Source organism: Elgaria multicarinata, chromosome 2, assembly GCF_023053635.1.
Source record: "Elgaria multicarinata webbii isolate HBS135686 ecotype San Diego chromosome 2, rElgMul1.1.pri, whole genome shotgun sequence".
Classification (NCBI taxonomy): domain Eukaryota; kingdom Metazoa; phylum Chordata; class Lepidosauria; order Squamata; family Anguidae; genus Elgaria; species Elgaria multicarinata.
In genome coordinates, this window is record NC_086172.1 from 156,337,935 (window position 1) to 156,410,023 (window position 72,089).

Sequence of the window (72,089 nt, forward strand, 5' to 3'; positions counted from 1 at the left end):
TTATTTATTTGTAACATTTATATACTGCTTAATATAATAGAATCTCTCAGCAGTTTACAACAAGGCAAGAGCAGGTAGATTTCCGGCAGCATTGGCTGATGAGATACTAGCAGGAGGACTGAGGGGGGAAGAGGGAGGAGATGAGTGAATAAACTCAGTGTGGCCTAACAGTCAACGCTGATCCACGGTTGATTATTATCATGTCGTGTGGGGAGTATCCCCTAGATTAACAACTGTTGAGTTGATTATTATCCCACCGTTGACTTATCGTGTTGTCCAAACACAGCCAATGTGTGGGCAAGAGAGCAGGGTGGATGACACACGTAGATTTTGCAGCTCTGAGTAGAGCACAGGGCTCTCCGTGATGCAAAAGAGATCCATCGCAATACAAGGACTGAGCGTGAGCCTGTTGAAATATGCCAGCCTGATGACTTGGGACAACCTGGAGGGAGTGAGGAAAGCCCCCTGCCCCTGTAGCCTAGGGAAGGTTTAGGGTCAGTGGAGCCTCAGTGCCTGTGGCTCTTGCTTGATCAATAGTGAAGATCACTGTAGCAGAGCAAAAGGCTCCAGGTTCCAGCTCTGGCATCTCATGTTCAAAGGAGTGGGCATTGCGCAGTGAAAAAAGCCTTGCCTGAGGCAGGGCTGGGCAGCAGTGAGCTAATTCAGCATAAGGCAGCTTCCCTGCGGGATTGCTCAATCCTGAGTGTAGTTTTTAGGAACTTTCCTGAATACCCAGTAAGAGCGGATAGATCAGCGATCAGTTACCCCACCTGCTCCCAGATGTGTTTGTCTACAACTCCCACACTGGCTGAGAATGATAAGCGTTGAAGTCAAAACATCTGGAGGATGCCAAGTTGGGCTGATCGAGGTTCTTGATAGCCCCTTTCTCTGTCTGGTGATGAACATGCAAGACGGCAAGTTTGGTATTTGGGGATGTTGTGGGGAGTTGCTGTTGGCAACCAGCCTACAGGTACTCTTTCCCCCTTGGGAAGCCTAAAAGCAGCTCTGAAATGGAAGGGAATATGGATCAAGCTGTTCCATGCACCAAAAAAAGATGTATGTATGCATTATTCAAGACAACAGGGTGGGTGGGTGTATTTTCACCTCTTTGCTGTGCTACAAACACACCATTAACTGGTACCAGATTCCCTCCACTTCTGAATTATGAAGTATGTGTACTAAGCCTGAGGGGGTTTCTCATGGCTCCAGTGAACAATTTAAGCCATGTGGAAAGCAAATTGCTTTCGCATTAACTCAAGCTTGACGAGGCAGGCTGTGACAATGCGAAGTACTAGAAATAGATGTTGCCAGAGGAGAATAATCACAAAGAAGCTGCTGAGAACAGGTGCGTTTTTGCTGATTATATTTCAGCGACACGGCCACCTTCTAATAAGTATTCTATCTCCGCACTAGTTGTGGGTTACCTGTGGTGACAAGCACTGACTCGACACAAACAGTTCTTTGGCCACACATGTATTATTTGCATGTTCCCAGTATTAGCCATGGCTAGATTTCTCACTGGTGGCCTTAGACACTGGTAAAATCTACATTGGTGTTAGCTGTAATCGTGATTTAATACTGGTATCTAAAGCTTGATGGACAGCAAATTTTGGTTAGTGCTAACCCTAGCTAAGGCCTGTGCTATCATAAGCGTCTTAATCATGGTCAAGGCAGATAGGAGGAATTTGCACCAGAGGGAGCACATTGCCATGTACTGCTACAAGGATGAGGAACATTATTTGTGCATCAGCCCCATGTCTATTCACTGCTATTTTAAGCTCTTTATGTTCCTGTTTAGAAAGTCATACTCCTAACAAGAAGCAGAGTCATAGGTGACCACAAATGGCTAATAGCCAAAGGCTACGGAGTAGTGGAAGCAGTAGTTTTTGCATGCACTGTTAGAAAATATATTGTGTGTATAAACTTGCACATGCTGCAATTTCAACCCTCTCTAAAAATTGGATTAAATGCCATAGAATCACCCAAAGAATTTGAGGGATTGTATGGTGTGTGTTTTTAGACTGCCGTATGGATCCTTTGCTCCTTCACAGTACTACAGTGCTCAGATTTCCATGGCTATCAGCCAGCACAGTTAAACAGGTTTTAAAGTTTTTGGCACTGGTGTAAGCATTTGCTACCTAAAGCCAAACATATTTACAGGTGCCAAATGGCTTGATGTTAAACTTCAACGTATGTTCCATTGATTTCAGTGGAACTCCGTTTCAAACAACTGTGCCTAACAGCAAAGAAATGTGATTCAATCAGGGCAATATTTTTTTCATCTCAGAAGGACGGAGTGTCAGAAAAGGAGACAAAATGGTTGCAAACAAGAGGCTTTATAGATCACCCTTTTAAAAAAGCTAGCGGTGAAACAGAATCCTCTGCCAACCTGCACTTGATGATGGCTGCTAAAAAGAACATCACTCTGTCCAAGAATGCTATTTGCTCCTCTGCAATCTGGTTAACGTCTTGTTTTGTGACCAGACCTCATAACACCCCAATTGAATGCTTTAGCGGTTTGGTTGCTGACAGCTTGTATTAGATTTCAGGACAGCTCAAAGTTAGTTTTTTATTTAGTGAATTGTACCTCTCAGCAACTGCTGCGAGGCATTACTTACAGAATAATGGATAATTAATTAAAGGCTTTAGAGGTGATGGGCTGTGTTTTTATGCTGCTTTCATTTGGACTCTAGCAGCATAAACACAAGTGTCTCCACTTCTTCTGATGAGAAACACTAGCTGCGATGCCCGAAGGGTGGTAGTGTGATATCCAGATACCTCCATAATTGTTACTATGTTTCCAATATTCTTGGCATAAACAGAAGCAACCGCTGCCTGGCTTCTTGTTAAAACACATCCAGTAATAAACTGTCCCAGTTCTCTGGGTGTACACAAGCTCCCCATTTCAACCTTTGCACAGACACTGCGTTTTGTTGTGGTTGTAAATCTAAACCAACAAAGTAGATGCTTTAGCAGGTTCCACACAGTGTTGTTTCAGTGCCTGGGTGTATGAAATTACTGCTGTGACTCCAACAGCATGTGAAGGCTCAGCTGCTGCACTAGAGCAATGGGCAGTGTAAGATACAGAAAACTCCTGACCTCCTCGCTCTTATTAAACGGGGTGGGGGGAGGGAAGCACTGGCCGTAAGGCAGTTCACAACCATGCTCTGTTGCTCCGTCTGCATGCGACATTATCATCAGAAGATGATTTTGTTTTCTTTCTGAGAAACAGCTTAATATATTCAGCAGATTCAAGTGGAAAAGCTTTTACTGGACTGTTCCACTTCAGACAGCACGTTAGAATACTCCTTTTTAAAATTATTATTCACTGAAATTTCGTTCTTTCAAACAGAAAATTCTTGATTTTGATTTTAACTTGATTTTGCTCTGACTTTATACTGTTAGTTTTACTCTACCCTGTGCCTGTTTGGTGCATTCTCTTCCCCTCCTTATTGTTTTATTATGATTTTATTAGAATGTAAGCCTATGCAGCAGGGTCTTGCTATTTACTGTTTTACTCTGTACAGCACCATGTACTTTGATGGTGCTATATAAATAAATAATAATAATAATAATAATCTTGGGCCTGCAGAGTGAAAATAGTGAAAGCGAAAGAGCAGTTCTTGATTTGCATAAACAACCTACAAACAGCCCATTCATAGGTTGTTAGCATATGTCCAAATCCAGACACTCTGGGTTGTTCATGGGTTAAACACAGAATTTACAATTAGTTAGGTTAACTCTGACTTGTTAAATCCACAAAGAACCCAGAATATCCAGATTTGAATGTCACTCTAACAACCTATAAATGAGGTGATCATAGGTTGTTTATGGAAACAGGAATCAGCTCATGCACAGCTCGTGGCCTGGAAAATCATGGGTTAATTATCCGAAGATTTGCTCCCATGATGTGCAAACCCTATCTTTATCAAGGTAACTTGTGTCTGAAGAAACAGCCCTTTTGTTTCATCATCCTATAATCTCTGACTATATCTGATGTCGCTGAGAAGTCACTTTAACACATATACAAACCCTCTGAAGAGCGTGGGTCAAGAAACATCTGTAAAACGTGGACCAAGCAATTAGGATTGCTCTAGAAATTAGCAGTGGAATTATAATGTAAAACTAAAAGTACAGCAGAGCAAAACTGGAAAAATAGCAACATAGAAAAGGCTGATATACCAATCTCAGCAAGATGTATTTTCTTCTGAATCAATAAAATATGAATCATATGCTTTTCCAGGACACAGCATATGGATACTTGGTTGCACTCAATTAAACAAACTGTTTCCCCGACTCTTGGAGCCTGTGCTACTATAGGTGCTTTGTTCCCCACACTTCTGCGGGGAGGGTGGAAAGTATATATATATTTTTAAAGTCTAAACATCAGACAGGACTCACTTCTTTTAAGACTGTTTAAGTGCATAGTTCTATTCTATAGCATAACTTAGCTTTAGTTTTTCAGAATCTGTATGCTTGCTTATTGTCCATGCCAACATACATGCATCGTTAGCAACCTTTAGCATTCCACTTATTTCAGTGGCGGGCAGTCCAAGCTGCAGAATTTCAGTCTTACATATCTGCTACAGGAAGGTCCAACTTTTGTTGACAGCTGGAATGTCAGGTGGCACCTACTGAAACATTAATTTTCAAAGCTGCAAGAAGGGGAATAGTTAAAAATGGAATTGCAAAATGTCTACACTGTCAAAAAAGACTCCACACATCAATAGAATTCAAAAAATATTTAGCGATTTTTACAAGCGTATTTACAACACAACTACAATTCGTAATAGTACACTGTAAAAAAAAATCCAGTTACATAAGGCTTCATTGCTAACCTTGTGAGCTGCCAAATTAAGTGCACATTTCCACGAATCTAGTTCTGTACAACCTGTGAAGAGTGTTACGAGAACAGGCGAATGTTACCCTGTAAAGTCACAGCCAACTGGGAGAAAATAGTTGCTGGTGAATGTACTAGGTCTATTTGGCTAAATCCTTTGTATATCTAAGCCAAAGCATTTCCAGCAGTTCACAGCATAAGAGCACTAAAAGTCCACTTGGAAAACTTATTACAAGATAGGCACAACTTTGTACCCACCTTTGTATTTAATGGAACAGACGTGCTCAGATGAGGAAAACTTTAGGGGAAAACACTTTTCTTATCCATTAAAAATGTGTGGAATACCCTGAACATTTCCTCCCAAGGTATCCTGAAGATGCCTTAAACGAAAGGCCAATTTCCTGTCTTCACATCTTTGTACCATTCTTTAGTCTTCAAGAAGCAGTTCCAGCTCTTCTATGGGAACCCGTACTCTCAACTCTTTCTCAGCCATTAGATCAAGGATCTCTTGCAGCTCATCTGGAAAATACCCGATGGCATCCATGTATAGCACCTAGGAATATAGTATAAAAATGATAACTATCAGCCCATCACGCTTCTGTTAAGAGCAAGTCAAAACTAGTTTTCATTTGATAAAAGAGCAGGTTCCTATTCCTCATGGCGGTGGTGGTGGTCATGAAGAAACGCATGTGGGGAGGAATCAAGGCACCTGGGGAGAAAGCTGTTTGGTGATGGATGGGCAAAAGTACCTCCCACAACTGCAGGGTATTTGTCATGGGCCCAAACCTTACACACTAATTCAGCCTTTCCCTACCCTGGTGCACTCCAGATGTTTTGGACTTCAATTCCCATCAGCCCCAGCCAGCATGGCCAATAGGGATGCCAGGAGCTGTAGTCCAAAACACCAAAGGGACCAGGTTGGGTTACCCTCCACTGCCCCATCACAATCCCTCCAGCTTGCCCTTCACCTCTTTAGGGCCTAAAACTGAAAGAAAGGAATCAGAATTCAGTACACCCCAAATTTTCATCTGAAATAAACAAAATTCAGCGTAAGGATTAGCTCTCATGATGCTGGTCATGAAGAAATGTGATAACAGCTAAACTAGCCCCAAATGATGAGCTATTTACAATGTAGAATTCTGGACACTAGTCATTTGATCATCCATCCGTGTCTATTCTTTAACTATATTTTAAATCGAATCACAGAGTTGGGAGGTGCCTTAAAGGTAATCCAAACCAGCCTTCTCTATCCTATTGGCCTCTAGATGTTTTGGACTCCAACTCTCACCACTGGCCATGCTGACTGGAGCCGAGAGTCCAAATCCCTGCCAAAGTAGAAAATATACCATTGCAGGCACCCCAAATAGATGGCCATCCAAAAACAAAAACTTTCCTCAGTTTTCCATCCTCTTTTCCGGGTGGTTTCTTTTTAAAAGCAAAAAAAGCAAGAACTTGCTGAAACTTACTTTTGTCCAGGGACAGTTCTGAAGCGCTCTATAAAACAGCCCTTTACTTTTTTCTTTATCTCCCAAAGAAACCTGAAGAGGTAAGACAACGTTTGAATTTTAAACAGGTAAAGATTTTTTTTAAAAGCAAAGTTTTATGTACGCAAGCTGTTATTTTTATTTTAAACTGAAGACACCGCTAGGAATTCAGATTGAGAATATCTCTCGGGAGATAACATAATGACCTTATTCTAAAGAACAGTATGTTAATATATTACACACTGCAGGTGTTTTAGCATTTAGGTCCACATCCTAGCTCAACTGCCAGCTCTTTTGTTTTCAAATTCATTATTTATATGCACAAGAGAGACCACATAAAAATCAGCAGTAAGCATAAACAAATTTTCAGAAGGCGATCCACAATCCACTACTCTGAAAATGCCATCTCTCCAAAGGCAATAAAATCTCCTGTGCTATGGGGAAGCAACAACATTTACCAATTACTTGTTAAGTAAAAACGCATGCAGGTTCCTTAATCTGCTTAAAGTTAGAACTCACACCGAACTAACTACAGAAGGCACAACCCAGCCAAAGTTGTCAAGCACTTCTGAATTCCACTGATTTTAAAATTAGAATTTACCTTTGCCTGTGTGTTTAACTCTCCAATTGAAATGACTGAAAATTAGAAGTGTTTTATCTCGGCTTGGATTTGGCTCAAATGTTCACGTTGACAAAGGGAGGCGAGATGCTGAGCTAGGGACTTAAAAATAATTACATCCCTTGTGTACACGAGAGTGAACAGTGACATTAGAGGGGAGGGAGAGGAGGAGGAATGAAATCTAACTTTCAGACCCACTCCCACTTCTGGATAAGCCGATTCTATTTATTTATTTATTATTACATTGCATTTATATACCGCCCCATAGCCGAAGCTCTCTGGGCGGTTTGCAACACCACTGTCAATATTCTAACTGAAGCGACATGCAGGCTGCCTGCTGATGCACACAGAGGCCCTTTGGCTGGATCAGGATGTTTTGCCTTAGTATTATTTCTACTAATTCTCACCAGTTAGAATTCTTTGCTTCCTGTAACTTAAAATGAGCAAAAGCAAGGACAGATCTGGTCACCAGATCTAGATCTGATATTACAGGGCTGGAAAAAAGTGTAGAAAAGGGCAACTAAATTGATCAAGGGGCTGGAGCATCTCCCCTACGAGGGAAGCTTACAAGAGCTGGGATTGTTTAGCTTGGAAAACAGGAGGCTAAGGGGAGACATGATAGAGGTGTACAAAATTATGTATGGTGTGGATAGGGAGACATTTTTCTCCTTCTCCCATAATATTAGAACTGGGGGTCATCTCATGAAGATTCAGGACAAATAAAAGAACTTCTTCAAACAGTGCAAAGTTAAAGTATGTAATTCACTACAATATTTTACAGCCCAGATGTCTGCACTGCATTTATCATTTCTCTCACAGTACTAGGAATTGCATTTTTTCCATTTTATTTCTTATCTTCACCGCTCCGAAATCTATTTTAAATATATATAAATATTGTAAATAAATAAATAGCAGACCTATGGAGAATTCTAAAATGCTACTTTTCTGCAACTTTTAATCCACGTAGCAGCATTCAGAAATTGCCTACAGCAGAGCTAGACAACCTGGTGCCCTCCAGATGTTCTGGATTACAACTCCCATAGTCTTTCATCATTGGTCATGCTGGCCTGGGATGATGGCCATTGTAGTTCAAAAAACATGAAGGCCATCAGGTTGCCTACCCCTGAGCCTACAAGATTAGTTGGAGGTAGAAAGGAGGAAGGGCCATTGATGGGTCTCTCTCACCATGAAGTATATATACAGCCTCCACAGCAATGGGCAATGAGCTCCGTTTTCAGTCTCAACTGCGTGTTCAAATAAAGCTTTGATTCGATTTGTCAGTCCAGTTTCAGGGATTGTTGCATACACATCTCCAGTAGCGGCCCTGAAATTGCAGAAAATCCAAAACAAAAAGTCACAGGAGAACCAACAGCACCTTGGGGATTAGGGGCAAGGATAAAATTGCCACTCCTTCCAAAAGAAACTGCTGTGGATGCATTAGAGACCACAAATATCAGAAACAAACAGGGCAGTGTGAAGTGTTTTTGTCAGTTTTTAAGAAGTCGGTCAGAGAGAAAAGGTTGCATTTGTGGAAAGAACCTCTGACACGGTGAAGCCATTAAACCCTGCAAAACTTGCAGCTGGCAGAAGAATTTCCCAAATGCAAGAGGCTCAGTAGTAGCCATTTTAGCGGACATATTGAAGCAAAAAGGAGATCAGCCTTTTTTAGTAATAGGAACGAACAGCTTTTCAAAATTAAAATGGGCACAGGGGACCAGATAAACTATTTGAATGCCACCACCCCTTTCTCATTTCTGGATTTCCTCAGGAAATGAGGGATGATTTTGTACAAAGCTTTTGGAATGTCGATGCATGCTTAATTTGATCTCCACTAGAGGTGGAGGTGCCTTATACTGAAAGAGACCGCCTCTGGCCCTCCCTCTGTTGTCAGTGGCTCTCCAGGGTCTTGGGCAGAGGAACCTTTCCTGATGCCTGCCTATTTAACTGGAGATGCTACAGTCTGCACCCAAGGGCTTATGCATGCAAAGCGGGTGCTCTGCCACTGAATAAAGAACAGACCTGCCAGTATCATAATGCCCTTATACAAAGCTATGAGGAAAGCTTACAACGTCCAGGACAGTTTAGCTTAGAAAGGCAAGTCCGGGAGGATATGATAGAGGTTTTCAAAGTTATGCATGGGGTCAAAACAATGAATAGAGAGACATTTTTCTCCCTCTCTCATAATACGAAAACCCAGTGGAGTCAATCCAAAGAAGTTGAAAGAAGACATAAGTCTTTCACACAGCACACAGTTCAACTATGGAACTAATTACAACAAAATGTAACGATGACCACCAATTTGGGTGGCTTTAAAAGGGGCTTAGACAAATTTCTGGAGGAGAAGATCAAGGCTATATATATTACTTCTAGTATCATACCACTTGCTGGAGAACCCATGGCTTGTTCTTGGGTTGTGAACTGTGGGTTGTTCATAGTTTTTAAAAAAATATGTATTCTTTATCGCGGCTTGGTTCACACAACCCAACAATCCACATTTCAATGACAACTCATGGTTCAACAGAAACCCATACTCAATTATAAGTGTGGGTTGTCATGTTGTGAATCCAACCAATGGCTCTAAAGTAGCCTTATATTGTTGAATATAAGGTAAAATCAAACACAGGTTCTACTTATAGACGCATTGAAATGAATGGGAGTTAAATTAGAGACGACTAATTAGGTTCCATCCATTTCTAAGTTGGGCCTCTGTTGGATTTTACACATAATATTTACTTGTGACAAAATAAATGGAAATCAGAGGTTCAGGACCTACGGCCTGCATGCCCCTGCCCCCCTGCTTCTGCCTAATTCCCCTCCTCCCCGTTGTTCAGGGCCACTGCTTTCACACCACTTATGATGGTGGTGAAGCAGTGCTGCTCAATCTGTTACTTTGGGAGTTCTCCCTACCCCAATGATCTTGTGCAAGATCGGTGGAAGTGGGTTGAAGCCTCCCACCACCACCACATGTATGCACATGTTTGCATGTCTCCAGCCAATAATGGATGTGGCCCTTAGGGCCGAAAAGTTTGCGTAGCCCTGATGTAAACCACTACCATGTTAACTTTGGGGAAATAAACAGTGTAGTTCAATGACTTCAATGTTGGGTTTTGATATGGGAAACTCATGTCCAAATCTCCCCTCAACCATGAAACTCACTGCATAGCCATGGGCAATGTCAAATCTCAGAGGCTGTTATGAGGACAAAATGCTGGCTGGAGCTCCTTCGAGGAGGGGAAGGATCCAAACGTAATAAATACGTTAACTTTTGTAAAGGGAGAGCTGTGCCAATCCATTGTGTGACAGTCGAGAGACAGCCTCATCGGTAGGGGTGAAATTACCTCTGGACACTTTCGACTAGCTTTCTCCTCATCTGCTCCGCTTGGATCGCGAAGAGCCAGGGCTCCAGGGATTTGGTAGTCCTTGTGACACCGTCACAAAAACGCCGCGCTTTGCTCGCATCGTGAGACTTGCTTTGTATCTGGACGTAGGCCCTCCAAAGGGACTGGTTGCTAGGATACAGCCTCAACGCCTCCAACAGCGCTTCGCGGAGGGGATTCAGAGGATATACATTCATTTTCATGTGATAGCGGAGCAAACTTGCGTGCATCAGCGTGACGGCTTCAAGCGCCGTGGTGACGTTCAGACCGCCGAGCCTTTCGCCAAGATGTTTGCCTCTCAGCTTGCCATAAACCTGCCTGTATATTGACACCGCAGAATCAATCCCAAGAGTTAGGTACTGGAAAAGAGAATAGCAACCAACCAATCCAACCAGGTGGCCGGAACTGCTGATTGGCCCTTGATCAGAGGCGGAGCCTTCATTTAAGCAATCTTGGAGAAGATGCTCGTATGTCTTCCGAGCTTTCAGGACGTTCACTGCTAATACTTGCCCACTGTAAGGCACGTAAGCCCCCTTTTCAGCCAGCCTGGTCAATATATGAGCAGCACGTGACTCAAGAGTTCCTTCCCGACTCCCGAACAACTCAGCTTCCAGTTCAGCGTAAAGGAGGCTGAGATGACAGAACTCCAGATTTTTGATTCCAGCAGTTCCCGCCATGCTCAGAGATGTATCAAAAACTTTTCTAGCATCTTCTACGTTGCCAAGCAGCCACTCCAGATGGGCATACAGTTGCCAAAGGGAAACGTCATTTCTGTTGTCTGGCGCCTTAAGAAGATTCTTGGCTAATTTTTTACTTTTCTTGCCTTGCCATTTCAGTTTCCTTTTGTTTCCCATTTTCAAACACTGGATGACCTGCCGGTTAATAAAAATAATTTTTTATTTATTAGCAGTACTCATATACCACTTCATATGATAAAGTCTAGAGAAAACACAAATTGGTTTATTAATTCTGCCAATTTCTATGGGCTGGCCCAGTAAGCAATAGGTTTAGTGGAATAACCTACCACAGCTTTAGTGGAATAATCAGAACAGGAAAACAGCATTGGGGGGGGGGGGGGGAGAAGTGAACCTCATTCCCTAGCACCACAGCCAAATTAGGGGTTTCTCTTGTCATCTCCTGCATGAACCTGCCCAAGATTTAAGGTCTTCCTTGGAGTCCCTGCTTAAATGAAGTGGATAGGAACTGGGGGACGGGCTTCTTCCATTAATGGTACTCCGGCTGTGGAATGCTCTCCCCATGGTACTGCCCCAGATGATAATCTGGCAGCAAGTGAACACCTTTTTAATCCTCCAGATGCTGTAAGGATCCACTTTTCAGTTTTACCTGGACTTCTGCATGTTTTATTTCAAGGCTGTGCTGTTGTGTTAAAACTGTTGACCATTTAAAAGTGTAAATTACTCTATAAGCCAGGGGTGGTCAATTTGTGGCCCTGCATGTTTTGGTCAACCACTCTCATGATGCCTCACTATAGGCTATGCTGGCAAGGGCTGAACAAAACCTGGAGAGCCACATGTCGCCCACCCATGCGCTGTAAGACCTAGGACTGAGTGGGATAACAAGTATTTGTAATTAAGTAATTTCTCTTCTTTAAAAACCTATGGAAGATCCAGTCACAGATCTCTGCCCTTCTGGTCTTTTGGGGCTCTTAAATGAGAAGTCACTCTTGCAAGGCCATGTCTAGAATTCCTTGCACTGTGCTCAAGTTCTTAATGACAGAGACTGTACTTTTCTTTCGGAGTGTGCGACCCTAAAAAGTCTCCTCTTGTTGCATTCGTACTTTGATATTTATATATAAGTGAAGACCTGACAGATGTGTTCTCATATCCATCCTCTAACAAACATATGTATAGTACTTATGCTATGCAATCCTTGCATTCATGCTCCAACCACTCCCAACCTGGTACCCTCCCATCAGTTTAGGACTTCAATTCCCATCACCCCAAGCCATCCAATGGTCAGGATTGCTGGGAGTTGCAGTCCGAATCATCAGGAGGGCACTAGGTTAGGGAAGGCCCCCCAACTCATTCCCCCCATTCAAACATGTGCATACATCCCATTCGTACATATATACACAACTTGCGCGACACATCCACCTCCATATCCGCCCAGTGAGCGTAAGCCGTGGGCATGAGTTATGCCTGGCACTTATTCCAGAATGTGCCACCATCCAAAAGAGTGGAGGTGATTCAATTCATCAGGCCCCATGTAAGACGGAAAAGAGGCTATAATCAAAAGACATACAACAGACCCCTGGTGTCTCCAGGCTGTTGGGGAAATGGTGGGTAAAATCCAACATGTCCTACTTAAAACAGACCCATTTAAATGAGTGGAACTTAGTCACGACTAACTTAAATCCAATCTATTTCAATGGGCCTACTCTAAGTAGGACTTACCTTGGATACGATCTAGTGTCTATCCCCACCAAGATTTCTTCTGCGGGGAGCTTCCTTCTCCTCTCAGTGGAGGGGATGTAATGGAGCCATCACTCTGGCGCTATCTACAAGGTAGAAAAGGGCTGCACTGAGCAGAAAGGCGGGGGGGGGGGGAGGAAGATCCCCAGGTTGTGCAGTAGCGTACTCAACACCTGAGCAGCTTTGCTCCTTGTACCTCTTCTCTTTTTAATGAAAGTTGATTGAGCAAAAGAACTCCAATAAGGCAAGCATGCGTGCACATTCTAGGGCAGGGGTGCAGAATCTCTTTCAGCCCGAGGGGCGAATTCCATTCCAGAGAAGCTCTTGGGGGCCACATTCCAGTGGTGGGCGGAGCCAAAGGCAAAAGGGGTAGGGCTAAAAAACAGTATATGACAGCTTAAAGCTCTAACTGCCAGTAACTCAGCCTTCGGAGGAGGCACTTCATCCTTTTGGAATGGGGGGGGGGGAACTGCACCAAAGCGTGGAAATCACCAAACGATAGATGGTTGGGGGTCAGGGGAAGGGGACTGGCCTTATGGGAAACCACAAAGGGCTGGATTGGGCCACCCAGTGGGGGCGGACTGGGCCCTCCAGGCCTGAGGTTCTGCACCCTTGTTCTAAGGCATGGTTTGAGGATAGATGGTTTGGGTGCTGTGGGGGTTAATTTTTCTACCAGTCCCTATGATTTTTATGAGATCCTCAGCTAACCAGGGCACCCTCCCTTCAAGAGTCCGGGAGTGAGATCAAACATATATAGACGTGTTATATGTGTGTTTGTTATCTGCAGTAGATTATAGAAGTATTTTTAAAATTACCTTAGAGACTTCATACCGAAGCCAAAAGTTGGATAGGTTAGATTTTTCCTTCCCTGAAAACAGAGGCAGCATCATATGGAAGAAATTCTGTATGAACTCTTCCCCTTCCTTAGGGTGGCCCACCTGCCTCCCTCCTTGGTCCATCGAGTCCATACGGCCAATGCTGCTGACTCCAGAAAGTGGCGGGTCAAAAGACGTCAGAGGTCCCTGCTTGTGCTGCCCACTGTCAAAGACGTTGTTCTCGTCCATTGCTATGTAGAGGAAGGAAGGGAGGATGCGGCATCCACACGGGACTCCTAAGAATTGCAAAAACGAGCAGAGCAGTTGAAACTGAAGGTCCGGGCTGGAAATTTTTATTAACGATGAACCAAGGTCATCAAATAGGACCTACAAAAGGACACACAAAATGTCGTTATGTATGAATGGAAGGAAGGATAGAGAAAAAATGGCACAAGCCTACAATTTGCTCAAGAAGTGGAATTTGATAAAGACATGGGGGGAAAATCAAAATGAAACAAATCTACAAATCTTTAATTAAAGTTATGATGGCAGTGGTTGTGAAATCATAGTCATCAGGATCAGCATCCACCATCAATGTACGTGTCACTTTATAAAAGACAGGTCCCTGTCCCAAGAAGCTTACAATAAAAAAAGTAACACAGGGGAGACAACAGAGGTAGGGAGAAAAATAGAGCCAGGGAGAAACGGGGAAGCTTAGGCTGAATTATAGGAGGGCAGGGAAATGGGGGGGTCGTTCCAAAGGCTTTGTTTGGCAAAGGAGAATTTCAAGGAGGGGGTTGAAGGAAGGAAGAGAGGTGGCAGGTGTTTTGGGAGGCAGGTCCAACCAAACACGGCGACAGGGGAGAAAGGGCAGGGTCTTTTGAAGGCGCAATAGACCTTTGAATGGCAGCAGACCTGGAGGAACAAATGTCATAGGCAGGGATGTATTAGGAGATGGGAATGGAGAACCTACGTGAGGGCAAGGCCATGGAGGCATGGAAAGAAAAGACGAAGGGCTTGTACTACTCAGGTGCTCCATTTCAAATGAAGGAAGCCAGTGCTTTATGGCCCAGCACAATGGTTGTAAATGGACAGGCCAACGAATCAGTACTTTTAACAAATCACACGATCCCTTTCAGTCACTTGGGGCAAGTTGATCTTTCCCACCAATTCAATCAGTGAACTCTCCAGGCTTAAATCTGATGGGAGATTTAGTGCTTCTCAACAAGCAAACCCTCATCCATTATTTCCCCAAATTAATGCCCTTTTTTAAAAAAACAAAAACAAACGCATTCTAAGGTATTTGCTAATTTGTGGAGAAGGACAAAGTTTCCTTGCTAAAATGCATTTACAAGTTTAAAACCCATCCCCCGCTCCTGGAAGCCACCAAAATTTAAATAACCAGGATCCTGATTGTTTAAATGGGATTCTATATTCTGGATTGGCAATACCCTGGAAAAAGAGTATCAGTGCTGATACATACGCCGAATTCTGACCATCCTTCTACCTCAAAGAAGGATTGGAAGGGGCAGTAGAAGTCCAAGGCATTGTACATGTGGATGGATGTAGACATGTCAGTGCGACACATTGACCCAGTTTGCACAACACTGTTTGCACAACCCTCAAATAACTTGGGTTCACATAACACAGTAACCCCCTGAACACCCCAATTAGGGGTTGCATTCAAAATGATGCCCAGAATATGCCGTGGCTCACTGGGGGTTAAACAACCCACAGTGATCCCAGCATGCCCTGCAAACGGGGCCATTCCGTCATACGCATGATGGAAGGAAGGCAGCAGACATATAGCATTTCTTACTTTCAAAGAAGAGCACTGACACACACACCTGCCTTAAAGGACACATCCACCAGAACCTTCATAAAGCAACTCCAGAAGCTGAACTTGGTCTTATCGCATCACACCAACCTGTCTTTCTGGATCTTCACAATCTTCTAATGTTTGCTTCTTGGTTTTGTCAGGCCGCCAGGGCAACCAGTGCCTTCCTTCACGGGAACGTTCAATATGAAGCCAATTCTGCCACTTGGGTAGAGACTTATCCTTTATTTCTTCTTCGTCCTCTGCATCTTCCTCATCGTCATCTGTCCAAAAGCCAAAACACACCGGCGCATTTTCAAAATCTGTTGCCTTTTCCAAAAACTGCAATTCAGTGTATGCAAGATTCTAAAGGGCTGCCATCCACAAAAAAGCCCAAGGCAGGCATTCGGATAAAGTGAAGAGGGAACATGGCCGTGCATCAATGTTCAGGCGGAAGTTCTGAAGGAAGGTTCCATTGACGTTTAAGTGAATGAGAGTAAAAAAAAACTCAATCAAGCAGGGGGTTGGACTCGATGGCCTTATAGGCCCCTTCCAATTCTACTATTCTATGATTCTATGACTGAGGAGATGGGGATGTTCAAGTAAGGTCTGCATGTGCACCCACATCTCCTCCCCACTTCTAGACCTCATAGGTATCACTGAGACTTGGTGGGAACAGACTCAGGGCAGGAATATGGCCATTTCAGGGTATATCTTGTCCAGAACCAAAGGATCCAACAAGAAGAGAGAGGAGTAGTGTTATGTGTAAGGAATGTGTGAGAATTCATGGTTCTGAGAATGCAAGCCCTGTTTAAAGCATTTGGGTAAAGACAGATGGGTGGGTGGGGAAGGACAACACTGTTGTGGTGGTTTACTACAGGCTGCCCAGCCAGCTGGAAGACACGGATGGTGCTTTCCTGGAACAGATAATAGAACTTCCCCAGAGGCAAGCAGTAATAGTAAAGGGGGACTTTGATTCTCTTGACATCGCCAATTACATCAATGACATGTAACAATATGAAAATTAGTCGGCCAGCTCATAAAACGTTCTCAACATGGGACTTGAAGTTGAATGCATGTTTAGACAGAAAAAGGCCCTACCACTGCCAGCATGCCCCAGACAGCCATGCTAGCTGGGGCATGCTGGAAGCCACAGGCTTTTTCTTCTGTCTAAAAATGCACAGGACTGCACTTGGCTTATCCCTCTTTCAAGGCACACTCACTGTTGACAGTGCTTATTCTGCCAGATTCTTCTCTCGTACCAATGTACGTGACAGCCCCAAGAAAGTTTTCTGTCTAAACATGCTTAGTTTACGGTGCCTTAAGTGGATCAAGTCTTGCTGAGTTGAATGGAACATAAAAACACGTGCACGTGATTTTAACATAGCTGCTGGACACTTGATCATGCTGAGAGGTCTTCATGTTTTGCAATTACCTTCAGTATTTCTACTTTATCCACCCCTCACACAAATTTGTCCCACTTTTTATTCTACTGAAAAGCCTGCTGTTTCTTGCACACTGAATATTCTCTAGATCAGCCTTCCTCAACCCAGCACCCTCCAGATTTGTCCAGCAGCCATGCTGCCTCGGGCTGATGGAAGTTGTAGTCCAGCGCATCGGGGGGGGCACTAGGATGGGGAAGGCAGCCCCAGCTCATGGACAGAGTAATCCGTTTTGGGAAAAGCAAGAGACAAAAACTGGAATCAACATTATGGTGCTGTTGGCACATAATGTCAGCAAATCGTGGGTTAATTCTAATTGTAGGTTAACTGTGGGATGTTTAACCCATGATTAATGTATAGCATCCAGGTTTGGACATCATGCAGCAATTCCCAACGAGGGATTGAACATTCAAAATGGTTATGAAACGTGCCCAGTACACACCACAGCAAACTGTGGGTTGATTAAACAACCCACAATTTGCCGCCATTACATGAGAACCCAGTCACTGAGTATGATTTATTCACGCATGTGTGCCACAATCAGAAACCAAAACTGAAGAGATTTACCAGGTGGATTGATGATGACCCAGCCACCTTTTTCTTGCTGATGCATCCAGGCCTTCCAGCCTTTTGCTCCTTTCTCTCCAATCCGAGGCTCACCACTGTCCCAAAAGGGTTCAAAGAACTCCGCCTATAGTTGGGGATGAAACAGGCATGTTCTTCAGTGTCACACACAAAGGTGCAACAGAAAACTTGAATGGGAATCTCTTTTAGCTGAAGAGTGCGGTAAGAACTTTAAATAAATATATTTGATTTGCAAATGAGTCAAGAAACGATACTAAGATCACCCAATGGCCAGATGTAATACTAAATCAGGACTCATGTTATGTGAATGATCAAGCAGCAAGCATTAGGTTCAAATATTCCCGCCTCACCTTGGGTTTAAACAGCCACAGTTTGTTGTTACATCCAAACTTGGAACTCTGGTTAATTTAAGCAAACCAGGATTGTAAACCACGACTTGAATCTGGCTTGTTTCACTAAAGCACAGTGTAAATTAACCATAGACATAATGATAAACCATAGTTAGTTAAAAACTGGAAGCAGATACTTCCAATCTTCACCTTGCAGCTGCACTGTAGAAGGCAGTGCTCACGCCTGAAACTCATTAACATAACAGTAAAATATAATTTAGCATATCATCTGAACTGGGCCAAGAGGTTCATGACTAAGGCGGGATTTGAACTGGGGACATCTCAGCTCTTCAAAGCTATTAACAAACTTTTCACACAAAAGAAACATTTTATTCTGAGACATAAACAGCGATCCATATGAATCATATTATCTGCAATTTTGCTCTCGCTGAAAGGACAATACAAGTGGGTTTCATTTTGGGCTGGAACCAGCACTGGTAGAGGAAAAAAATATCTGTAAAATTACTTAGTCTACAGCACATAAAGAGAAAACACAAATTTCGATTTTTCATTCATCACGGGAGAGGCATTTTAAACGTCATTCACTGAGCCTTTAAGAAGGGAAACTAGTAATGAAGTGGTAGGGATGGATATAGTTAAAAATACGCATCCCTGTGACATTTCCTTTTTCGGTCTCCATTTGACTGCTCTCACTTGGAGATGAAAATATACTTACTACCAATATATTTTAAATTTAGCCTTGTCGGAATTCAAACTATAAATAACAAAGCAGGCCTAATATGCACAAAAGATTATTGCTCCAAGCGGAATTCAATTATTATGCTATTTATTGCTAAGTAAAGCTTCCACTCTCTATGCTTATGAATATAGATAAGGACTCCGGACCCATTCCTTGCAGCCATGGGGCATGGCCCATTTGTGAGCTACAACACCATACGCTATGGGACGTCCAGGTTACATAAATACACACTAAGCAACAGGCAACTCATGATTACTGCAGAGTAAAGGCCTTTGTATGCAATTAGTTACCCTGGAATAACAAGCTCTAAATTTATTTCAACCTCTAACTCGACATATTCAAGGGCTGAACCAGACTGAAGAAAGCCAAAAGGCAGATAATAATCTCCAACAAGATCGAAGGTTGGCTGTGCCAGTCATCCATCCAAAGGTAAACATTCATGTGATGCAGGAAAAGCAAAGAAAGCAAAACAAGAAGAATGGTGCTATCTCTAGAAGTTGGGAGTCATAGCAAAGAGAGTGAGGCTGAAACGGCCAGGGATTTCTCGTTCACATCGAAAGGAATGCAACTACTGAATTTTCTGCCTCAATGAACTCTTGCAAACTATAAGCTAGAAGGGCAGAGAAAGCTACATGAAGATTTCGACCTCTACATTGGGATGAGGAAGGATAAGAACATAAGAAGAGCTGTGCTGGATTAGTTTGAGGGTCCATCTAGTCCAGCACTCTGTTTACACAGTGGCCAAACAGCTGTCGGCCAGGGACCAACAAGGCAGGACACGGTGCAACAGCACCCTCCCACCCATGTCCCCCAGCAACTGTTGCATATAGGCTTACTGCCTCGGATACTGGAGGTAGCACATAGACATCAGGGCCAGTAGCCATTGATGGCCTTCTGCTCCAGGAATTTATCCAACCCCCTTTTAAAGCCATCCAAATTGGTGGCCATCACTACATCTTGTGGTAGTGAATTCCATAGTTTAACTATGCACCGTGTGAAGAAGTCCTTCCTTTTATTTGTCCTGAACCTCCTGTTGCCATTTGCAATGCTCTCCCTATACCCTGCATCCTGGCTGAGATCCAACCAATAATTGCTACACTCCTTGCAGACCACCCAAGAAGATGACTGTGGCAGGAACTAGACTGCCACCGCTGCCAGCCGTGTTGCTTTCATTTCACTGGCCCACTGCAATTGCTAGTGACAAAAGCATGGAAAGTGACCACTACAGCAGTAGTGCAGATGGAACACTGCTCCATCTTTTCATTGCACTTCAAAACAACCTCCAAATTCACTTCTTAACCACAGCTAAGCATTACATGATCACCGGTATTAACTGAAACAAAAGTTAGCCAAGATTCCCTCTTAACTAGGATTTGAAACCAGCTTCCACCCTTTTCAGATTTTGGCTAAGAAGAACCATAGTCTTAACCACAATTAAGACTGTTAAGATATAATGCTCAGTTGTTGTAGTTAGGGTGCGGGGAAATACTCACTCTAGAAAGGAGCTAGTGAGAGGGAGCATGCAATTCTGCAGCCTGCTCCTTTTCTCATTAACTACAGTTAAGAAACTGAACAAGGCTATGGCCGCATTCTGATAACCACGGTTCGGAGGATTGGGAACAAGACATGTGCTCGTTTTCTCTTCCTTGTGTCTTCCAACTTCTCCTCACATGCACAGCTTAATAGATTACTTCTTCATTTAATCAATCAGTCAATCAAGGATGCAACTGTGTCCAAAAGTGGTAAACTATGGCTTGATCAAACTGAGAAGTAATTCATTAAGCCACATATGGAAATGCAAACATGTTTGGGTCAGCAGGTCCCTCAAATCAGCTCAGAGGGCTCTTTTGCTTGTCTTCCAGTAGCTGCTTCTCTGCTTCTACACACCTGTTTCCTTGGCCATGTCATGTCATGCCTCAATTTCCATGGCCGAAAGCAGTGTCAAACCACACAAAAATAATCCCCAAACAGTTTTGCAGCAACTAGCTGCCACAGCATAGTGGCTAGAAGACTGAGCTGCAAATCAGGAAGTTCCCAGTTTGAATCTCCTCTCTGCCATGTACTCACTAAATGGCTGTAGGCAAGCAACTCTCTCTCAGCCTCAGTAGCCCCATCTGCAACATGGGGGACAATACTAACGGCTTACCAGACATGGTGGCTGCAAAGCTGACAATTACATAATCGCTGTGCAAATGTTAAGTATTATTCTTATAACAATACATACAGATCATGGCCATTTATGTAATTTGTCAAATTTATTCTAGTCACAGACACTGAGGTTTATGATTGTATCTTTTATTTTTCTTTATGATGCTGGTGAGAAGGAGAGGACTGGAGAAAATAGCAAGGGGCAGAAGTGAGGGAGAACTAAGGCATGTAGAGGAAAGGATTATAAAAAGCGGGGGGGGGGATTCTGCATGCCAGTTCTTACCTGTCCCCTTGTTGGCAGATCCTTTACACTATCTGGTTTGAAAAAAGTAAAGTCGATCAGGGCCTGGAACAAAGACAACGCTTTTTCCGAATGGCCAGCTTGCCGAAGGAAATGGCACTGCTGAAGGAAGATGGCTGAAAAGAAAGAGACAACGTTTCATTCAAGGGATGCTACAAAGATTTAGACTCAAGGCCCCTTTACCATTTGCTGTGGTATGACTTTTAGTGAGTCACAGAAGACTGCATTACAACAATCACATTTAAAAAAGAACTTTTATTCAATCAGTTTACAACCCTAATCTTCCCCTCCCAAGATCCTGAAGTTTTAACTGATTAATTATCTGCCTTCTATCAAATCAATGACGTTTAAATGAATGTGCATATTACCAAAACCTTAAAGGAAGCCAGATTCCAGCTGGACATCAGGAAAAACTTCCTGTTAGAGCAGTACGACAATGGAATCAGTTACCTAGGGAGGTTGTGGGCTCTCCCACACTAGAGGCCTTCAAGAGGCAGCTGGACAAGCATCTGTCAGGGATGCTTTAGGGTGGATTCCTGCATTGAGCAGGGGGTCGGACTCGATGGCCTTATAGGCCCCTTCCAACTCTGCTATTCTATGTTTCTGTGATTAAACAGAAGTATCTTTTTGGGACACCAGGACACATGTGATGCAAACACCACCAAAATTTGGTAATAAAACAGCACTTTTCCCCTTTGCCTAGAAAGCACGAATGGCGTTGTGTTAGCGTTTGCTTGCACTAGCACAACAGTATGGTGCTGGTGCTGTGATGCCACTGGGTACAGCCTACTGAACTGTAACTTGTGAGCACCCAGAGGCATCTAGTTGGCAGTTTTGGGAAACCAATGTGCTGGTCTTGTGAAGGAGAGACTGGGGATGATCTGGGTGTGAAAAGAGAAGGACGGGGTTGGTGTATGTAAATACAGGCGCATGGCTTGTGTATTACAGAAAACATCTTGTGGCCTTAAAAGCGCAAGGACTATTCATCTGATAGAAGAAGAACAGGGCATAACTGGCGAAGGGTATTCTGAGCTAAAAGGCTAAGCAATTGCTTACCTTTGGTAATGGGGTGGCTCAGTATTGTCAACTCTCTGGGGTCTTTTCCCGGCTCTACCTGGAGATGCCAGGGATTAAACCTGGGACATTTGGCTTGCAAAACAGGAGTTCTACCACTGAGCTATTGCCACAGGATGCTGCACACCCCAAATTAAGCTGTGAGGGATATTTGGATATACTGAAGATCCTCGCTCAAAGAAAAGGACAGGGCTAAAAATGACCTTCAGGTCCATCCAACTTCCAGTTTTCTGGTTTGACAGAATGTCCTTGTGGCAGGAGTTGAGCACCAGGGGGCAGAAGCCTTCAGCACATCTTTGCTGATGAGAGGCTGCCATCTGAACCCTGGTGTACCTGATCGTATCTTCATCACAGGGCTGGAAATCTGATATAGTTACAAGTGACTGACAATCGTGTAATTTTCTTAATAAGTAAATGGGACATTGTCAGGTCAAATCTAGTCCAGGTTTAGAGGCATGATTAAAAAGGAGCATTCACAAATCCTCAAACCAACAGCGAATACTTCCAGCATGGGTATTATTGTTACACCCACATCAAAGTTAACTGCATCCCGTTTTCACAAACACAACACTGCTGAAACAGAATCACAAAAGGAAACAAAATACACAGAAGTGCTTCACTAGAAACCTTAAAATATCTTGACAGTAAACTCATCCTTCCTGCTTCCAGCTCCATTCACTGCTTTCGGAAGTGGCTTGTCCAGCCTTCCTCAATTTGGTGCTTTCCAGATACATTGGTCTGTAACTCCCATCATTCCCAAGGAACAATGGGAATTGCAGTCCAACATATCCAGAGGGCACCAGGTTAGGGAAGACTGAACTAGTCTTGAACTAGTCCTGAACTTGCTCAGCCTGTAGTAGTAGCGCCATGATTGCCATGAGAGGACCGTGTGATTTGTGTACCTTCAGCGGAAACTGACCATGTTGTTATTGGCTGCATTTGCACAACACAATAGTCAATGGTAGGTTAATAGTCAGCTCCAGAGCTTATTATGAACTTCACACAACATGATTATAATCAACTGTGGTGTGGATTAAGGCTAGCGTTGGGTTGACTATTAGTCAATGGTGTGTTTAATTGACACATCCCCCCTCCCTCTCTCCCCCCTCAGTCCCACCTTGTACCATTAAGACTCCAGCACCCACCCTCCGGAAAACCCTCCTGCACGCGGCTCGGGAGATCTTTTAAACGCCACCTGAAAACACATCTTTTCACACAGGCTTTCCCTGGATTTTAACTTAGCTGGTTTTATATTGCCTTTTAAAAACTTTTAACATTTTAAATTTATCTGACATTTGTTGTGTTTTATGGTTTTAATTGTGCACTGCTCAGAGAGTCTTGGCTACTGGGCTGCATAAAAATGTAATAAATAAAATAAATAAATAAAAGCGGGAGGGATTGGAATGACGTTTAACAGGCAGAGAGACAAGATTAGAGACTGTGCTCTCACCTAGCATGGCTTCCTCTGTGCCTGGCAGTGCTGGATGTGACACCATACTGCCATCCTGTACCGCTGACAAAGTGCTCAGGCATTTTCCATAGAGACTGTGAACTTTGGAAACGACAAAGGTGCTGAACTGACTCTGACAGAACAAGAGATACTTCTGCCACAGTGCTGGGTTGTTTGGATGCAAGAAAACCAGCTTCTGCCATTCTTTGATCACAGCCGACGGCTCCCAAAACTCCATGCAAAGCTTCAGCCTGGCCAGTTTCAGGTCAACGTTGTTTACGTTGCTTTCGATGGCTCTCTCCAGAATAGCCAGCTTCTTCTCTAAGACTAGCTTGAGTGATTTCTTTCTTGTCTCCCGTTCGCCCTCATTAATTGTGTAACAGCTGGGGCCTCTCATGAGCTCATCCTTAAAAACAAGTAGGAAAAAGAATGATAAAACATACAAATGCAATGTTTAAATGGGGTGGGGGAGTCTGTATCCTCCTGAAAGATCCAGTGACTAATTATTAAAAGAGGACCCATTTGAAACTGAGCAAAGGCTGAAAAAGGGCCAGCAGCCAAGTTACATCCAAAGGCTTCCTTAACCCCTTCCTTCCCATCCCGACAGCAATAGAGGACATAGAAGAGTTTTCCTTGTTGCGCAGGCCAGCTGCTAGTGAAACAGTCTCTCGTTGAGGTTCAGGCGGTCCACAAAAGGTAACAGAACAGTCCTACACTTGCTATATCTTTTCTGATGTTGGCAATCAAGGCCATTCTGACCAGGGCAGGACTATTGAACAGGCTAACGAGGCCGAGGCCTAAGGCCTGTGCTTTTCATAATACAACACTGCTAGAGTCTACTAATTCTTCCCCCAAAATGTACCAACCGACTTCACAGAACTCTTGAGAAGAGTCTCAGTGAAGAGCCTCAGTGTGCAGGTTGATATAGGAGAAGGCAATCTCCTGAGATGGAGCCTAAAACGGGTGCCGTTCACACTGGTGAACAGTTTGGGAGCCCTTTGCTTGAATTTCAGCTTGCGTAGAAGGAAGCAACCAAGATACATCAAAATATCAAATGAGAAAATCCTGGGATAAGTACCTTATCCCTCATCTACACAGATTAGCAAAATTATTCCAAGGACTAGTGGAGAGCTGCGTTTTGGTGGCTTGATGGGCACTAGCCAATTAGACCTCTCTATAACTGGCTCTTCCATGAAATACACTGCAAGTAGAGGAAAATATACAGGAGGAAAATATATATTTGCACAAAACGCAGCAAGGTGAAAGTAGCCCCACTGCTCTAAAAATGTCACATTTGTCTTTAAAACCCATTGCCTTAAAATTTCAAATATTAACACACACATACCTGAAAAGAAACAAAATCCATCCACGTTTTGACATCCTTGGGATTCTCTCTGACTTTCCTGTTATATTCTTCCACTTTTGCCAACAGGTGGGTGTTTCCATTCTCAGAGCTCTCCTGAGCTTCCTTCTGCTTTAGTGAATTAGGCTCAGGGGGACCCTTTCCTTGAAGCCACAATGTGGTTTGTGGGTCATAAATCCCAAGAGGATTTACCCAGCTTGTAGGAGGAGGAGCATCTGTGTCCAGCTGCAAAATTGGTATCCAACTAGTCAAGCCCGATGGAGAGCCCTGACTTTTGCTACTGATGGGAATGCCATCCACGTTCAAGAGCTTCAGGCCACTTTTTGTGAAGTAGCGTTCAGGTCGTTTCTGGGATGCCTTTTTCTCCGTTGCGGAACTGTCCCAGATTATATGTTGCTTCTTTACATCAATGCCAAGACAGAAGTTGCTTTTCCTCTTGTATCTTTAAAAATAATAGTTAAACCTGAGTCTTTCAAAAACAGTTGAGAAAGAAATAAGGGAACAAGCATTTTTCAGCCAAACCGCAGATGATAGGCTTTGATCTTGAACTAAGCGATATTATTTAGCAGTACTTGTATCGGCAGTCTAGAGAATATTTACTTCTCAACCGCTAGACATGCAGCACAATCCTCTAAGGTTAATTCACAAAGCCCCAACAAGTTCAATGGCATTTATTCAAGTCAAACCCGAAACCTAGTGTTTGTCAAGAGCTAATTCCTTGACGTTTTTGAGCACCTTAGTGTCCTAATTAAAAGTTATGTGTGAAGAGTTTGGGATCTGAAAATGAAAAAAAAAATCAGCACAAGTCAGGTATCTGTCCGGTTTGGGGGTGGGGCTTAATGTTAAATTTGTTATAGAGTAGGAGTTTTTTTCAAAGATCCTCAACCAAATTTACATTGGATGGAAGAAAAAACCATAAGTAAGGTAGAGATGAATTTGGAGAATGTTTTTTTTAAAGACGGAGGAAGAAAGTGGGTTGGAAGTATAGATAATCCACTTCTGAGGACGCAATGGGAAATTTGGAGTAAATTTAAAGGGAAGCTGCTTCCGAGAAACTCTCCTCTAGCACCGATAATAATGTTAAAGAATTTCCCAGAGGATCTAAAGGGTAGATTATGTAAAATATTAAAAGAGAAAAATAAAATAAAATTAAAGGATTGGGTAAGAGATATTAAAACAAGAGGGGATATGGAAAATTTGTTAAAGGAGAAGAAGCTATCGTGGCTAGAATATGGTCAATTAGAGCAATGGAATAAAAAGTGGATTAAAGATAATAGAATGTGCAGAAAGATGACGAGGTTTGAAGAATTAGTAGTAAGTAAGGAGAAAGGAAAAGGAGGTAGTATAGTTTTAAAAGGATTAATGAGTGAAATATATAAAATATTGTTAGAGAAGGAGTTTAGAGAGAATACAGAGAAAATGGTTTGGGAATCAGATTTGAAGATACAAATAGGGCGACAGAGCTGGGAGGGACTATGGAAACAAAGAGTGTTGAGAAGTTTATCAGTAAGAATAAAGGAGATTTATTTTAAAATTTTATGGAGGTGGTACCTAACCCCGGTTAGATTGAATAAGATAAGTGATCAACATTCAGCAAATTGTTGGAGAGGTTGTGGGGAAAAAGGAACGTATTTACATATGTGGTGGCAATGCAAATATGTACAAAGATTATGGAAGATGGTGTTCTCAGAAATTGAAGAAATAGTGGGAATGAAAATAGAACAAACACCAAAAATAGCATTGCTGTCACTATTTGAAGATATAAAGTGTGGAAAAGGAACTATAGAGCTGATATCGAGTTTGTTGGTTGCAGCACGACTGATGGTAGCTAGGAACTGGTAGATTCAAGGGGAATACTCTATTGAGGAATGGTATAAAGAAGTATGGGACATAGCCATTAATGATAAACTGATATGTAATATTAAGTGGAGAAAAGGCGTAACTAAAATAAATGAGTTCGAAGGAATCTGGAAACAGTTCCTAGTGTTTGTGTTTACTAAGGGAAGTGGGAAACCACCAGCAGAAGAAACGACTAGATTTTGGACTCAAGAATGATCCCGAGGTGGGGGGTGCACTTTTATGTTAAGAACGAAGATGTTGTAGTATGATAAGGTATATGTAATAGTTTTTGATATTTGTACTCAACAATTATTCAATATGTATGTAGCAGATGTTTGAAGTTTTTTTTCCTATTGTGTTTGTTTTAGTTATATTTTGGAATGTTTTTTTTATGTTTATATAGTGTTGAAAATGAATAATAAAAAAAAAAGATCCTCAACCAAAAAATATTATAAATGGGCACTACAGCAACCTATAGGTTGATCGGACTTGCCAATGACCTGGTTCACACATAATGACAACCCATGGTTGTCGGGGATGTGCAGAAGGCGAGTGGTCGCGAGGCAGCGCACTTGTTCCCAAGCAACCCCAACGACCCATGGATTGTTGTGCAAACCAGGCCATTGAGTAGGGTTGCCAAGTTGGAGACCCACCATTTCTACCATTAAGACTCCAGCTGTATCAGGAGCAAGGTTAGCTGGAGCTTCTGCCACTCAACCCTCCCATTCTCTTGTTATGCACCCTGTTCTTCTGCCTGCTGTAACAAGCAGGACTCCAGCTATGCTGCACAGCAGACTTGGGAGGGGACAGACCTCAAGCCCAGGGTAGAAATAGGTTGGAGAAGCTGCAGTTTCCTAGCCTTCTCATGCATCAGGGGATTTCCAGGTACAGAGCAGCTCTCAGGGCAACAACGCAACCGAGAAAGCACATGTCAAGAAATACTTTTGTAAGCCGCCGTGAGAGCCTTTTTTGGATGAATGGCGGCATAAAAATCCTTAAACAAATAAATAAATAAATATCTGCAATTATGAATGGTATCTGACTAACTCCTGTAGACTGGGGCTAGGAAGGTAGGCCAAGTTAAGTTCACTGAACTCCATGAACTTCATGTTGCTAGTATCATCAGGTGCAGTTACATCAACGTGTTGACTCTGCAATGGCAGGAACTTCAGGAATTAAAATGGGACTCAGGTGGTGAATATTGAATACAGCTCATTGGGTGCAATTAGAACATTTTGGAGCAAATTTCCTTCCACATGACTGCTGGATTCAGAGCATCATTGTAGCACACATTACAAGTTATGAGAGATTCTCAGGAGATCATGTTATGTGCAAGGGAAATGGCCTATTAAAAACCACTTTTCTTTTAATGGCCAAAAACTACAAACGATCAGCAGTTTTATCTTGGGTTTTTCCATTTTGAAGTTGACGACAACGGCAACGTAACAAAATAATTTCTTCTCTGTAATAATAAGTACAAAGACACCAAAATATATCATGAATATAAACCAAGCTCCCAAATCCCTTTCTTTGCACTCATGTGTCTAGATCACAAAGCCACTAGTTCTATAGCAAAGGTAAAGCATGTCTGTGCAGCATAAAATGGCAAGAGCGTGTTGCTTCAGAAGGGTCTTAGGATGCAGAGCACAATTGGTCCTGCTGGGAGCAGACAGAAGATGGAGGAGAGAGAAGTAACACCAATGGCAGGAAGAAGGAAAAAGGAGAATGGGTCTCTGGTGCTGGAGGCAGAAATGCTTTTATCAGATTAAACACTTCTGCCTCCAGCACCAGGGTCTCCTTTTGAATTCTTCCTGCTGTCAGCACAAGTAATCTGTGAGTAGATGGCTGGATTTATAGATGTGAGGCCTACAGGAGGCTCCCCTACAAGGTAATGGCTGTGGGCACACATCCAGCCAATGGTCAGACAAGAAACAGGAAGGAAAACGATTGAGCCCTATGAGGATCATGCGCATGCAGCTACACACACAGGAAGACGGATCATGTTCAAAGCTTTTCCCGTGCCACATATGCAAACACTTGTTACCATCAGTTGTGTGGTTTTATGATTTTAAACCACCCTGAGGGCACTTGCCAGTTGGACGATATAAAATCTAATAAATCATCATCACCCCCATCTATCTATACATTCAACAAAACCCTTCCCACTATCAAATTTCAACTCTGTAATTCCCATTACCTTGCAATGTTCCCTCGATAGAGTGACTTGTATTGCCAGTTTGCAGGGTCTGGTTTCTTATCCGCTCTGAATACTTCTGCTGTCAAACCCTGAACTTCATCAAGCCAAATAGAGTGATAGCTCACACTTGAGGGCCCGTCCTCCAAACTGCAAAATTAATAAATAAATAGTGGGCAAGAAGAAATAAGAAATAAAGTTCAACATTACTTCAAACAAAAGATTAAAATGTTCAGTACTCATAACTAATGCTAAACCATCCGGAATTTAATTATGCTGCAGCCAAAACAAGCATTTAAAAGCCAGGATGGTGGAAGGGAATGAAAAATGGACCCCTCATCCACATTTCCAAAGCCAGCTTTAGAAATCTTGGCTAATGCTTTGCTTAGCTTTAGGGAACAGTCTGGCAGGACCATAGTTCAGTGGTAAGCACCTGCTTTGCATGCAAAGCACAATGTTTAAAAATGGGCCAAGATGTTTCCTTTCTTAAACTGATGACTTATTCTTTTGGAATTAGTTGGCATTGCATTGCCTTGCTGCATACTTACCTTTCTTGAGTTGTTATTTTAATAGTTAGTTGTACCATGGCTTACTATTTTAAGGCCCTATGTGCTATTATTATGACTTATTGTTTATAGAGAGTCATCCCTGTGCATGCAATTTACTGTGCCAAACTTAAGAGAGAGGGAGAGTTGAATCAAAGGATTCTAAAAACAGTGAGAATCTACTGTTAAAGAAAGGGGAAGAATCTACTGTTAAAGAAAGGGGGGAACTCTTCAGATTGGCAGGCACAGTAGGTAAGATTTACTAGCATCAATTCAGCAGTTCAAAAGGAACTTTTTAAAAATTTGCATTCTGTTAAAAAAAAAAGACATCTAGTTTCAGAAGGAAGACCTATGCTATAGCAGCTTTTTGGTGTTAATTTAGCAGTAAATCAGTCATAGAAGGGTGTCTGTAGGAATCCAGGAGATTTTTAAACAAAATATTCCCAAATGGTCCTATAACCTATTGTATAGATAGAAATGTTAGATGTTTGGCTAAAAGGAAGCCAAATCTTTTTGGACGTCAATACAAATGATTTTCCTGGACCTTATTTCCATGTATGCAGACAGTGGGTTGTCAGTCATGGAAGATGAAGAGCACAGCATCTTAACAAATATCGAAAGTCAGGATTGATAATTGAAATTATTAATTCCCAGCTAAATAAAATTAAAAGGTTAAGATAACTGATATTATATTGTCTTTTGAAGGCATTCTTCCTGCTGTCCTGACTCTCAATTGATTATTCTCAACAGTTCAATCACTTTTTGCATCCAATACACACATCTATATTTCTGGCTTACAAAATAGGTTAGTGGCAAGGAATGCCATTAACTTAGAAACAAAACAAAACCCAACTTTGTCTCAGCATTCCAAATATCTCAGGTACCTAAGGCAGAGTTTGTCACTCCAAACTTTCAAATGGCAGTGAGAGTGGGGATTTTTTTTTGCCCAGTGGCTCAAAGGTAGATATACAATCATCTCATATAACAATACCCCATTCTGGAGGCTAATTGAATAAGGTTCACACGGTATATAACAATCATAATAAAGTACAATTGCTAAGGAAAACTCAGGAGGTGCTAACAGCACAGCAAAAATCTATGGCCAAGTATGAATCAATTTTGGCAGTTTAGAGACTGGCTGTCACTTATGCATCTGTTGTACTAAGCATTAACAATAAAACACCCAGTTATTCTAACTGGATGTCATTATGGCTTGTTCTACTCACACAAGTCTGAAGTCTGTGTATAATCACATATTATGAACATGTATCATGTTTATAGATTGAAAAGAAAAAATCAGGCAACACATTTTGAGCTGGTTAAGAGATTATCTCATCATCTCCGGACATCAAGGTGATTGCGCTGACTGTATTCAAACCTACTATCGTCTTCTTCTCCCATCCCACTATTTCCAGTCTAAGCAAAGCATTCAGTGCAATAACAACATATAAAAGAGACCTCTTCTCTATTGACAATAAACAGAGATGCAAGAGGAGACTTTTATTTAGACAAGTGAACATACAAGTTTCTAAGCCCCAAAGCCACATATCAACAACTTTCTTTGCCAAAGAGCTTCAACTGCTACCCTTGTTTGTACCATTTCTCTCCCATCCCACCGCTGCGGCTTTTTCCTCTCTTCTAGTCTCAGGGTACATTTGTGATATCCTACAAATTACAGTTCTGCTGCCTCTTTCTCCCTTCAGGATCCCTGGAAGACAATATGTCACTGGAAGAAAGGAGAGCAGGCATGAACCAGTCTTTATGTGTCCCTAGGCAACAACAATGTTTCTCATCGACTCGAAGCACAATCTTATACATGATTACTCAGAAGCATGTCTCACTGCATTCACTATTGCAGCTTTATTCTCATGACTGAAATGCCTTGGTGAACAGTGTTGTTCAGAAATAGTGAGAAATGTAGAGAGGATCAGGGCCAATGTAAATTCAGAAATAAAGTGTACTTACGTACTTCAGTTCTGCTCCTCCTTTTCCATGATTTCTATGATCCTTTACATCCTCAGAATCTGATTCACTGGTGCTTTGATCCCTTCTACTTCTCTTCTTTACTTTTTCGTGGGCCCGCTGCTTTTTCTTTTTCTTTCTTTTCTTAGCTGATTTTTGAAAACTTTCACTGGCTTCACTTTCTCCTGGTGGCTCTACGCTGGCGGCCGTTCTGCTTATAAATGGGCAAAAGCTAAGAACAACATCCACACTGTCGGTAATATCCACAGTCCAATTTTTAAAGCTTTGGGAAAACAGGAGGGGAACTGATAGGGAGTGCTAGAAAATGGCTTTTAAAAGATGGATGAAATTTGTGTGTAAACTAACATGAGGGAAGAAATCTTAACTAAACTGCTAATTATTCCAAAGCATTTTAGTTCGAGTTGCCCAAACACATAACACATTATACAAAAACAAAGGGAAAAAGGCAAGTTTAGTTCACAGTTGTGATGCTAAGGGCTGGGCTACACATGATGTTTTTTCTTGCAAAGAGACTAACACAGCAGATGAACTGTACAATCCCAATCACAGCTTGCAAATATTCCCCTGATCACTGTGGCACTTTTTCCACCCACTCTGATCATGGGACTATTGATTTATTTATTACATTTTTATACCGCCCAATAGCCGAAGCTCTCTGGGCGGTTCACTAGCCGCCTGCTGGAACCATAAGAACATAAGAAGAGCCCTGCTGGATCAGACCAAGGGTCCATCTAGTCCAACACTCTGTTCACACAGTGGCCAACCAGCCATCGGCGAGGAATTAACAAGTAGGACATGGTGCAACAGCACCCTCCCACCCATGTTCCCCAGCAACTGGTGCACACAGGCTTACTGCCTCGAATACTGGAGATAGCACACAAACATCAGGGCTAGTAGCCATTGATAGCCTTCGCCTCCAGAAATTTATCCAACCCCCTTTTAAAGCCATCCAAATTGGTGGCCATCACTACATCTTGTGAAAGTGAGTTCCATAATTTAACTATGCGCTGTGTGAAGAAGTGCTTCCTTTTATTTGTCCTGAATCTCCCAACCATGATCACACGGACGGCATGCTACACAGCTGAATGTCTTTCTGAGGGTGTGGGTGGGTGTGCCTTCTTAAAGGCAGAACAAAACTTCTTTGCAAATTAGCCCCAGATTTCAGGAGGCATTAGCAAACAGGCATACAGCACAATCCTATGTCTGTATATTCAGAAATAAGACCCACTGAGTTTAATGGGTCTTACTGCAATTTCAGCCTCCCACTGCTACTTCTTGTTTCTCCACAACACACTCAAATCATGAAGAATCACAGAATTGCCTGCCTCTGTATTTGGCCCAAAGTTTTCACATCTTCTAAGATTCATCAAGGACATATTTCTCTGAAGAATTTCTGATACATTCAGAGGGATATTACATCAATGAAAGCATAGTATCTTGGTGTGTGTCTATATGTGTGTGTGACGGGGTGTGTGTACATATGTACATATTAAGTTTTTTCCTGGATCCCTTTCTTAATGCAGCCTCGTGCAGATACCCAGAGCAGTACTTGGGACTTACTTCTTAGAATTGCAACCTTCGTCAACTTGGCTTGCTTCAAGCAGGTACCATTTTAACAATGATGAGTGGTCATCAAAATACTATCAAATATTAATGCATTGCTCTCTAGTAGGGAGCTCAAAATAAACCTTGCATCAAGTAACTAACAGACCAATTCTAGACAGAGTAAAACATGAATAAGCCTGTCTCAGACTTAGGCACAGCTGCATATAACATCAAGTTGTATGTTTAGATCCATGAACAAGAATCTTATTATTTACAGAAATTAGCAATAAACACACATTTATAAAGGTAAATTTCCTTTATGGCAGAAAGATGACTCTCTAAATGACTTCTTACAAAAAAAAGGCAAAATAATCCATCAACCTTGTAAGGCCCTCAAGAATGTTCAGCAACTAATGAAAAGTGTCTATAAAGTTCTCTCTTCACTGAAGAATCAGAACTTGCTGTATCTATAAAAGGGGGGGGGACTTTAAATAAAGACCTTGGTAGTTTAATGAATATAAACACAAGGTCTTGCTACAATTTTATAAGCAACCACACTTGATCTGGAAGTCTGGGCACACACTTCTGCTTGTCTCCGAGTACATTATAAGAGGCAGTGCTGAAAGATGCCAAAGAAAACACTACCTTTGGAATGGGGCTTTCTCCAAGACCGGGTCTGTGACCTCTAAAGCATGCTGGTGAAGTCTCAGTGCATCTTCATTGCTGAAACTTGGGTTGGTCAGCCAATTCAATTCTGCAGTTACAAAAGAAAGACAGATCAATTTCTTTTTTAAATCCCCACTGCGCTTTTTTTAAAGCTGCAGATTAATCTTGCCAAGAGACAACACAGCTTGCAACAAATGTGATTAGGACATCAATAATAATCGCGTATTATAGTTCTTGAAAGTTTCATGAAGCCAAGACACAGGCTTTCACACGCTGACCTGAGTTAATTTGCACCAGAAAATGTGTACTTGAAAATTTGGGTCATTTGCACTAGAAAATGTCTTGATGCCCTAGAGCATGGGTGGGCAACCCATGGCCTTCAGTGGTTTTGGCCTACAGCTCCCATCATCCCTTACCATTGGCCTTGCTGGCTAGTGCTGATGGATGCCATAGGCCAAAACATTTGAAGGATGCACCCCTGCCCTAGAGAGATCTAATTTAGAAACCCTGTTCAGAAGACACTAAGCCATGATGGTTAAGCATTTTGAGCTAAACATTATGGCTTAGCATGTTGTGTGAACCATTCCTAACCATGGTGGCTACGTAACCACAGTCTAAACATGTTCACTAACCACTTGCTGCAAAAGCTTAACAGCCTAACCATGGCTTATTGTGTTGTTTGAACAGGACCAGTATATTTATTGTACTGGTATTTAGTAAACAAAGATTTTAAAAAGTATGCAATGTTAATTTTTTTGCATCAACACACCACAAATATTAGAGGTAGCAAAGAGTGGCATAGGCTAATAGTGCATTCCCATGCATGTTTAGACAGAAAGAAGTCCTACAACTCCCAGCATGCCCCAGCTAGCCAGGCTGGGGCATGCTGGGAGTTGTAGGACTTTTTTCTGTCTAAACATGCATAAGATTGTGACCAAAGGTATTTTAATGCTTAATTCCCAAACCTATTATTGCATGAATTCTATCAAGGGATTTCCACTACTTTAGAAGTGTCAATGAGTTCTGTTTGTTTGCCAAGTCCAGGCATATATTTTTTTCTAAAATCCCCTTATCTTTAAAAATTTAAATAAACTTTACAGACCAATTCTAAGTGTGAGCACTCAGAAATAAGTCAAACATGCCTGTCTACATTCCTGACCTCAACACATTTCTGTCCGTTCAGCCAGCTTTGCCTGCCACCTTGTTGAGGTTCAGAATCTTTTTTGTGTTTTTAAAGTCTGCATAATCCGAAGATGCTGGACTAGACGAATGTTCGATCTGATACAGCATCAACAACGCTCCTTTTAGGAGAAGCAGCAGCACTCCCTCTGCACAGAGAACGGAGCAGGAGAAAAAGGAGACCCCTTTAAAGAGTGATACTGCGATATGGGGTGTCGCCCTGCCCCCGCTGTCCACTTTTATAACCCCCAAACCCCAGTGCCCCCATGGGTGCTCAGCATCAAAACAAAGCAGTTGGACAGGAACATTTACAACGAACATTTTTGTTTGCTTGTTTGTTTACAGATACAACGGTTTATTTTAAACGCCTACACCTCATAGAAGAGGAAGGGCGCGCCTCTACAGAAGGCACTTTGAAAACAGGTGCCCGAAAGGAAAGCAGGGAGCTGGGTTCAAGGAGGACGGACCTCAAAATTCAATAACAAACCTTGAGGACTAGCCCCGTGGGGCAGACAAGAATGGGGAACCAGAGAGCTCATTACCTCTTTTGCAGCCCTCACTCTCGCTCGCTGGCGTCTCCCCGGGTTTCGCAGCGCTTGCAAAGGCAGGGAAAAGAGCCATCGCTTCAAATCATGGAAGTCTCCAGAGCCGCCACTTCCTTGACCCCCTACCAAAGGAACCGCGTTCACCGAGACAAGATGGCGCTACCGTCTCTCCGAGGCATGCTGGGAAATGTAGTTTCGCCTGGCTAGCGTCCCAAAATGGCGTAGGCTCCAGACGCCAGGGAGAAGAGGCCACACACCTGGAGCCCTCCAAGATGTATTGGACTACAGCTCCCAGCATTCCTGACCACTCCCCATGTTGTTTGGGGGGTGCTGGGAGCTGTAGTCCAACACAACTTGACGGCAACGCGTTGGGGAAGCAACCTTCCCCAACCTGGTGCGTTCCAGATGTTTGGACAACTTCCCATCAGCCCTAGCCAGCATGGCCAATGGTCAGGAATGCTGGGATTTGTAGTCCAAATCATCTTAAGAGCACCAAGTTGGGTTGAAGCTGATCTAGAATGTCGATAGTTGTGTCTGTATACACAATTGTATTTTAATTGTCTCCGCCTTTCAGTGTGCTTCAGTTTTTGTTTTTTATTCTAAAACCATAATCATTTTCACCGAGTGCTGGACTAGATGGACCCTTGTTCTGATCCAGCATGGCTATTCTTATGTTTTATGGAGCCGCTTATTGCCAATATATTATACCTATGTTGAGAGAATTACACTGGGTGCCTATATATTGCCAGGCCAGGTTTAAAGGTTTGGTACCTGTTTACAAAGCCCTCAAAACTCAGGGCCAATAGATCCTTAAGAGATCAACGGATCCTCTCCTCAGCCTGCCTGGTTGCTACACTTATCAGGATATTTTTGTATTGTCAGGGAAATTCCCCTAACAGTGTTCCTTCCCCATCGGGTTAGGGGAATTTCCCTAACAGTATCATAACACCCACTGTATGGAATATCCTACCACTACAAATTGGTAGGAGTTCCAGACGGTGGATGGGTGCTGTTGCACTCATGTCCTGCTTGTGAGTTTCCAATCTAGATGGACCCTTGGTCTGATCCAGCAAAACTCTTCCTATGTTCTTAAATTAAGCAGGCACGGCCCCTTCTGGGTTTTTGGCACCTACTGAAAATATACCCTTTCCACAGCCATTCCCAGGAAAGTAACCTTGTTCTCTGTATAAAGACATGTTTTGTATATCACTTAGAAATGTTTTTAATGTAAGTGATACATAAATATTGTTAAATATTTAATATTATTTATTTATTTGAAGTATTTTTATCCCGCTCCTCAGCCAAAAAGCTCCCAGAGTGGCCATAACACAAGACAACCCCTGCCTGCAGGTTTACAATCCTACATGGCACACAAGTAAAAGGGAAAGGGAAGTGGGGGGGAACCAAAGTTGGAATGGCCCTGCTTCCCACTCTCATCTTTCATGCAGCCTGCTGTAATGGCTGCTGATGGCAAATAAATAAATATTTTCCCCACAAAAATGCAGTATTTTCTCTGTGCAGAGCATGCATTTTTATGGAAATTTAGAACCTCAGAAGAAATAGGAACTTCCATGGCTAACCGATTCAAATTTAGTTTTACCGCAGATTCTTGATTTATTTCATTCCCTTTTTCGGTCTGCATCTTGTTGGTCATCTTCCGGTGCTGGCTACCTGCATATAAGCTCCATCTGACGAGCATTTTATTGCACGCTCGTTACCGGGCACTCACGGATTCTTCAGAGGTAGCTCACATGACGTTGTCTGCCTCTCGCGCCCCTTCTGGTCTTCCTTGCGGCGCAAGAAAAACCAGAAAAACTCCAAAATATCTTTTAAACTGAAGTCGCTGCTCTCTCCTGAGGCATGGCTAGATGGGGCGATATCCCTGGTATTGCCCCAGAATCATCCCTGTGCATCCAAATGATGCACAGGGGAGATCCCGGGAGCAGGGAGGGATGATCCCTCCCTTTCCCTGGGAAATGGCCCTATACTTCTATCACGACTTTTCCCGCGGTCTCAGGATGATTGGGCCGTCATCCCAGTTTCGTCCCAGCTCCTCAAGAGTAACCGCGAGGATCCAGGAACCTAATTTTTTTCTTGGCTTAGCACTTCAAGCAGTACTAGGTGGCTGGATCTGAAAATGATTGACTAAAATGTCTAATGAATAATATTGTCAGAGCATTCTTAGAGGAGGTAGGGAATTGAGGCAAGAAGGGGCTCTGACCAGGGCTGGCTACAGGTTTAAGGGGGCCCTGGGCAAAATGGTCTCTGGAGGGCTCTCTTCTGTCAGTGAGCTGTTTAGCTTAGCTAATGGTAGTGCTTTCAAGCACAGTGTTAGTTGGCTGTGTTGAACTACCTTTTTAATTTCCCACAATGCTCCCAATCTAGTGTTGTTCTGGGGCATTGTGGGAAATTAAAATATTATTCATTAGGCACCTCAGTCAATCAGTGTCAGAGTTTACAACAACAACACAATACAAAATGAAAGCCTTCTAAAAAGCAGCATATTTTAAGAGCATTTCTTAGAATAATAGAACTGAAAGGGACCTCAAAGGTTATCTAGTCCAACCCCTTAAAAACTTCTAACGAAGGAGAGTCCACTACCTTCCAAGAGAGTCTGATCCACTATCAAAATCCTTGTGCTGACAGGAAGTTCTTCCTGATGTTTAAGTCAAAATTCCCTTTCTTGTCATTTGGGCATCACCTTTTAATAATCTCTTCTCCAGGCTAAACCTACTCAGCTCCTTCAACTTTTCCTCATTGGATTTGGTCTCCAGGGGCCCTCACCATCTCTGTTGTCCTCTCTGGACATGTTCCAGTTTGTCAATATCCTTCTTCAACTGTAAAGCGCAGAACTGAGCACAGTACTCCAGGTGAGGTCAGATCAAAGCAGAAGAGAAGGGCGCCATTATTTATCATAACCTGGACATTATACCCCTTTTTGATGCAGCCTAGAATTGCATTAGGGAGCAATCCTATTACTTCCACACCCAATGCTCTTAAGCCTCTGCACTCAGAGGCTTATGAGCACCCAGTGCAGAGTGGGGGGGGGGGCAGCAGAGGCATTCTACATTTCAGCTATATGGCCTTTTTCTCCCATCTATCTGGAAGAGGGGACATCAGAGTGGGACAGAAGGAGGCTAGAGAGGTCTTGGCTGCTCCAGTCCCCTGCCCTGCCCATCCACTGGAACTCCCCCTCTCCCCCTTCTCCAAGGTTGCTGTTTGAAGGGATCCCGAGGGCTCATCTTGACAAAATCCCCTCCCATGACAATGCTTTTAAAGGTCTTGTCCTAAGATATTTGTGCTCTCCTTCAGGTTCAACTCTGAGCTATGCTTTTCTCATACTTAATGCTTAATGTACAATACAGTTTCATTCACTATGTTATAAACAATTAGTGGCTTAACAAGTCTTTTAGTAAAACAAGGAAATTTAATTAAATATCATGAAGATCCCAAAACAATTCTTGCAGGCAGCTGAAAGAATGAAATTATTGTTCTCGTTTCACTCCTGTACCATTGCTAATATGATTTTACACTAGCTCTCACAGTGCTCAACAAATTCCTTTACACTGCTTTGAATTAACTACCCCAGTGATTTATTTACTGTTCTGGGTGCTATCGATTACATTTTCAATTACACTAAAACTTTATTCTGCAGTACATTAGACCTATTTAGATGAAATGCAGTATATATTTTTGTGACGGAAACATGTATTGCAGACAAAGGACTCCATTTGGGTACAGTAATGGATAATATTACTGTGGGTCTAGAGAGAGCTCTTAACAGCTCTTTCGAACACCTACATGACAAAAGGATTTTCCAGTCTATTTTGCAATAGCTTATTAAAATTTAGATTTGACATGAATCCAGTTTGATTTACTGACCAATTGGATGTGTTTCAAATGTATGCACATGAAATACAATAATGAAATTACATCTTAAAATTGTTCCCTTGAAGTGTATTCTAGATATATAAGGCATAAAAATCATCTAGACCTACAGAGAGACTCAGGGTAAATACAAATGGATATTCTGTGCATCTAAAAACCCCATCCCAATTGCTTTTTATCAGGGGTTTTGAGACTCCCCAGTGGATCATACTTACGCTCCATGGGAGACATAGGCATAATTCACTCACCAACTGAACAAGCAAAATTACATAAAAACACAAATCACTTCTTCATTCTTTGGAGGTGCCAGCCCTTCGTTTAGATTCTAAGCTTTAGAAGCTGCTAAATGTACATATTTCTTTATTTATTTATTACATTTCTATACCGCCCAATAGCCAGAGCTCTCTGGGTGGTTAACAAAAATTATTAGTAGGCTCTGCACCTCTTCACCATCTGTCTTTCACACAACCTGTTTGACATATGTGCTTTTATCCAGATTCATGGGTACCAACTCAAGAGCACCGGGACCCTGTGAGGATCCTTTTTACTGATCCAATAGGAGGCATGGATAGTCTCCTTACTTTGGGAAACTGCTTTATTTGTACATCTGGCTAGACTCTGAGCACGTCTCTACATTAAGGGAAATCGTGTTGTTTACCTGGAGCTTTTGTGCTTCCTGGTTCTTTGGCGCGATTGTTATTGGCTGAACTGCACAGGAGGAGAGGGGTGACAACAGGTTTGAATTGAATTGTGTCATCCACCATTTTGAATATTTGATTCATAGTGGGGGGCATGCTGTAGCTTGTGAGAATCTGGCAAGGGTGGATTCTCGGGGTGGTTAGGAAGCCACCCACAACCCTAAAACAGTCCAGGGGTTCTGGGTGGCTTGTTAAGAACAAGCTATGGCATGCTCCCACCACAGCTGGAATATTCAAAATAGCGGCCGCCACAACAAGAAACCCCATGGGAAAATTCACCCATGGTGGCTTCTCCTTACATGCAAATCAGGCCATTATTTTGAGACAGATACCTCATGGGTCAGAGAAGAAGATGCTGGTTATACTTACAGAGCTACAGTTAGCTGCTCTACTGGAACTATTTATTTATTTATTTATTACATTTTTATACCGCCCAATAGCCAAAGCTCTCTGGGCGGTTCACAAAAATTAAAATCATGAAAAGCATAAAAACAACCAACTATGAGAGGACCAGGCTAGTATTCAGTATGCCTTGGGACTGAAATTAAGGCAAAGTCATAAATTCTTCTCCCCATGGTGAGTGAGACAAACCCCATCCTTATTTCTACTTTTAAAACATAAGAGCCATGCTGAATCAGACCAAGAGTCCGTCTAGTCCAGCACTGATCACACAGCGGCCAAAAAGCTGTCGACCGGGAACTCACAAGCCGTAGCTGGCAAATGGCTGGGATACGGATCAAGACGTTGTGCTTGTTCAGAGTTACTCAAAGTGGTGTATCCATAACGCAGGGATGATCCCAGCTGCCTGAAAGTCAAAAGGGCAGAACAGAAAGAAGTTGCAGCTCTCCTTTGTGGACAGGAAATGTGGATTAACCCTGCAATTGCACTGGGCTTCTTAGGCCCTCTGAACCCCAGCACCATTACTGGGATGAGGCTTGCATTCTTGCCAGTTCCAAGGTTAGGAGCAATGCTGGGACTTGTTCTATTGTTCTTCTGATGCACTCCAAAAACCTCGGATGTGCAACACTTGGGGTTGGGGCACGTTCCCAATTTTTGAGTGGCTACCAATGCCAGCCAAACTATGTAGACCTCTTAATCAAATTACCAAAGATTTGATGGGAAGAGTAATCTTGTAGCAATATGGACAGAAACATCTTACCCAGAGAACTTTTTGGCAGGAGCTAGTACAAACTAATCAATCCAAGATACAAACCTTATCTGAGCTTCTTGTTCTTATACGCCAAAACAGAGGTCTGAGATTTTTCATTTCTGTTTAGCAGCATGTCAAAACAGTTCAAACATCAAGATTTTACTTTAACAAATTTGTTCATAATAATAATTAAAACAACAACAACCCATGTTTACCTGCCAATTGAGGAAAGATTATTTCTGGATCAGCTAAGAGAAGTTGGGCTCAATTGGAAATGGTTACTAATTTTTGTGACCAAAAGACTGTTTTTGTAAAACTGGAGGTCATAAATGAGAGATTCCAATCTTAGGAGCTGTTTATACATTCTGGATGCCCCGAGGCGGCTCAGTGGTGGCATCCTGCATCGACGATATGACGCAGCAGCCACATCGAAGCCATCGCCAGGCTTTCCAGAGAAGCCCTGCATTTTAAAAGTAGGGGATGGAGCAAGGAAAACACGGCCCTTCCGCCATCTCACCTCGCTCCATCTTTGATGCAGAGGCGTGGCCAGGCAGATGGTCAGCCCTGATTGGTCTCCGTCCAAACCCTACCACGAAACCTTACCACCAGCCTATAGGCAGCCCCTTAGTGTGTATATGGGGGTAAAAAAAAAACCTTGAAAAGTTGTTTTGATAAGGTGTACATTGTTTTGCTGTTCCTTACTATTGAGTTCGGTGTATTGCAGAGTTGTATTTGCATGTGTATGTGTGCGTATATATCAGCATGTAATGCAAGCAGGAGAGTAATGTTTCCTTCTCCTTTGGCCCTACCACATTCTGATAATACAGCTATAAACAAGATGATGAATTTTGACATGCTGAAGAAGGCAACCTCCGTAAATTATATTGTCAAAGTATCTTTTATTGGTATTGAAATTATAAAAATGATTTATTATTACACCCGACAGTTGGTGGAATTAGATGTTATACCTCAGCAGAAAGCTCTCTGCAGTCCTTAAACAATCAATATGACAGAGGTTTGGGGCAGGTCAATACATATGCAGTAAAACAGCCTCTGCAGTGCACTGAACTGGAATGCACTGCAGTTATAAAGTGTTGAATGATCTTGCTAATCCATGGAGAGGTTATTGTGACCTTAATGTATTTAGAAATCATCATGAATTACAAATATGCATTCTAGAAACCACTGATATTTTATCCTTACTAAACCTAAAAGGAGTGAGGTCTGCAATTCAGAAGACAGCTCACTTTGTGTATTACAAAGATATATGGACAGATAGGGTGCATTTTCACCTAGCCTCTCAAACAGAAGCAGTTTACTTGGTAGGTAAACACACCAAAGGGAACAAAAGTATATACTCCCCATTGTGTTGGCTTTGCAAATGGTACAGTGGTACTCTAAACTACTGATGGTTTTGGCATACTCACAGTAGCTGAAATACAGTTGCTTCAGGTGTAGTTGAGTTCAGCCAAGTACTATGTAGCCTAGTGAAATATTTCAAAGAGGACAAATATTGCTAGACATATATACACACCCTGGAGAAATCCACACAAGGGAACTATAGTTTTGTAAGCATGAAGAATTGCTGTTAATGTTGGTCAAACCAGTTGGCTACGTATGGCTGAACACATCCTTGATAGGTAAACTGCAGGCAATATATTGTCACAGCCAATTGCTTCTTGGTATATGATCATTTGGGGAAAAGTTCTGAATAATGTTTCTTTCCTGGGCAAGATGCTCGAGCGAGTGGTGGCTAACCAGCTCCAAGCATTCTTGGATGAGACTTAGGCCATAGCTAGACCTAAGGTTTATCTCTGGATCGTCCAGGGGTCAAACCTGTTCATCTAGGTGACACACAGGGGATCCAGTGCTCAGGCAGGGGTGAACCATGGATCATCCCAGGATAAACCTTAGGTCTAGCTGTGGCCTTATTGTCTTGATCCATTTCAGTTGGGGTTCAGGCCTGGTTTTGACATGGAAACACCAATTCTGGCCTGCTTGCATTGGCTGCATGTATGTTTCTAATACTGACTCAAAGTGCTGGTTTTAACCTATAAAGCCATGGCTCAGGACTGCATTACATGAATCTACTCGGACACTAAGATCAACATCTGAGGCTTTCCTCCAAGTACCACCTCTAAGGGAGGCTCAGAAGATGGTAACAAGGGAGAGGCCCTTTTCACTGTTCTCTCCCCACCCCCCCAATTATGGAATGATCTCCCTGCTGAGGCCTGACTGGTGACAACACTATTATCTTTCTGGTGCCAAGTCAAGACTGTCCTCTACTCCCAGGCATTTAATGGCACATGATAGGACATTTATGTTAGCTGGTTTAACAGTCTTAGTATTTAGCTGTTTGTTTTAAATGTTGCATATTGGAAGTTATGCTGTATTTTATTATTTTGTGAATTACTGTGAATCACCCAAAGAGCTTCAGCTATTGGGCAGTATAGAAATGAAATAAATAATAAGAAATCTTAGGGTGTTGTTGACTGTCTTTCTGGAGAACTGATATTCAGAACTATATATTTTGGTGATCTGTCAGAAACCAAACCAGGGGGCTGTCTTTATGCAATGTATACCCTGTGGAGGCTGTGCAGTGGTGCTGCATTGTTTATACAACGCAGCCACCAATTCGCAGCCACCATAGGGTTTCCCCCTGAAGCTGTGCACTTAAAAAGTCATTGACTTACTGCAACTTTTTCATTTACTCCAAGGTCACCACCGTCTCTCAGTGGTGACCTTGCTTCTCATTGAGGCTGGGGGCGTTCTGGGGGCAGATTGAGCCCCATGTTAGGTTGGGGGGATGCACAAGAAGGGCGGGTGGGGGGCAGGCTCGATGAGCTGAAAGGCTGCCAGCGCTGCCCAGAAAGCCCACGCTCCCTCCTGCTGTGGAGATTTGCTATGCCGCCACAGGGTTTTGAAAAGCGTCGTCAAGACACTCCTTGACTAAATGTTGTGCCCCTGGAATTTCTCACCACTCAGAGAACGTAGCAATACAGAAAATTATATCCTGTTGTTTTCCCCCAGTACACTTCATAAGTATACTGTCTGAACATTGAGGTTCCATTTCACTCTCTTAACTCTGAACCTCCCCCATAAATGCATCTATAGTTTTTGTGAAAGCAGTTATTAGAACATCCTTAGCAGTTATTAGAACATCCAGTTTCATTCTTTATGGGATTTGGTGCTCCCTACTGTTTTATAAGGACATTAATTCCTGCCTATCTACCAAGGATGCAGCCCTTTGAGTGTAAAATTCATTATGCTCATTTGCTCGGCTTTTATTTTAACTGTCATACTATGGATACCTTCCCACGGATTTTTTGAAAAGATAATAACAGGAATCAGCTCCTCAGGAATTATGACCACTGTGTTGTGGAGTGTTAATAGTTTCCAGAAGCTATATTGCTGCTTTTCTTGTTGTTTACATTAAACAAGCCCTTCACTCTTAGAGGTTTTATGAAAGATTCAGAATGTAAGGCCCTGTTCCAATGTGTACTTTAAAAGGCTTTCATTAAAAAACAAAAACAAAAACCCTTCCCACCCATACAGGAAGTTGTACCCTATCTCACATAAACACAGCTAATTTTTAATAAACACAGTTTGCAGAAATAGCTGATGCAAGATGGAGGACAGTTTAGTCTGTTCGTTAAGGTCGAAAGTGTCAAACTACAGTGAGAGCCTGCCAACAACCTGCCTGAATATACAATAAAATGTATAACTATACAATCCGAGCCAAGTAATTATTCAGGAGTATGCAGCATAGGAGAATGAGCACATCTGAGCTAGTTCCTTTGAAAATTAAAACTGGGGTGAAGAGGAAGCAAGCAACACTCAAACCACTGAAGGTCTAACTCTGCACTAATTGTGAGTTCTGACGTGCTCATGAGTGGGTTGCATTCCCAGGGGCTTTTAAAATTTTCCCTGGGCCAACTGCACACAATTGTTGTGAGGCCCCTTTAAGGGACAAGATTTCTCCCTCCCTTTGAGTCCACTTCCAAATATTTGAGAAGCAACTGGTCTAACTGGAAGCAACATTAGTAAATTATGCACTTCCAAGATTGCAGCCAAGCACCCAGCGAAAGGAAGAAATGCACTGATAACTACAGAAGTAACTACAGCCTCTGGAGGCTACTAACCACTAAGGCAGCTGTGTTGTTGGCAAGGAAACACAGAGAATATTTACTGCACATTTTGTGCTTTATCATCAACCTCCCAGATCTCAGTCCTTTAGCCCTGCATAAAACCATTGTGGTTTCCAGATAGGTAGCCATGTTAGTCTGCTGCCTGCAACAAAAAACAAGGTTTGTGACACCTTAAAGAGCAGGTTTTGCTTTTAATTATTATTTTGGAGTAAGCTTTCATGGACTAAAATCCACTTCATCAGATGAATGGAGTGTGATTCTCAGTTGTAAGGTGTATATATAGACATTGGTGTAAACTTTAGTGGAAAGAGGTCTGTGTGTATAAAGCTTAGAGTTAAATGACAATGGAATGCAAAGAGAACAGCCTGTGACAATTCTATTAGAGCTTCAATGTATACAAAATGACCCTTCATGCCAGCAGTAGTTGACAGTATTACAAACACATTATCATTCCTGAGTAAACTAACACCTGAGGACAGAAAACAATTGCCTCTGTTCAGACCACAGTGAATGGAATTGAACTTTTTGATATGTTGCAAAACTGCTGATTCTATCAGACGACTTCATGATTTTTGTTTACTGTTATTGTTGCATTTTAATAGAATTGCTAAACTTCTGATTAAATATAGCTTTGAAGTTTCTCTTATACAGGTAGTCAGCCATTCCTACTCCTGTGTGCTAGCTATTATACCGCAATATGTGTCTTAAAATCTTGTATAAGATTGAAGAGGCCAAGTTAGTTCTTTAAGAGTGGGAGCAGTAAGGAGAAGTAATTTAGGCAAGGATTCAAAGATCTATCTGAGGGGAAGTCTTTGAAAGTCCCTCAGTTTGGGGAAAAAATGGCTTGCCATGGGGCACAGATGTGTGTGTGTCGAGGATGGAGGCTTGCTCATGTAAGACACAGTTCTTGGTCATATAGGACAGGTGCATTCTGCAGCAATGGATCTTCACAGCAGCAATATTATTTATTATTTATTTTATTATTTATTTAAAACATTTGTATCCTGCCCTATATCATTAAAATCTCAGGGCGGCATACAGATAAAAACATACAGTATAAAACAATAAATATGCACAGTTAAAAACAAATTAAACCACGAACCAATTTAAAACAATATATAATTTAAAAGCAGTAAAAGCAGTTAAAACAGTTAAAACAATGTGCCATCTTAGTGGATTTAACCATCAAAGGCTTTGTTAAAAAGCCATGTTTTTACTTGACGTCGAAATAAAATCAATGTTGGTGCCAGTCAACTTTATGCTTTGTGAGGCCACCATTTTACAGAATATGGGAGATGATATTTTAAAATAAAATGCCTCTGGCAACTGCGGTGCTTCAAAGTCTCCCCCCTCCCCAGCAAGAGAAGCGCAAAACAAATATAAATTGGCAATATATCCTGATCAGGGAAAACATTTCATGAAGGATGTCACAACATTATTTAATAGAAACAAATAGATCTTCAAAATTGGAAGCAAAAAGCTTATCAATTAAGCAGAAACACTGGCATTGCCAGCATCTGCCCTTGCCTCAACTTCCTGAAATGGCAAAAATGCTGATGTTATTAATCAAAGGAAAGTGCCACTCAGCTCAGTCAATCATTGGCTCAATCACCTCTCTGGTCCCGCTGAAAGTAATGGGATTAAACTGTAGTATTCCAGTAGTGCTCTAGCTTGTAGATAGGTCTGATTAGAATCTTATGTCCTTAGCAAACACAGTGGCTCTACGATGCCATTTTAAAACTTCTCCAATGGGAAAGAGCTTCATCTTTTCTTTTCCATTGTGGAAATAAAAATTGTTTGACTTCCACACATTTTACACTGTCCAAGTTCACACGATGGTATTAGCATATTTTTTTCAAAGTACCGTTATAGTCTAATACACAAAACAGAAGCAACAATGTGAATATTTTATTCAGAGAGATACCTCAATTGTCTGTTAAGAAGCACAGGCTATAATCATGTTAGAATCCCCAGAACTGCGATCTCTCTCTCTCAAAAATATAAATAATTGCAGCAGGAGGGAAGACACAAGCAAACTCCAGTAGAAAGCATTCATGATAATCTAACCAAGGGAGAAAAAAATGTAAACAAAGTATTCTCTTAGTACCCTAGATTTCCTCTATTTTGGTAGTACCAGCCAGGATCCATAAGATGGCAGAGCTGTATATTTTAATAGATTTTGCTGTGATAAGTAGTGCCATTTTATTGGAAAAAAAGCTAAGTATATTTTGAAATGGGTGCTATATTATCACATCAGTTGTCTAATTCTATTGCCTTCTCTAGAAAAGTTCCAACCAAATCTGAACATTTTAAAATATGATACACTTTAAACCATGTACAAATAAGAATTAAATACTATGTTTGTTTATTTGTTAATTATAACCAAAGGCTGCCAGGCTGGGTTATAATCAATGTTTCTCGGAAGATACAATGCATTGACTATAAAATTCTTCAATGATTAGGCAAACAAAAACTGAACTTGCTTCCTGTTTTAATAAATTTGTATGTGCTTTTACGTATGTTCCAACCATCCATAAATTAGGTGAACAGACACCTGCTTTATATGCAGTATAATATAAATCCCATTTCCCTTCTGATCCACCTTGAAATTACCAAGTTATCCAAATTCTATTATTTAGAAAGAATCTGGATATGCAATAATGTTTTGGTTTATGTAGTTAGAGAGATAAAGATAAAATGCTGTTTAATGTGAAATCCACACTACAATAAAATGATTGCATTGCAAGTCAATACTATGACTTCATCACTCCCTCTAACAGTGAACTCTGATGACAGGATTGTAGCTAAGACTGGGCCGCTGAAAAACAAGAGGAAAGTTTCAAGCTTCAGGAAACGCCAAGGTTTGCAGAGGTATCTATCATCTATCTCTTTAGGAAAAAAAGTGCTAAGGGGGCAAAACAAAACCCCAAACAGCCCAATGAGGGCTGAACATGCTCAGTGTCTGTTGGGTGGGTGGAGGAAGCAGAAAATCTGACATGGGTGGGAACAGAATGTAATATCCAGGAAGACGGCTGGCTGGAACCCTAAACGCATTGCTAAATTTCACAGGTCCCACTTGTAACTTCCAAAACCAAACCCATTTTTGTTGCCAACATACAGATGTCTGCTATTATATTACATTCATTGCAATCTTTTCTTTTTGTCAAGCAAATGACTAGACCAGATGAAAAGGGCAAGAGAGTTCCTGTATTTTTAATATTGTATAGAAAAAGGCAATTTTAACAGGTGCAGCCAGCATCTAGGAGTGGGAAAAGTTGCATCTCCTGGAATTCTCTCTGGTGTACAGTAGGATCCCTGTTCTCCTTTAGCTTTCATTCTCTTTACAAACTGCAGTTTAATCTTGTACAAACTCAATATTTAATACAGTTATTTTACAAAAAAAGTCAATGCAGAAAAACACATTTTGGTATAGCTAAATACATCAGATTTTGTTGAAAATAATCTACAACAGAGAGTTTGTACTTAACTTTTTCAAACCTAATACTGATATGGCTGTACCATTGCGGTACGCTAAATTACCAAGTAAAAGAACAAGCCCCCCACCCCAGTAATTTCTTGTTTTGCTCAATTCCCGCAAATGATAATTCCTAAATAATAAATACTTAACATGAGAAAGGTATTTACACAGGCATATAGATTATATGTTATTTAAAACTGCATGCTCAACATTGGTTTGGAAGAAGGCTAAAATTCCCTTTCAACTCAGCTGAATTTTATTTAGCAAAGGTTAAAGAAGTGTATTCCAAATTATTTAATATTAATATAATAATGTAAATTAATATAATAAGCCTAATTTGAAAATCTTTTTAAAAACAAAACTCCAGAATCTAAGCTCTTGACTCAGCTAGTTTTGCATCAGGACTTTTCCTACTATTCTTAAGAAGTATTCTTAACTGTATTATAGAAGTATTGCAGAAGGATTCAATCCTGAAGCCTCGTAGAATTAAATGCCTTCTTATTCACACACTTATTGCTGACTCACCCTTAACGCAGCTCTTGAAAAGGGCAATAAAAAGCTCGCAATAGCAAAAACAAACAAACACGAATTTAAGCATTTTTAACCGTACAAAAGACGCGTTTCAGTGTTTTGCAAGGTGGGTTCTTCCCCACCCCCTTTTAAAATATTGTCTATATATACGCGACGCGCTTCTTTTCAATCATATTGCGCTGCGGAGGACGATAAAAAAGAGTATTCGTTCTACCTATTTAAAGCTTGCTCTTTAGAGATCCCTCTCTCTCAAGTGTCACTCGCAGCACGGCGACAGCCCTGCTTTGAAATTGAGCAACACGTCCCAACGATCTCGAACCAAGGCCAGCGCGATATTGATACTTTTGGATGCGGTTACCGCGTGTCTCATCACGGAGACTCCCCCCCCCCCCCGTGCTCGATTGAGGTCTGCTTAAAGGCTGGCTGGAGGCTGTCGCCAAGAAAGGGATGTTTTGTAAAGGTGTTCTCATCTATGGCTCCCCAAACCCCTTTTTCTGTTTCTCTGGGAGGAGAATTTCAATGAGCCACGGCTGGCGACACCGGTGGGGAGTTTCGATCGTGCCGTGCGTGCCATCGCCGCCCGGATTTTGAACCCCAGCGATTGCTCTGAGGAAGTGCCCTATTTAGGGAGCGGCAGGATGTGGGTGACACAGATCAGCTTCCCAGCTGATCATCACGTCGTTTGCTTCCGATGGCTAAACAATGACCGAGTTTCCACACGCAGGGGAGTGGCGCTGGGGGAGGGTGGGGGGAGAAGCATTTCCCTTCCAAATCCGGTGAGCAGCCCAAGACTGCAACCACTTGCTGCAAATCGCAAAAGAAACTTCCACTGCAAATTGAAGCGAATTGCAAATTGCAACGGAAACGCCTTTGCCCAGCTGCCAATGCAGCCTCAGGGAAGGTCTCCACCCTCCCTTCAGCAATCCCACCCATCCTTCCCCGAGCAGCCACTGTGCAAGCAGCAGCACAAACCCCGCGCAAAACGCCCTCCCCCTCCTTCCCCCCGGGCTCAGCCATTCACACAAAACCCTCTCTCCAGCACATTCACTTTAGCATCATTACTTGACGCATTGCAGGTACAAGGCCGCCAATCCAGGCGCTCGACTCTTCCCCGCCAACCATTGCAGGGTCCCTTCGTCCAATCAGAAGGCTCTTCACAAAAATGCCGGCGAAGACGCCTCGGCCGATCGGGTGCGTTCTGGGTTGGGCCAGAGACGGCGAAGAGCCGTAACCCTCCGCGAGAAGATGTAATCCCTTCCCTCCGATTAATTCGCATGCAAACGCTTCGCTTCCTCCAGCTGCCCGGGCTGGGCGCGTCGGAAGAAGGCGGCTGCCGCGCTTTTGGATTCACGCCACGGCTGCGGAGCGTGCGCTGGCTTTACGAGCCGGTCCTCCCCTCTCCATCTCGGGCGCTTTCGCTTCGCAGTGGCTCTCTGGTGGGGGCTCCGTGGAATACTCGCTGGATGCGGCGCTCGCCACGACTTACGGGCGTGTGCTCGTCGCGCGCAGCTTGCGGGTCGGGTCGGCTGCGGAGTTTAGATGCGGCTTTTGTTTCTGTGCAAAGCCACAGAAATCCTTCTCCAAAAACAACCCCTCAAAGGTCCTGCAGATTCCCTCCATGCAAATCCAATGTTTAAGCCCTGTAGGAGTATTTCCCTTTGAATGCTTTCTGGATTTGCTAAATGAATTCTCCCCCACCCACAGCAGCAACAATATGCTATTCTCCGTAGAACACTGGTGTAGGGGTTAGGGGTTGGACCTGGAACTGGGGAGATCCGGGTTTTAGTCCCCATTCGGCCATGACTTTGGGTCGGTCACAGCCTAACCTACCTCTCAGGATTGTAGTGAGGAAGATGATCATGTGTGCTGATTTGGGGTCCTTGGAGGAAAAGTTGGGATATAAGTGTAACAAATAAAAGAGGTTGGGAATATGTGGCCCTGCAGATGTTGGACTACAGTTCCCATGAGCCAATGGCGAGGGGATGATAGAAATTGCAGTCCCAACATTTTCAGAGCCACACATTGCTGCCTTAGAATTTACCAGGCTTCAGGGCACTCCAAGAAGGTAATTGGGATGAAAGAAAGCTGGGTCTCACTGGCTTACCTCTCCTTGTGCAGAGAAGAGCTCTGTATTTCAAAACCTCATAGTTCCATAAAATATAATGGATGCCCAAAGCTCCAGTGCATCTTGTCAACATTTTGGATCTAGGTTTTCCTTGACATCGGCCATTTTAAAAAAAATTATCCTGTAGGCAGAAAAGCATTTGTGGGGAGGAACTATGACCCAAAATTATGAGGCTTTCCCTGTCACAGATTGTAATAGTCCAGGTTTCGTCATGTACATGCTAGTACATAATGAGCAGTTAGACCTAGAGATAAATGTATTTTAAAGAGAGAGAGAGAAGAAAGGCTTGTCAACAGCTATTAGTCGTGTTGGCAAACTGGAACCTCCACGTTCAAAGGCAGTATACCTCTAAATCAGCCTTCCCCAACCTGATGCCCTCCAAGTGTTTTGAACAACTACTCCAAGCATTTGTGACCATTGGCCATTCTAGAGGGTGCTGCTGCACACATGTCCTGCTTGTGAGTTTTCCATGGGTAGGTGTGTGAACAGCTACCCACTGTGTGAACAGGATGCTGGACTAGATGGACCTTTGGTCTGATCCAGCATGGCTCTTATGTTCTTGATAGGAGATGAAGTCCAAAATATCTGGAGGGCACCAGATTGGGGAAGGCTACAAGGAATGAGCAGAGAGGCCTAACTTAACCCTTTGCCCACTATTCCCAGATTTGAAGGATCTGGGTCAAAAATTGCTCTAGACACCAACCTTAAGTCTTCAGTTCACATGCTGTCTCTAAAAATGATCACTCCTTTGGGACACATTTCAATTTCAGATTAAGTCACAATCAGAGAAGCAATTCATATCCTTGGGTGCTGATGTCAAACTTTAGATGTCAAAGCGGGTTGGGTTTCCCCCCTTAGATATCCCTATGGCTACTTTATTGTGTAGCTGGCTGCACACCCACCTATATTTCACAGATTAAAATAGGGACACACTTGTATATTTTTCACATCCTGATCCTCACATGGGGCTTCCAGCCCCCAGGTCACAGGAAGTAATACTTCCACTCTCTTCTGCATTGAATCAGGCCACATTTGGAGTACTGTATCCAGTTCAGGGCACCACATTTTAAGGAGGGCATTGACAAACGAACATGTCCAGAGAAGAGTGTCCCAGGATGGAGAGGGAAACTAAGGAACAGTTGAAAGAGCTGGGGATGTGTATTTTCACATATCTGAAAAGCTGGCATGCAAAAATGGAGCAGAGTTGTTCTCTATTGCTTCAGAGGGAAGACTAGAAACCATGGTTGGAAGTTGCAGGGAAACAGATTCCAGCTATTTGATAAAAAAAATTCCTAACGGTGACAATTTCCAGAGGGTAGCTGGAGTTACAGAGTCTTGTGGTACCTTAAAAGACAAACATTATTCTGGCATAAGCTTTTGTTGACAGTAAACAGGGCTGGCACTACCATTAGGCCAACTAGGCAGCCGCCTAGGGCGCAGACCTCAGAGGGGTGCAGTGCTGACCTTTAAGGGTCACCTTAAATAGTATATATACTTAAAGGTCTGTGAAGTAAACGGTTTTAATATTGTGTTGCCAATGGCAGAGGTATGCATTATACCGAGTGTCCTTTAGTTCAAAATGATTTGTGTGCCAAAATATTTTCTTTTGTATTTGCGAAAGATAATCAAAAAATGATTATTACTTATTCTTGCAATTTAAAATATATCTAGCAATTTCAAGTTTTGTGCTTTTTACTTATTCTACAAAACATCTGTTCTTAAAAATTGAAGTTGGCAATTTTTTTTGTGTGCGGGGGTGCAAGTAGCTTGGCTTGCCTAGGGCACAAAATAGTCTGGCACCGGCCCTGACAGTAAACCTTCAGATGCAAGTGCCAATGAGTGAACAGCCCATATCTAGCCAAGGAGCAGCTCTCCCTGAAGAGAAGGGTGAAGGGAAGCCAGTAGCAGCCTCAGCATTTTAACCCAAAAGAATAGGAAGACTAATGAGGCAGCAGAGAGCTGGCTGTGCCCAAAGGAATACCTATATAGTTAGGCACAAGGCCAGACAGTAGGCCCTATGGCATAGGGTGATAGTCAATAGCACTCAGAATTCTGAGGAAGCGAGTGCTGTTTATAGGGTGGACACCCCGGAGTTGGAAAGTCTGGTGTGGCTTATAGCAGAGTTGCCTTTTATAGAGAAAGCGTTGCAATACAGCATTTAGTATTGGAGGCAATAAACACAGGTTAGAACAGTTTAGAAGAAGGTTACAGGACAACAAGGGGGATGAACAAGACATGGCATGCAGAGATGTTCCTGTTATCTAACGCCCAGAGGTATGTTGTCTGACTCTTGGCTACAAGGGGGGGAAAGCACTCTAGTGCTGGGGGAAAGTTAAATAGCCACAGCAGAATGGACCTTACTTCCAAGCAAACATGCCTCAGCTCAGCCTTCCCTAATCTGGTGCCCTCCAGATGTGATGGACTATAGCTTCCATCTTCCATAGCCAATATGAACTATAGCTATGCTAGTTGGGGATAATAGGAGTTGTCTGACTGTTGGGAAACACTACCGTAGTTTGTAAGTCAGCTCTGTTGAAATCAAAGGGATTGCATGGTTAGTGATCAGAATGAAAGAGAAACATCCCAAGATGCTGTAGGAGACTAGTTGCATGTTTGTTTGTTTTTAAAAAGTCCTCCCAAAAATTGAAAAAGGAAAATGCCCAACCAATAAAGCTATAAAAGCCAAAATGTGATGTGCTGTTTCTGAAAATAATACACAACTTTCTATAGCACTTTTGAATATTTTCCTTATGTTTCTGATGTGGATTTTTGCTGCTGCTTTCTTGTTTCTGGACTCGTATATGTGATTACTGCAGTCCTCTTTTGGCTGAAAAGATTACAGGGATCAGTAACTCCACCTCTGCAATCTGAAGTAGTGCAGTCAAGGAAATGATTTACCACTTTGATCTGCTGAGTGTATAAATCAGTTCTCTTTGAACCAAGAAAAAACAGGAAATGAAATCTAATAGTGCAAAGTGTAAAGTCAGGTACCTGTGGGCTGATAATAAGCACTTTTATTACGTTGAACTGGCAGATTTTCCAACAGTGCCCCAGCTTTTAATATAAAATGCCACTTAATACATAGCAGTAGACACTTTATTCCCACCACACACTTGTTCACATCAGTGTTCTATAAAGTGAGTATGGTTTAGATCAGCCCTCTCCAAATTGGTGCCCTTCAGATTTGGCCATGCTGGCTGGGATGTTAGAAGTTGGCGTCCAAAATATCTGGAGGTCACCAGGTTGGGATAAGCTGGTTTAGAACAACAGGCTGTTGAAAAGAGCCATTGGAAAATATGAAAAAATTGAAAGGAGAATTACAATAATATTCAAGTGCTAGAGAAATATGTCTAACAGCATGTGGTATATACAGCTTAAAGGCGGCGTACGTAATCCTCCATTTTATCACAAGAACAACCCTGTGAGGTACCCTCTGCGCAGAGGAAGCTCATTCACTTTTCTAACTCCTGGGCCCCACTGGGATTTTACTCTGAAGAGGAAGCGGAGAGAGAAAGACGATGATGTTGTCAGTATTTGTAGCCTCGATCTTAAGGTTTTGGAGCCTGAAGATGGGGACAAGATGCGAGCATCTTGTTCGACCCACCACATGCTCTCTCGACCCTTGCCCGTCATGGCTTATTCGAGCTAGCTGCGGGGGGCTGACTGGATGGATCAGGGTGGTAGTGAACGCATCACTGTGGGATGGGGTGGTGGTTCCCGCTGCCTTGAAGGAGGCAGTGGTGCGACCACTCCTGAAAAAAACCCTCCCTTGACTCAGAGATTTATGCTATCGTTTTTGAGCAACAGAATGTCGTCATGAAGAACCTCTCTGTAGCGTTACCCACCCTCCAGAAAACCCTCCTTTTTAGACTAACATTCCCTGGACTATAACTTATTCTGGTTTTAATATTTTTAAAGTTTTAAATGTTGATTCTGTAAATTATGGTTTTAATTGTAAACTGCCCAGAGAGCCTTGGCTGTTGGGCAGTATAAATAAATAAATAAATAAATAAATAATAAAGAAGAATACTGGAAAACGTAAGAGCTTTTCAAACCCCAGAATACCAGGTCTCCCCTAGCGGTTGGGGAAGACAGGATACCCTGGAGAAGAGGCTGATGCTAGGGAAAGTGGAAGGCAAAAGGAAGAGGGGCCGACCAAGGGCAAGATGGATGGATGATATTCTGGAGGTGACAGACTTGACCTTGGGGGAGCTGGGGGTGGCGACAGCCGACAGAAAGCTCTGGCGTGGGCAGGTCCATGAAGTCACGAAGAGTCGGAAGCGACTGAACGAATAAACCACAAAAAAGACCCTGAACATTTGGTTTGTGAAATAAAGGATGTCTGAAAAATGTATGAAATCAAGGCTTTTGAACATTTTAAGGATGATTTTTGTCCAGTTTTCCCCCTTCCTGAATTTTTTTTTGGGGGAAACAAACCAAAAACCCAGGAAGGCTTCCTTCGGAAACTGAAGCAGCAGCTTCATGCAGCAAAATTAGGGGTGCATCCAAGCTCTTAAGCATCTTTTGTTATTTGTGAGGCTTAAGCCAGATAGAAAATAGAACCAGTAGATGAATTGGCTCCTTGTCCCTTGCTGTTAGCAGAGAAATGCTACAAGCATTTTTATTTTTCTGTATGGGTATTGTTCTGAACCAGTGTTTGCCAGTATTACTTGGAGCCAAACAGTAACAACTGACCTGTAGGCTTGGATCAGTTGTCACTAAAGCTGATAATTTTGGGGTACATATAAAGATATATAATTTGAGTGGCAAACCAGTTATGAAAGCACATTCAATGCATTTTGTTAAAACATAGAGAGTAGGATTTACCCTTAGTCATACTTAGACCTATTGAAAATCTATGGGACTTAAGTTGGTCATGGCTCACTGAAATCCCATTGATTTCAGTGAGTCTGCTCTAAGTATGATTAAGTCTGGATCTAAACCTCCCTTGGCTCACGCTCAGGGAAACCTGTTCTGTATGTTGACAGCAGAAGCTGGCTGTTTACAGCAGATATTGTCTGGATGCCACTCTGACATCAGTAACTCATGTCCTCCTCTCCCCAAAGGAGTTTTTCAATGTTTTTAAAAAATGAATTGGCTGTTTCTAAAAAAAAAAAAGAGAGAGAGAGAGAGAAAGAGAAAACACAATTTAAATTTTATACACAAAAGTTAAGCCAGATATACAAATTAACCACATCTAAGTGTTGGCGGAATTCTAATATCTGATCTAGAATTAGGAGTGAGCAGTGAAGCTGCCAAGTTTGTCAATGACACCAAATTTTTTAAGGTTGTTAAAACACAAAGGGATTACGAAGAGCTCCAAAGGGATCTCTCCATGAGCCCCTGCCAAAGGAAGTGATGCTGCTGGCTATCAGGAGGAGGGCCTTCTCCACTGTGGCACCCTAGCTGCGGAATGAGCTCCCTAAAGAGGTTCACCTGGCACCTACACTATACTCCTTCAGACACCAGGTAAAGACCTTTTTATTTTCTCAGTATTTTAACAGTCCAGTAACTTAATTTTAACTTGGCTGTTCTAAATTTGTATTTTAAATCTGTATTAATTTCTGCATTGCTGCTTGATTTTATCCTGGTTGTATTTTTATATTGTATTTTATATTATGCTTTTATACTAGTTGTTTTATATTTTGAATGGCTTTTGTGGTTTTAATTTTTGTAAACCGCCCAGAGAGCTTTGGCTATTGGGCGGTATAAAAATGCAATAAATAAATAAATCTCTCCAAGCTGGGAGAGTGGGCATCCAAATGGCAGATATGGTTCAATGTAAGCAAGTGATGCAAGCTGGGGCCAAAAAACCCCCCAACTTCAAGTATTATCTGATGGGATTTGACCTGGTGGTGACCGAACAAGAAAGAGATCTTGGGGTTGTGTTGGACACTCGATGAAAATGTCCACCCAGTGTGCAGCCACTGTAAAGAAGGCAAACTCCATGTTAGGCATTATAAGAAAAGAATAAAACAGCCAGTATAAGACTGCCCTTATACAAATCTATGGTGCGACCACACTTAGAATACTGTGTACCGTTCTGGTTACCATACCTAAAAAATTATATAGAGCTGGAAAAAGTGCAGAAAAGGGCAACTAAAATGATCAAGGGGCTGGAACATCTCCCCTTTGAGGGAAGGTTACAACAGCTGGGATTATTTAGCTTGGAAAAAAGGAGGGAAAGGGGAGACATGATAGAGGTGTACAAATTATGCATGGTGTGGTGAATGTTGATATGGAGACATTTTTCCCCTCTCTCAAATTACTAAAACACAGGTTCATCCCATGAAGCTGATTGGTGGGAGATTCTGGACAAATAAAAGGAAGTACTTTACACAGGGCATAGTTAAATTATAGAATTTACTACCACAAGATGTAGTGATAGCCATCAATTTGGATGGCTTTAAAAGGAGTTTGGATAAATTCCCGGAGGAGAGGGCTATCAATGGCTACTACTAGCCCTGGTGTCTATGGCCATAGCTAGACCTAAGGTTTATCCCTGGATCATCCAGGGGTCAAACCTGTTCATCTAGGTGACACACAGGGGATCCAGTGCTCAGGCAGGGGCGAATCCTGGATGATCCCAAGATAAACCTTAGGTCTAGCTGTGGCCTATGTGTTACCTCCAGTATCCGAGGCAGTAAGCCTGTGTGCACCAGTTGCTGGGGAACATGGGTGGGAGGGTGCTGTTGCACCATGTCCTGCTTTTTTGGTCCCTCGTTGGCAGCTGGTTGGCCACTGTATGAACAGAGTCCTGGACTAGATGGACTGTTGGCCTGATCCAGCCCGGCTCCACATATGTTCTTAATATGACCGGTACATTTTTTCATATGTGGTGAAATAACAAGGCAAATAATTGAGCTGTCTCCAGCTATGGGGCTGCTATTGATATATGACAAACACAATGACAAACGACAAAGCAAAAACCTACTGACTTTCTTATGGGCAGCAGCTCAGATAGAAATTGCGGCCAGCTGGAAAGGAACAAACAAACTCACATTACAGCAATGGTCAATCGCTCTTATTGAAAAGCTGACCATGTCAAAACCTTAACTATGAACAAGACCTCTATGAAATTTGGCATCAATTTATAACATATATGATTAGGCAAAAGGAAACATTTAAACCACCAGAGACTCATAGTCAATTCTGGAAAGATTTGTTAAGATAATAGCATATGAATGGAGTAGGATAAATGAATAAAATATAGATGAGGCAGTCTCTGTATTGTAATGTAGGATATTGATGATAGATGGTGGTCAAGTTGTCTTGTTTATTAATGTTTTATTTGATAAAAACAACACAAATGTTTTTTAAAAGATACATATAATAAGTGCACCTGCAGCACATCAGAATTGTTGTTTTTAAATGGATACTGTTGTTTTTATACTGTTTTTATGTTTTTTAGTTTTTTGTATACTTTTAATGTTTACTATTTTTAATTGTTGTAAACCTCCCAGAGAGCTTCGGCTGTGGGGCGGTATATAAATGTAATTAAATAAATAAATAAATAAATAAATCATAAAACATTATTTTTAAAGGCAAAAAGCCTACCTATAGATGCCGGGGAAGTGTATGTATGTGGATGCAGTAGACTACAGAATTCATGTTCTAATGAATGGTCAGTGCAAATGGGTTTTCCAAGACCTTATGACAGCCAAAAGACTGATATTATTGATGGAATATTGATATTTCTATGCCTGTAGTTTTCTGATCTTTTTCCATTTTTCTTTTCACGATTTATTTTCTGTTTTGTTTTGTTAAAATTAACAATAAAAGGAAATAATAATAATAATAATAATAGTTATATTCCTGAGGTCCCCAACATGGCGCCCAGGGGCACCAGTACGCCCACATACATCTCTGTCGGTGCCCACCTGGTTCCCTGTCCCATCTTTTTTATTTATTTATTTCTTAACAAGTTTTAAAATGAATTTTGTTTTTAACTAGGAAGTGCAGTGCTGCCTTCCAGTACCATCTTTATTTGAGTCCAGAAGAATGGCTTTGTGTATTGGAGCTCAGATCCCACCTCTGCCTTGTACTTAGGTTTCTGGTCAAGTTGCTTTTCTTTTTGTCTCACCAGTTTGCCTTCTGGGAAATTAGTATTTTGTGACCAGCCATGCCCATCATGGCAGCCATTTAATCAGGGCATCCACAACACTCTGTCAAAATTCTGAGATCCCAATCCAGCCCTCTGGTGTTCCCCAAAGGGCCATGCCCCTTTCCCCTGTCCCTACCCTGTTTCCCCTGATCACCAATTGATTGATGGTTTCCCACCCCTCTACCGCACCCCATTTCCAAAAGGCTGAAATGCTTCTAAGATTTAGTTACTGGCAGTAAGAGCTTTAAGCTAAAATATGCTGGTATTTTAGCCCCACCCCTTTTACATTCAGCTTCACCCACCACTGGAAAGCAGCGCTTGAATAGCTTCTCTGAAATGGAATTCAGTTCTTGGACTGAGAGATGTTCAATACTCTTGCCTTTAAGCAGGGGTGGGCAACACACAGGTCACATGCTCACCATGAGGTTCCCATCACACATACCCCACCAGCCAATATCAGCAAAAAGTTAGGCAATAGCCACTACAGAGGCTTACTAAGGACAAATTTAACTTGAAAATTTAGAGCATCGCTACATTGAAGGAAATCACGTTGTTTATCCGGGGCTGTTGTGCTTCCTGGTTCTTTGGCGGGATTGATATGGAGGCTGCAGGGGCTGCATTACACAGGAGGAGGGGGGTGAAAAAGAGGGAGATCCTGCTGTTTCCCAGGGCTCCTTTACACAGCAGACATGTTTCGAGGGAATGCCTCCCACCTGCCCTGGCATGTGTGCAAAGAAGCGTGGCGGGGGGAGTTGTGTGCTGTAAGTCTGCAACCCTCGACATACTTGGGAGTAAGACCCATTGAACACAATGGGGCTTCTGAGTAGACACATGGGGAACTACTAGCACAAACTAACAGAAAGAATAAGAAATTAAAAAAAACACAGAAGCAAATCTCTAATCTAACATAATGAAGGGTCTCCCTTACTTGGGAGTAAGCCAGATCTGCCTCCCATTGTTGCAGGGACGCATTTTACCCTCTTCTCCCTCCGATAGCAGGAAAGTCCTTCCTCAGCAAGTTTTACTGCAATGTTAGCTTTACACTCTGCCGTTTTCGTACCATTAGGGGTTTATTCCAGGTTATCTCTGATATTTTTTAAAAATGGAATAAGGTTGGGGGGGACTACAGGAGACGTCCTATTTGCTTACAGCATCATGTAATCCACCTGGAAACTTCCATGAGTGGCCGGTCATGAGCGTGCTATAAATAGCTCATTTAGAGAAGCTCTTTGCTTCCAAACCTCTGTAGTTGTTTGCCAAACACAGTATTTTCTGTGGGCTGCATCCCTTTATTGCTAGGTGCACACAGATACCGACAAGTCCAGGCTTCACCCATCAGGTCTTACCCAGATACTAGAAGTTTTATCATTCAAGATTTGGAAACCCTAGTTGGCAGGTGAAGACACAAAGCAGGTTAGAGGCATGACACCACAACCAAAGCAGAGGTTCACAACAATGTTGTTAGACCACATTGGCATACAGTCACTCTTACAACATTCTGTTTTCTCTCACTTATCTAATTTTAGGCTGTATACCTGCAGATTGGGCAATCCCAAAATGTGATAAATAAGATGATGACATCCAACGTTGGATGACTAAGGAGGTTCTAAAAACAGAACTAGTAACAGAGGGTCTGTTGGATCTAGCAACACTGTCCTCTGACCTGTCCTCTGTAAAATAGGACACCTAGCCAATCTAACTGCATAGGATGAGGACAAATAAACTGAAGCTCAAGCTAGACAAGATGGAAGTACTGTTAATTGGGGGTTCTTCTGACTGGCGGTGTGGTGCTAGATGGGGTTGCACATCCCCATAAAGGATCAGGTTTGAATTCTGGTAGTGCTGCTCATAGATCCAGCTTTGTCATTGGATGCTCAAGTGGCATCTATGGCTTGCAGCATCTTTCACAAGCTGTGGTGGGTACACCACCTGGGACCCCTCCTGGACAGGAGTAGCCTGGCCACAGTTACATGTGCTCTGGTAACTAGAATGGGCTGTCACAATGTGCTATATATGAAGCTTCCTCTAAATACCTTCAGCAAAATAGTCCTAAGTAGAACTGTTGATAATTGAGACTCACCAAAATGGACACATCTCACCAGTCCTTGAACAACCACGCTGGCTGCTGGTCCTTTTCTGAGCACAATTCAGAGTACTGGTGCTTATATTTTAAACCCTGATGAGGTTTTTTGGCACCAGGTGAAGTCCTTTTTTATTTCCAGCATATTACTTCTCTGATTTTCCTCTGCTATATTTTGTACTTTTTTAACAAGTGTCCTACGCATGTCTACATCGAAGTAATTCCCAGTTAAGTGTGTAAAGGCCTGCAGCCATAATCTAGGGTTTGAATTTGCACCCCAGTAAGTAAAACTGAACCAGGGACAAACACCACAAGCTCAAGATAACTGCAACAAATTAAATGGTTTATTGATGCACAGTGCTCAGTAAAGGAATAGTAGGGAATTAATACGGTAAGACTGCAAGAACACAAGGAAAATTCCATCCAGGCAGTACAATGTGATAATCAACAGCACAGAGGAACAGTGAAGAGAGGAGGAAATAATACTGTAACAATGCGAACAAAGACCTCATTATAATGACGCAAAATGAAGCATATTCTAAAAGCATTGAGAATATAGTTCTGCCCTTTATTGTCAGGTCATACACTGCATCTTTCTCCAGCCTATGTAGTTGGGGCATTCTATACACCCTGTACATCCCATGCTGGCTGCGCACTGATGCTACATCATTTCTACGACCTAGCCACCAACTCACACCCATCACAGGCCTTCTCCCACCGAAACTGCTTACTTATAAAGTTGCTGACTTTTAAATTGAGTCCAAGGTCTTCCTTTTAAATTTAGTCCAAGGTCACCACCATCTGTTGGTGGTGACCTCACTTTGCATCGAGGCTGGGGGTATTCCAGGGGTGGGACAAGGCCTTCAGTGGGTTGGGGGGGGGACAGATGCGAAGGCCAGGCAGAGGACGGGCTTGAGTGAATGGCTGCCAGCACTACTTGGAAAGCCCGCGCGCCCTCCTGCCATGGGGATTTGCCACTCCCAACCTGCATCTATGAGGTTTTGAAGGAATCAGTGGAAAAATGACGCCATCAAGACACCCCTAAGTAGCATTATGTTCAAGAGAAACATAATGTAGGGTTGTCTCCAATGCTGGCCAACCACCAGCAGAACAGATACCATAGGTGGAACAAATTTGCCTTTGCCTTTGCAGTCCCTCATATGTCCTTCAATCCTCCTGAGCAGATGTGTGGGCAAGAGGCTGTAGTGGGGAAGAGAGCAAGGAGAAGTTCTGTTGTATGAGCAGAAGTCCGCTCATGCAATGTTGGGTTTAACCCACAGCTTCCATTCCAGTGTTGTGGGTTAGCAGGTCTGCAGATCACTCCATCTCCAACAGAACAAAGCAGACCAGGGAGGGAGGGGGAGAGAGAGAACACAAGAGGAGCCACAACAACAACGAGGAAAATTAACAAGGAAAAACTTGAAGGCATTGAGTGTCAGGGAGAACAGCATGTCAGGCACCTGTCGAAGGCCCACACCCCAGCAGGGGCCCACTGACAAAACAACAAAACAAACAACCTAGAATTGGTCCTCTTCATCATTGCAACCTGCTTGCTCTCCTGCCTCTCACTCTTGCCAAGACAACAGTGGTGGTGGTGGTGGTGGTGGTGAGGAGGAGGAGGAGGTGGAGGAGGAGCAGATTCTATGGCCTGCCTGCTCATTGACTCTCTGCCTGGCAAGCCAGCAGGTGGTAATAATTATGAGAACAAGGAGGTGGAGCAATAACAGCTGGCGATAATAGCAGTAAAGGAAGAGGCCCATTGACGTTGTCTTCCCCAAGGGCCCTCAAAAGCCTGGAGCTGGCAATATAAGACCTCTTCTTATAGTGATTAGAGATGGGACTGCTAGACCTTTACCTCAGTCTGAAGGCGCTAAGCCCAGAGGTGGGCACTAGAACTTCCTCTGTCCTTCATATATGCTCAAAATGCTCAAAATTTCCCAGAGGAAATATAACTGGCATCCCTACCAGTTCTTGTCACATGAGTCACACTATCACATTTCATCACAGGATCTTTTCAAAGCAAAATGGAGTGTATTTTGGTTTCCCCCATCTACTATGCTGCCTGACAATGATCTCCTCAGACTTTTTTCAGGAATTATGTTTTTCTCATTTGTCTCATTAACTTGAATGCCAAGATAACAAGAACATAAGAGCCATGCTAGATCAGACCAAGGGTCCATCTAGTCCAGCACTCTGTTCACACAGTGGTCAATCAGCTGTTGACCAGGAACCCACAAGAAGGACATGGTGCAATAGCACCCTACAACCCAAGTTCCCCAGCAACTAGTCTATACAGGCTTACTACCTCTGATCCTGGAGGTAACCCACAGCCATCAGGACTAGTAGCCATTGATAGCCTTCTCCTCCTGGAATTTATCCAACCCCCTTTTAAAGCCATCCAAATTGGTGGCCATCACCACATCTTGTGGTAGTGAATTCCATAGTTTAACTATGTGCTGTGTGAAGAAGTACCTCCTTTGTTCTGGCCTGAATCTCCTACCAATTAGTTTCATGGGATGACCCCAGGTTCTTGTAATATGGGAGAGGGAGAAAAGCATCTCACAATGGTTATCACTTCACCTCAGCAGACATTACAAGCAGCTTGCACAAAGCTGGATTCATCCGTTTTCAGGACCGGCGTCAAGGGTCGGCATGACTGGGTTCTTGGCTAGAACCCACAAGCCAACAGAAGCCCATTGACAAGAGCCCCCTGGAGATATTGTTCCACTTCACCATCACAACCTGCTTGTACACCAGCCTCTGGTCCTGGCAATGGAAGTGATACGAGGAGCAGGAGATGCCACTCCCTATTTGCTCACTGGCTCTCTGCCTGTCATGGAAGCAAGTGGCAGCAATGATGAGGTAGGGGATGAGAAGCAGTAGCAGCTGGTGACAATGGTGGTGAAAAGATAGGTTCACTGAAACAGGGACTCATTGAGGATGCCTTGCCCAAGGGCCCTCAAAAATCTGGAGCCAGCACTGTCCATCTTTGCTGAGCTTGGTAGTTTCTTAGGCCTAGAAATACTGGCTAACAAAAGCTTAATGCTGTTTTTTTATTGTTCCATTGCAGAAATGTATATGCCTTTATTTTATATTGTTTTACAACTGTTGTGAGTCAAAATGAAGGACAGCACTGAAATGTTTAAGATAAAAGTCTATCTGTCTAGATTGTTGGCCTTCAAATCCCTAAACAGTTTGGACTCCACTGCTACAAAAGCAGGCTACCTTTTACAGTCCCCTAAATGCACTTTAACAGCAAGTGCACACAGTCCAAACCAGCATAGTGTTTTAATTCTTTTAGTAAGGATAAAATATTATGGGCGGCCATACCTGGAATCTTGATCGCAAGTCCTGTGGGAGCTTGAAAAAATATATGAGAAGAACCCATTAAGGCTTCTAATACATGGGAGCAAGCTTGAAGGCAAAGCTTAAAACAAAAGTGTAGCAATTTGAAAGGAAAACCATGAGAAAGACCACTTAAGGCCTGAAATTAGAGTAGTCATTTACGCATTACAAAAGAAAAAAGAGGAATTGCGTCATCAAAAAAGAGGACAAAAGACTGCCTCCCCCCCGCCCACACACATAGGGTTTCAGTAAGTAGCTACTTGTGTGGGCCTTTTCTGTGGTGGCCCCCAAATTGTGGACTGCCCTCCCTAGATAGGACCATCTGGTGCCTACTTTGTTGGTTTTTCAGCACCAGGCAAAGACCGTTTTATTCTCCTAGCCCTTTTAAAAATATTTCAACTACTGCTTGCTTTATTTTTAATGCATTTAACACTACATTTTAAAATCATCTTCATGACTTGGCAGCTCAGTTTTTTTAAATCTCTCTTAAATACTGAATTTTTCTTGCTGCTGTTAAAAATGATACTTTTAATCAAACATAATGTGTTTTATGATGTAGTTTCATCATTGGCTTCATTTTCACTTTGGCTATAGAGCGAGCGCTTCCGCTGTAGGGCGACTCCTAAGCCGAATAAATGGAAACGAAATGAATTGACTCCGATTTGCATCATATTTGTTGTTGCAAATGTAGAAATAATTGTCATAATTTAAATAGAAAAATAACCCATCTCACCATAATGGGGATGACGGTGACCAGGGGCGTTGCTAGACCTACCGGGTGTTCCGTCGTTGAGGAGCGGTGAAAGCGGCTTTTCCCGTTCAGCCGTGACGCCTCATGCTCCACACCTGCCTTCGATTTGTGGCGGAAGTTTGCGCCGGTTGTGCTGCTGCCGCCGCGAGAACGGTTGCGCAGCCACACCGGCCTGATTGCCGCGGCTTTTTTTTTCGCTCGCTGCACGGTTTGCGCACGTCCGAAAGACCGCAAACTTGCGCAGCCGTCAGCGATGCCGCCGCCGGCCCTGGCGGCGGCAGCGGCGGCAGTGCCAGTGCCAGCCGAAGTGCTGCTGGTGCTGTTGAGGGTCAACATTGATGCGCTCACTTCCTGATGGGGGTCGTGGCGGGTGTCATATGACCCGAGGTCAATCGTCTGCATGGCCACTCTGTGCCTACATCTCCCATCATGCCTCTGAGGTGTCGGCGGCGATGACCGCCTCTGTGCCCTGTGCCCCATCCCAAGGAGCCAACCCACATCTGGCCGTAGCCATGGCAGCAGCCCACAAACAGCTCTGCCCTCTGCCAGCCTGGTACCCACACTAACAGGCAGCGTACAGCACCGCCATTATGCGGCCACGGTAGCTGCCCACCGCAAGGAGTCACCAGCCACTTTTCCGGTCCTCCGGTCCTGCGCAAACTGTCACTGGGGAAATAAAAAAAAAAAGCCGCTCCGCCGCGCTGCCCCAGCTGGCGGACTGCGCGCAAATGGCGGAGGCGGCTTGACCGAAGCCGCTGACCACTCCCCCTTAGCACGCCTTTTCCTGCCCAGTGCGGACCGCAGTGACCTCACATCCTCCCACACGTACTCCGAATTACCGCGGGACAGCAGGAAAAGGCGCCCTAAAACTCACTTTTTTAAAGTCGGGAGAAAGAGGCTTCACCGCGGGATAACGGCGGATCCTCGTGAACGTCATCTGGAAGCCTCGACGTGACTGCGGAAGGTAACGCGCGCTAGAGCCTCGTCTAGTAACGCCCCAGGTCACCCACCCACATGCCTACTCAGTCTGCTGTCCAGATGTTGATGGGCATCTTTAAGGCTCCTGCTCTCCCTTCAAATCTTTAAACTGAACTTGGCCTGCACTACCATTCAAACAGAGGACATCTTCAGATAGAGGACTGCCCTTTGTCAGCCCTTCAAATAGAGGAGTGACCTCCTTAAAGTACAACACATGCAGAGGAGGCTCTATATTTGGGGCAAATGGGGCAGTGACCTTCTGCCTCCACCCCCCCAACTTGGGGCCAAAAATCCCCCTCCAACTAGGTACATTTGCTCCATTACATGGCATGCAGCTGCCAATTGCGAAGCATGACCTTCTTCTGCCCTCCTCTAACAATGTCAGTAGAATATTGAGTATCTTCTTTTTCCTCTGCCCCACCAGCCCCAATGTGTACCAGCCACCACTGGACACATGGCCACTTTACACAGGCAGGAGTAGTCAAGGAAGAGTGAGTGGCAGAGCTGGCCCTGCTATTAGGCAAACTGAGGCAGTTGTCCCAGGCAGCAGATGTTGGAAGGCAGCAGCAAGGTGTTGGAGGAGAGCATGGTGTGCCACACATTCTGCCCTGCATCACGTAAAGTAGCCTGCTGCCTTGTGTATGGTGAAAGACACTGCAGCTGTTCACATGAGGCTTCACTTGTGCACTCAGGGTCAGTCACTCACAGATGTTTGCAGGTCTTTTTCATGATGTCGTCAACCTCCAGTGCCTCTCCTGTAATATTTCTGGAATTGTGCAATTTTGCAGCACCATCTACTGGCTGTATAAATGGAACATATGGAACTTGCCCACAAAGCAAATAGCCCCCCCCCCCAAAAAAAAAGAAGAGAAAAAAAGAGGGGGGAAGCACATGTATTGTGCTGATCATAATCCTGCAAAGATTCTGGAAAGAAGCAGCTCTGGTAAGAGCACAAGATTTTTGCTTCAGCGTAGAGAAGCCCACTGCCCCATTACCAGTATTGAAGATTCAACTGCCAGTCCAGTTGGCTCTTGCACATAGAATGAAAGAGGGCAGCCATCTTGTTCTTCACATCAAGCAGCAAAATGTTTTGGGCTAGCCCTGGTGATTGGGTAGCGTGTACAAGCACATTGCTTTTAAATGGCAATTCTCAGCAATTCTGCCTGACCCTTACTTGCAAACCAGGCCACCTGTTCTATTTTGGTATCGAGGCAGGGCAAAGAACTTGCTTATATTACTCGGGTCCATTTGATTTCAAAGTCTGGATTCACATTACAGGAGCCAGAAGATAGGTCATTCTCTTTGGAACTCATTATCCCAAAGCACACAGAAAGTTAAACAACAAAGGAACGGAGAGTAACACAATCTTCCTAGAGACACCCAATAGAAAGACAAAAATCTGGAAACTCCAGTCTTTTTATGTAGGAAAACACCTCCAGGTCTGGGGAAAATATGACTTCCTGTCCTCTGTGACGTGGGCTGATTGTGAATCGCAGTGACTTCAGGTGGCAGGCCATTTGAGAAACCCATCTCACTTTCTTCGCATTTCATTTTGAGGATGCAGGCTCCCGTGTCCCTTGCAAATGAGAACTCAGAGGGGAGTCCAATTTAAATTATGTTTTCTAGGGCTCAGACCACAGGTAACAAGGAAACCACTTTGCACCTAGCTGGAGAGTCTGGCAGAGTGCATGGAATTCAATAAGCATACTTAAAAGTTGGATAGATATTGCAATTAGCAGGTTGGATGTCAGTGTCTCCACGCAAGCAGCTTCGAAAAGCTGCCTTGATGTGGAACTTAAATGGTTTCACCCAAGCTCAAAAGAAACAAGGAACAGATGTTAACAATCATACCTAGCATAGGGTTATTTTCCATGTTCTCGTGTTTTAGGGCCAACCTAGATGTAATATAGAATGCTTGTATATCTGGCCTCATGGGGTAAATAGCACTTTTGAGGGGGCATTAATAAGGAAAACACTGCAGGGGGGAAACCCTCCTTCAGTGCTGCAATTCTGATCCAAACTGGGAACTAAAAGACCACTTTCTCCCATAGCACCTGCCTGGATTCTGAGATCTTCAGGGAAGGCCCTCCTTTCAGTAGTGCCACCACCATCAGAGGCACATTTGGTGGGGATGTGAGAGAGGGCTTCTCGGTGGCTGCACCCACATTCTGGAATTCTCTGCTGAGGGTTCTCTCCCTCTCTGTTGTCCTTCTGCAAGCAGGCAAAGACCTTTTTTTTTTAATTGAAGCAGGCCTTTAGCATGTGGTCTGTTGCTGAAGGGGGTGGGTTAATTGATAGGTGCTGTTTATTTCTTTTATTATTTTTAATTGTTTTTAATTTAATTTATTTCTTTTTATGTTATTTTTTAATTAAGATTTTGCTATTATCTGGATTTTATTCTTAGCCGCTTTGATTATCACTTTTGACAGAGAGGTAGGATATAGATGAATAATAAATAACAACAGCAACAGTAGACTGCTATTATCCCTTGAAAATGCAGGAAATAATATTCACGCATATCCCAAGTCACATCTACTTTGCCTTTAGAAAATATCCCCTTCTTTACACTCTATACTAGGTTCAAGGTTCAACAAGCAATAGCCTTTTGACAATATTCTCCCTTTTGTTTAATACATACAGCAAGGGCACATTGAGTGATGTCCTTTATGACTGTTCCTCAGTCAGCAAACTCCCTTTTCCTGGAGGTCTATATAGTCTAAGCATTTTATGACATTGTTACCTGGAGAAGCGTCCATTCTCCAGAGAGAAGCAGGTGATTGTTTTTAGCTGTATACTTTGCACATATTGGGTTGTATGCAGTGGTGTCATTCCGTGAGAGCAAAGCTTCTACCACTTGCAGAAACCCCATTGTCATTCTTGAGAAAGTATCAATGCATTACTTTGATTCCGCTTGCAGGAGCTGTTGCGCAAAGCATTGTACAAGTTGCTCCACAACTCGTTATGACTTCATTTGGCGGTGCCAGTGCTAGTTATGTTGCTGGCGGCTGTGCTACTGCTGATCAAACAATGCCATCTCCTATCATTTTTCCTCTAGTGTAATGTTGGATATTAGGGATGTGCTCCGCTTCTAATCGGACCGGAGAAGCAGGAGCGGAGCGGGGGGCTTCGCCTTCCCTTAAGGCGGAGGCGAAGAGGATTGGGGGGCCGGCGGAGCGTGGCGGAGAGGATTGAGGTGAAGGCGGATCCTTCGCCTCGATCCGGAGCTCCGCCGGAAAGGTAAGTGGGGTTTATCGGGCCCTGCTGCTGTCGCTGCCACCCATGCGGCGACAGCGGCAGGGCCCGGTAACCTCCCTGCCCTCCTCTCCCTTACCTGCCTCCGTCCGCAGTCCGTCAGCGTCTTCAATTGAGCCCGCGGTTCCACCAGGAAGTCTGGGCCGCTTGCGGCCCAGACTTCCTGGTGGAACCGCGGGCTCAATTGAAGACGGCGACGGACCGCAGACGGAGGCAGGTAAGGTCCCCCTCTCCCTTGGTCCCTTACCGGGCTCTGCTGCCGTCGCCGCATGGGCGGCGATGGCGGCAGGGCCCAGTAACCCCCCCCCGCCCTCCTCTCCCTTACCTGCCTCCATCCGTGGTCCGTCAGCGTCTTCAATTGAGCCCGTGGTTCCAGCAGGAAGTCTGGGCTGCTTGCGGCCCAGACTTCCTGGTGGAACCGCGGGCTCAATTGAAGACGGCGACGGACCGCAGACGGAGGCAGGTAAGGTCCCCCTCTCCCTTGGTCCCTTACCGGGCTCTGCTGCCGTCGCCGCATGGGCGGCGATGGCGGCAGGGCCCAGTAACCCCCCCCCGCCCTCCTCTCCCTTACCTGCCTCCATCCGCGGTCCGTCAGCGTCTTCAATTGAGCCCGTGGTTCAAGCAGGAAGTCTGGGCTGCTTGCGGCCCAGACTTCCTGGTGGAACCGCGGGCTCAATTGAAGACGGCGACGGACCACGGACGGAGGCAGGTAAGGTCCCCCTCTCCCTTGGTCCCTTACCGGGCTCTGCCGCCGTCGCCGCATGGGCGGCGATGGCGGCAGGGCCCGGTAACCCCCCCTATGGGGGGGGAACGGAGCTCCGATCCGGATCCGGAGCTCCGAGCGGAGCGGAGTGGGCACAGGCGGAGTGGGGGCGGGGTGGAGCGGCCCGATCCGAAAATGGCGGATCTGAAAGTGAAGCGGAGTGGGGGGTCCGTGCACACCCCTATTGGATATAACCCATGGGTGTAAAACAAGTGCTACTTGTTTGTATTCATATGCTTGGATAAGTTTTATGGATTTTATTTTGTACTATATTACGATGAATGAAATACATTAACCTGCACAGGAGGCTTGTAAAGTTGGCAGGGTTTTTTGTTAGTGGCCCTGCTCTTGCCTTTAATGGCAGCCTCACATGGAGAAATGTAGGAAGCAAAGTTTCGCTGTCACTTCATCTCCACGACAAGAAAAGCTTTGCCTGCTGCACTTCAGTGCATTGGACTGCTATGAAAAACACAGGAGCCGAGTCAGTACGAATGTCGGCAATCCTAGCTAGCGGGGAGATATAAATCCAAATTTATGATGCATTAGAATATCAGACCTCCCTGGAATAATTCCGCTGATAATTATGACTAATGCTACTCTTAGCAGTGCTATTGATCAATACTTTTAAAATCCCGTTATCACACATGTTATGAGCGCATGAGATTTATAGATAAAGTTGGAATAGGTTTACATGGTAATGCTCAATGGTATTCGTGTGGTAATTTTAGGGTTGTAGTTTTGAAAACTATGGGCACAATCCTTTGGGTTGCACCCTTGTTGGATGGAAGCCTCTGATCTTGGAGCTTTCTGGGTATCCAATACCCTGCAGTCTCTCCAGTCTCTTTGTTGTTTTTATTGTCTAGACAAGTGTCTCAGCCTGACTAGCGGAATTGCATTGGGAGGGGCTGGAGAGGCCGTTAGGTTCTTTATAATCTGGCCTCTCCCCTCTCCTCTCCTTCCTGTCCATTGCAACACTCCTTTCAGACATCTCTGAGTTCCTCCGAGGCCACATTTGCGACTTTATAATGCAGCTGATACGGTTCTTTCCACCCCAGCTGTGAGGGGATGGGGTGGGATCAGATTTTAAATTCCCCTTTCCAAAGCCATAGCAGTCTCTATGGCCACAGAGGTGGGGTAGGGGACTCCGAAGAATTCTATCCTCCCTGGGACGCTCTCCGGGGACCACAGGATTTCTCTCCCCTTATGGTATTCCCTTACTCATGGTTGTCGGGTTTGTTTTTGTCTTTTTAAAGGTGTGATGAAAGCTATTTGGCATCTAGCCTAACAAGGAAGAAAAAAAAGTAAATAACCATCCAAGAATATATGACACAAAAGGAACTTAATATACTTGCAACACGAATGAGCTTATTTGTCATGGCTTTTGTGAATTGTGAAAAATGAGACTTGAAATTAATGCCACAGTTTCCTTATGTTAGGGCTTTCTTTTTAAAAAAACACTCTCTTTGT

The 72,089-nt window shown here is 43.2% G+C and overlaps 1 protein-coding gene across 1 annotated transcript; it reads right to left on the reverse strand.

Moving 5' to 3' along the window:
- Positions 1-4,727: 4,727 nt before the first annotated feature.
- On the reverse strand, positions 4,728-35,502 carry NRDE2 (NRDE-2, necessary for RNA interference, domain containing). Its single transcript, XM_063117956.1, has 14 exons — positions 35,329-35,502; positions 33,587-33,695; positions 31,383-31,586; positions 28,872-29,018; positions 24,818-25,277; positions 23,473-23,878; positions 20,931-21,064; positions 17,393-17,516; positions 15,495-15,667; positions 13,568-13,954; positions 10,282-11,192; positions 8,129-8,267; positions 6,307-6,378; positions 4,728-5,393 (listed from the first exon to the last, which is right to left on the reverse strand). The coding sequence occupies exons 1-14, from the start codon at positions 35,405-35,407 to the stop codon at positions 5,268-5,270; spliced, it is 3,471 nt and encodes a 1,156-aa protein (XP_062974026.1). The 5' UTR covers positions 35,408-35,502; the 3' UTR covers positions 4,728-5,267.
- Positions 35,503-72,089: the final 36,587 nt, after the last annotated feature.

Coding starts and splice junctions, on each gene's coding strand:
- NRDE2 (XM_063117956.1), bottom strand. CDS start 35,407: ATGGCTCTTTTCCCTGCCTTTGCAAGCGCTGCGAAACCCGGGGAGACG. Junction 33,696..35,328: donor GAGTGAGGGCTGCAAAAGAG/GTAATGAGCTCT, acceptor TTGTAACTGCAG/AATTGAATTGGCTGACCAAC. Junction 25,278..28,871: donor TATCGAGGGAACATTGCAAG/GTAATGGGAATT, acceptor TTATTTTTAAAG/ATACAAGAGGAAAAGCAACT.